General features: G+C 39.3%; 1 protein-coding gene across 1 annotated transcript; it reads left to right on the top strand.

Annotated features, from left to right (window-relative positions):
* The first annotated feature begins 36,281 nt into the window (after positions 1–36,281).
* Positions 36,282–39,126, top strand: LOC148029184 (uncharacterized). Its single transcript, XM_087687938.1, has 2 exons — positions 36,282–37,905; positions 38,058–39,126. Exons 1-2 carry the CDS (start codon positions 36,765–36,767, stop codon positions 38,384–38,386), a joined length of 1,470 nt encoding a protein of 489 aa, XP_087544064.1. The 5' UTR covers positions 36,282–36,764; the 3' UTR covers positions 38,387–39,126.
* The last annotated feature ends 32,963 nt before the right edge of the window (positions 39,127–72,089 follow it).

The following is a 72,089-nucleotide window of genomic DNA, read 5'->3' as shown; positions in this document are numbered from 1 at the left end:
GGAGAGGAAGCCAGGATAGGCAGGCAATGACTTCATTTGAAAGACAAGTATGTCTCCTCCCCATTCAATTTTCAATGTAGCCCTAACCTATTTCCAATTGAGTCATTCTCAACCCATACACTAGAGAAATTCCTACTTCACGTCTGATCTACCTCGAATGACTCATGCTCACTTGACTATTGAGTCAGTCAACCATCGACTCCACCCACCATGTCAACACGAGGTGAGGGCTAGCAATCATCGCATGGAACCACCCGACTTGATTACAGCCTCGTTAACCCTCAAAGCCTCAGCTATAGCAAGTCAATCCTCTCTTTATGCATCACATGCCTAGCTTAACTTCCAATCTCAACTAGACTTCTAGTACTCAACAACAACAATCAACTCATGAAAAAATGTATGTTAGGAGAAAGAATTGGGAAAATTAGACGGGTGCAAAGATTGGTATCACAACACTCTACTAGAACCTGCACAAAAAATACCCAAAAGATTATTAATATAAACCCTAACTTAGAAATCCTATTTTGTTAAGTGGAAAAAGAAAACAAGGATCAAAAGTTAAAAAATATGTTAAATACTTAATCTAATCAAGCAAATATACAATAATAATATTTATAATTAAATACTATTGATGTTTGAGATTAATATATTAGTTTCCCATGATTACACACTTAACTATAGCAATGGCAACTGGGATCTTCAAAAGTGTGCCCTTTTCCAAGGTTAGAATCTTCTTACAAAATTGTGTTTCTTATTACAACCTATGTTTTTTATACTAAACAGTAAGAAAAGCAAAGAAAATTTGAGAGTGTATGAGGGAATGGCACCTTCCCCCATGATTATAAAATAACAAAGAGACCTATGCCAACTCTTCGGCATGTTGCTTGTATAGCATGTTTGTGTGCCTTTTGTGCTATTGCTATAACTTTACAAAGTTATAAGCTAAATCTTAACAAAAAAATAGTGAAATGTCAAAACGATTGCATCCCAAACTTTAAGCGAGCAACTTTTTTGGCTTCTTGTTTTATGTTTTACAAGGTACACTTTATGAATACAATATCCCAGGCTCCTTAGCATCCATTAACTAAATTTGTTACCTTTTTATTGCGCGTATTTTTTAGGGTACTTGGACTTTTTTTAAAGTGAAATTTATGTAAAACTATTAATTTCAAGCGTTGGAAGGTAAACTGCCAAAATATTCAAGAACAAGAAGTTGGACAATGTAGACACAAAATCCCACCACTTAGGGTAAAGAAGCCAATAAAGTAGCACCCTCCAAAACGAAAACACCCCCCTCTCCAATTGAATGACAATTTTACAAGAAAAATGTGGCTTTTTTAGCCACTTAATAATATAATATGAATTTTTAAAATTACAAATGAGCTTAACTTAAGTCAAACAATTGAGTCATGTAAATTTTTTTATATTTTAGATTTTATAAAACCCTAAAGTAATGCATCCTCGAGTGTCACTCTATTGGCCTCTCACTGTCTATCTTTTATGAACCTTTCATTTGTAACTAAGGCTACTTGATAAAAATATCAAAATGTCCTAATATTTTTTCTTTGAGCTTTATATAATATAAATAGTTGGACCATTAAAAAACATTTATGCCCCTTTACCCTAAACCTTGTTAGAGAAGTGAACCTAGTTCGAGGGTAGCACGTAGTTATCTTCTTTTTTATTTCGATAAATGTGTAATTCAGTTTATATTGCACCTCGGATTTTTTGAGTGAGTTAGCGCGTGGCCTGAATGAACCTCCAGAGTCCACATAACCTTTTTCTCCTTTTTGGGTTTGCGACAGGTGGTCGTGATGAGTCACCTGTAGATAACAGCAAGGTGACCGGCCGTACAGCGCCTGCTTGGCAGTCCTGCAGGGAAAATGCAACTGGAACCCGTCGGTCAAACTTGACCACATCGACCATCAGCTTGCCGATTACGAGGCACGCGCCCCTCCCAATGAATTTAAGCAAACCCATGAATTCGCACATTTATTTCATAATAATAAAACTCGGCCTGTCCGCCTCTCATAATCGGGAAAGAAGTCCATTAAGTGCAAAATGCGGCTGTACTTTTCCTCTTTCCTTTTGCCTTTGCCCCAATTGAGTGCGAGTGCGGGCAAAATTATCAGTTTTAACTAAAAATCGCCTAAATTCTAATACTGATAATAGATCATCATCATCATAATAATAAGACATGTGTAAGGAATTAAATGGATAAGGGGGGTTTCCCACCGCGCGTTTCAGGGCGGTTTCCCACCCCCCAAAGTCACGTGCAGGGGGTTTCCAAATTCCAATTTTCCAGAAAATCCCCTTGGCAATAAGAAACCCCTTTTGTGGGTCTTTTCAACGTGAAACCCCTTGTTATTGGGGAAAAATGCACAAGTCCCACCTCCTAGTCTTCACAAATTTGGGATGATGAGTCTCAACATCTATGCTCATCGCATTCTCTACTCTCTACTCCTCCTCGCTCACCTCTATTGATTCTAGCCTGCAACATCCCTTTGAATCACCTATGCGATGTTGAATGCTGCACAAAACAGAACTTCTATTGCTTGCATGTAACAATTTCCTTGCAATTGGACCTTCTATTATATCTTTGTCCCTCCTTCGACATGCTTCGTTTGTTGCTCCATATTCATTTCATTTAGGTGAAATAGTATGCAAAGATGGTTTCCATTCCAATGTAATGATTTTTTTGCAAGTACTATGTATGCTATTATGCAAGCTACATTCTCAAAGTGTAGTAGGTTTGAAATAAAAAATTCTCTATTTGTATGTTGTATTCTGATAATTGGTCTTTGTGTTAGCTAATTGTACGTGATACTAGATAGTTTTTCATTTGCAAGCTTCTTTTTAGCCTGGTCATAATACAATGCTATGTTGTTCGCATCTTCTTTGTGCAAGGCATGTGTGATGTTCACTTGTAATTGATTATTCTTTCATGTTTGATGTCTTGCATTGGTATTAGCATGTCTTCACACAACTCCTTCATACCATCTTCTCAACTAGAGCAAGAGATGAATGTTACTACTTTTGGGTCTACATATGGGATGCATCTCTTGTTGTGTCATGCTACCATGCACCACCGCATCGCTTTCTCTCTTGTGCACCATTCAAGCTTGGATGGGACCTCCGCCTAGGCCTTGGCGAGGCATGGGCAACATTGCTTCTCACACTATTGCAACCCAACAATTTCAAACTAACCCCCCTACCATAGGTCCAATGACACAATCATCTGCATGGACATGGGTTTCTCATCCCCACATCATTGTGGTTCATCAATCCCCCCACCTAGCATGTCAAGGCAAATGTTTCAACATGTCCATCCTCCAACGGAATCCCAAATTCAAATCAATGCACCATTAGGTTTTCCCCCAGTACTACGTAGACCTGGAGTAAGAAGGTTGGTTTGGCAAAACAAAATGATCCTAGGTCCCCATTCCACAATCCAAACTCATCTATGCAAGTTGTGGAAGAAACAAGACAACAAGCATCTCTGACTCAAAATATTGGCCTTCATCTAGGAGAGGTAGATGCAGCCTCAAAAGAGCAAGTGCAGGAAGAACTACATCCGAGTTATGGAACTAACAATGACATCCTTCCTCCTCCTAATGACCAAGGTGTGAATAATAACCCTTGGCATGCAAGGGAGATCATTATTCTCACTAGGACCAAGCTTAACTTGGATGATATGATTGAGACTAGAAGCCTACCCCCACAATTAAATATAACCAATGGTTGTAGATGGGAATACGTCACTTGATAGTGCATGAGATCAAATGTGAACATATCAACCAAACAATGCAAATCTTGATGGAATCAAGTGAACAAGGAATCAAATATTACAATTAATTATGAGAGACAAATCCCATTAAGCCATCCATCTTATTGGCATATGACAAGCAAGGAGAGGAAGACAAGGAAGCTACTAGTATCTTTCAGTACATAGATCTATGTCACCTTTGAGAGCCATTGTGGAGGACATCGAGTAGTGAAACCTAGGTGACAATCTTGTTGACACATCCTTGGATCTTCTAGGTGAAAATCCCTTACTTTGTTCAATTCGCATCCTTGGATCTTCTGGGTGAAAATCCCTTACTTTGTTCAATCCCTTACTTCTAGGTGAAAATCCCTTACTTTGTTCAATTCGCATGAGAAATTCATGGTTGCTTGTCTTTATGGAAGGTTCATTGTCCATGCTCTCATTGTTGCAATATTTGATTTACAAGTTTTATTGAGTTGCATTGCTTTGAAGAGCATGCAAAAGTATAGGATGTAACTTAGAGGAAACCAAAAGGCAAATGATGGATCCCCTAATTAGAGACAGAAGAGAGGAAAGCGGCATGGGAGTGGGAGGCATTGTAGGCCACCTTGGCTAGTCAAAGGAGGGAGTCCCTTGATGCAACACTTGAAAGACAAAGAGAAAGACTCAATCATTAGATAGAGAATGATAGGGCTCCCATGCAGAATGAGAGAGATGCAAATGAGGTCATCTAAGGACTAGCAGCTTCTATTCATTTTCTTTATGAGGTTGCTAGAAACAGTCCATATGATTTCCATTACAATGATTAATTGGGAGACCATGCTTGTAAAGATATGATTTCTATGATTGAGTCTTGTCTTATAATCGGATTACTTTGCCTGTTCTAGAAATCACTATTCTTGACAATTCATTTATAGTCATAAAGATGTGTCCTCACATTTAATAAAATAGTATTCTTTGTGCATTGAAATGTACGTACATTCACGAGATAGATATTTAGACATGTCCAAAGGGTGTTTGGGAAATGACTTTAACATACAACACTAACACATGTGAGATGTTAAATTGTCTTGTTTCACTTGTCAAACAAAGAGAACATGAATAACAATATGGCACAAAACTACAAATTAGACACAGAGTACAGAATAGAAACACAATTGTACAAACAACACACAAAATAAGATGGAAACAAATTTAGTGTTTAGGTAGTAGAGAGACAATCAAGATAGACATTGCATTATAACAAGGCTAATGAATTGGTATTATGTTTAGTGCAAAGAAGAAACTATGTAATGAGAGTGTAAAAGCAATTTTGTGATGACTAAAATGGTGGCAAATAGGTGTGCATCATTGCAAGGCAATGGCCATAGCAATTGACACTAGCATGGTAGCAAGCAGTCCTTCTAGCTTGGCAGCAACAATGCAATTAATTGGATAACATGGTAGCATAGTGAAGGGAGCTCTCTCACTCAACCCCCGAGACCTACGGACCACTTATTGGTCAAGTGTTTCAAGCTGAGCGGCCGTGGCTACCTCTCACATAGCCGATGCGCTCTCCCTATCTATGGGGTGTAGTGAGCTTACCTTAATGCCCGATCAAGTACCCTCCTCTCCCGTGCACACTGGTAGCTCCATGATCCTCAATGCAAGCTCGAGCAACCTCAATCCCTCTCCGTCAAGCTCTATCGTCCATAGCCGCGCGAGACAAGGGAAGACAAGAGAAGAGAAGAAGATGAAGAGGGAAGATGGGGAGCTTCTTCTCCTCGATCCCTCACTCTCACACACTCACTCCCTCACTCTCTCACACTCCCTTACTCCCTCACTCAAGCACACACAAGAAAACAAGAAGAAGAGAAGAAGAAGAAGAAGAAGCTTTTTGCCACATACCAAGAATGAGAGTTTCCATTAACTTTTTGGCTTATATACATGCCCTCTTTCCCTTGGGCGGTCATCCCCTTTTTACATGGCTCCTTTTTCCCTTTGCCCTAACTTCCTAGCTTAGTCCTACTGCCTGTCCATGGTTACAAATTGCACAGGAGGGAGCCTAGCACTCTTTTACAAAGATTTTGGTTGCACCTTTATATTTAGAGGTGCACCTTCTCGCTTTTGGCTCTTTTGCAGTTTCCATGGTTGCATCTTGGACTCTTGCTCATTGTTCCCATGCTTTTGGATTTTTATCAAGTTCGTTCCCTTATGAGGCACCTTTTTCTTTTTTTCGCCTTGCGCTTTTCCTCTTGATGCCTCTTTTTCTGCTTTCTCTGCTTTGCAGTAAATGTTACCCCCTCCTAGCCGAGTGCCAGTCCCATGGCACTGCTGGGTGGTGAGTTGGACGGTGGTGATGGGGTAGCCGAGTGGCTTTTTGAGTTTGTATACAAGCCATGGTTGAGGATGTGTTGGAGGGATTCATGCTTGAAATTAAAGATGGTGTTGAAGTGAGTCCCTCTAGGGAGCTGGTTGTGGTGGAGGTCTGCCTTAGAAATTGACGATGGTGTTAAGGCAAACCCCTACCTTAAGGTTGGCCAATGGTGGATCTACCCTTGAAATTAAAAATGGAGTTAGGTGGATCCTCCTTGGAGAAGCCGAAGATGGTGGACATGTCCTCGAGGTTGAGGATGCCATTAGACGGGTTTCCTTCGTTGTGCCCTCTCCTTGATGATGCGACACGATCTTAACCTGCAATACAAAGTTGTGCACTTCCTAAGAGGTGTGTCTGCCTTACCATGTGGTGTGTGGTGCACATGCTTGTGGAACTGGAAGATGGGTCTAAAACCCTTGGTGGTGTCCCACACTTGAGGACCCAGTTCGTGCATCGTTGTATGTGCGGTGTGTCGCTTAGGGAGATAGGTCTAGGAGAATGTCCTGCCCTTGATGTGCCGTAAGCATGTGCAGTGGGGGACAAGGCTAGGTATGGAAACCCTAGGTGCAATGATTGTGGCACTCAAGATGCTTTCGGGGGGGTCCAGTGTTTCCACCTTTTTCTTTCTTCCTTTTTTCTTTTTGTTTTCTTTTCTCTCTTTTTTTTTCCTTCTTCCTTTTTTTTTGGATTAGATGATTACAGACAGCATTCTAACACAGGGGTGTGCTCAAGTTGTGCCCTGATCTTCCTCAGACGATTCGCGAGGTGGTCTTAGGGACTTACTCAAAAAGGCACGTCTCTGTAAGTATTCCTTGATACTAGCCTTTACATTAAGAGGTGTGGTTGATAAGAAAGGATGATTGCACATCGTAAAGCTGTTATCGCTCATGTCCTCAAGGATTTTCATACAAAAAGAGGGAAGCAGGGTTGCCCTCATCATGAGCCTAGCCATAGTGTAGCTATCTATTCCTAAGTTAATGTCAAAAAAGAGTGGGGGAAGGTGGGCTTCCTCAACTGCTAGCTTTTTCTTAAGTAAAAACCTAATGGTCCTAAGGTAGTCATAAGTAGTTATAAATGTAGGATCTGGACATAAAGAGAAATCCTTGAGAAAGCGGTTGATGGATGGGCGTAAGTTCCATGCTTTGAAAGTCATGCATCCCTTGGGAGTCTCTACATTGACGTTGTAGATCTTTGGAAAGTCGTATCTTCCATGCACATTCCTATCATAATCTACTCCATATCTGCACGGGTAGGACATGTAGATAGGATAGCGTGCTGCAGAAGGCCATCCATGCATCAAAATTGGTATCCCAAATCCTCCTGTGCTACTTTGGTTGTGCCTCATTGCCTCGAACAGCAGACTTGGGAACCTGATAGACCTTGTCCTGCCAGTAATCCGCAGGCTCCTGCCTCCATTGCATGATTACGATGATCCGCTCCTTGATCCATCGATTCGCTAGGGTGTTGCGTAGGTAAAATATCCTTTCCACCACATCCAAAGGTAGGACTCATTCCAAGGCTCATGGGTAGAGGAAGGAGAACTCGAAGGGTCGGGATTGGAGTTCCTATTGTTGCCAGATGGTTAGCTCCTATGGCTAGTTGACGAGATGGTGATCCTCATGTAGTGGCATGGGCTCGCTAGGAAGCTGCCATGGCCGTGCTTGTGCTCTTTGTTGGGCTTGCTCCACAAGTCCATGCCTTCTTCTTCTTGCAGCAATGATGCATTCGGGGACTTGGGCACCCTCGAGCTCTTCTGGGGGTAGGTCACGCAAGGGTGAATTGGGCTCTCTGGGTTGCAGTTCTTCTTCAAATTCTTGCTCGACGTCCAACCCTTCCTCGGTGTCATGTTCCGTCCTGGGTACTGGGGTGGCTGGGGCTGCTCCTTTCTTTGAATCCAAGTTCCCTGAGCTCATCAATGGAGAGATCGGCTTGTTGTAAGTAGCTGCATTGCTGCTCAGTTATGCTTGTGCCGGATTGGGAGTGTGCATTCTTGCAGGCCATACCTTCAGGCTTTGGTTGTCAACTCCAACTTCATTTTCATTCTCTCCATCAAATCCCTTTCCCTTTCTCCTCCATTACTGAATACCATGGCATCTTCCTGTTCTTGGTGTTGTTCTTCTATTTCTTTTTTATGTTCCACGACTTGCCGTGTCATCTCTAGCCTTAGCACCACAAAAAATTCTATTTCGGTCTCTAGTTCTACCACCACTGATGCCATCTTCTCTTCCTTAGCCTTCTCTAGTTGGGCTAGAAGTTTAGCTACATATGCATCGTAATCTGTAGCTGGGGGCACTGTGGATGGTGTTGTGGTATAGCTAAGTGGTGTCCATGGTAGGCATTGGCTCCTATGTTGTTGCGATGGTGATGGTGGTTTTTTGAGGTGTGAGTGTCGAAGGGAGGAGGTGAAACGGGGCTTTGCCCTTGCCTGCAACCAACTAGGGTTGCTTTAGCATTGCTACTTGGTTTGCCTTCATGCCGAGGGCTCAAGGTGGCCATTTCTTCGGCACCATGGGTCTCCTCTACAGACCTATGCATGGCCTTGGCCATGTCTTTATCCTCCTTTCTTCTCAGCTCCTCAACCTCTTCTGCTGCTCTTCTTTTTCTCTGCTCTTAATCTCTCTATGATTCTTCTCTGGCCCTCTTCATTTCTTCCTCCTCTTTCCTCCGTTCTTCCACCCTTTTGGAATTTCTTTGGGTTATTTTTAGTTCAACCCATTCTTCTTTCATCATCTCCTCCCTCCTTTGTTGCTAGGGCTTCCTAGCATTCTTCTCCTCCTGTGCCTTGTCCTCCTTCTGGGTGGTCTACACTTCTTGCTCTCCCCGGTTTGCTGATGGTTCTCTCGCTAGATTGCTCTACGTCAAGGCGCGATGACTGATGGGGTGTCTCTCCTACCTCCTCTTTGACTCCTTCTTCCTTCTTTATTGCTTCTTGGATGATTGTTGCCAAGACCTCGCTGAATTTGATCATGGAGGCCTCGGAGGCAGGCTTCTTATGCACTAATCTGGTCATTGAGGCTAGGGATTCCCCTCCTACTAGTGCTGCACTCATGGCTTGGACCGCAATTGAGTTCTTGATGGTTTTCAAGAAAAATCCATTCCAATCTACTTCCTCAAGGGACCCTGTGGCTATGCTCTCCAATAGTGGCATGTCAATCCTGCTCATCAACGCATTGTACCTCTGTCTCAAGAAGAGAGCACGGGCCATCTTTGCTTGCATCCTTACTTCTGGATTTTGGATGTCTACCAGACTTATCCCATCCACCATGTGCACATCATTCTTAGCATTGTGTATACGTTTCTTTGATGGCGTTTTTCTTTCTTGGGGGCCAAACCTAGGGCCTTCTCCACCATTACAGCACTTAGGGGTACCTCCACTTGACATTCTTCTCCAGTCTTGACTGTTACTGTGCCGCATTTCCTTGCATTATCAAAGCCTCTCAGGAACTCTACGCACATGCTACAATCCGCCGCTTGCCCTACTTTCTCCATGTACTTCCGGAAGGCACACTTGTCCACTAGTTGCTTTACACTCAGCTCTTCCAAGATAGCTTCGTACAAGTTCAACGTGTGCTTGAAGGTGAATTGATTGAAGCCCCTTGTTTCTACACTTAGGCTGTACCTAGTTTACTCTTCTTCCGTGAAAGGGAGCTTGCCACCTTTATCTTGGCCTGCCATTGTGGATACCTGTCATTTACCATAGTCCAACATTAGTATTCCTCATATCGATTTTCGGTAAGCAGGAAATTGATTTTGCTTCCATGAAGAGAATAAACAAGTTGAATTAGAGACATGAAATTTTCTAACATCAGCCTATTCATTCCAAAACATTTTTGACATTTTCTTTCCAACCCTTTTTTGATTCTTTCCTGCTTTCACTTTGATTAAGGATTTTTGTTTCCTTCTTGCCTAGGTTTTCTTAATCACCTTACCCCCCTCCCCCCTCGGGAAATGATGAGAATCCTTCCTAGGATTGGACATGGGAGAGGCAAGGGCATTTGAGCATAGTATGGTGCTATCTACTTTGGCATAAGCAAATCGTAAAAATCAAGGTTGTATTCGAAGTGGGCATGACGATCGGGATTACAAGGGCTAACGCATACTTGGGTAATGTAAGTTAGGACATTGGTTGGAAAATCACCCAAGTTAATGCGGCTAGCCACATGTAGCTCCTCTTCTGTAAGGATGTGATCAATGTAAGGGTGGGCCAAGACTTGGTCATCTAGGTGTTTGTTTCGAGTGATGGCCAAGACCCTGAAAGAGGTTGGTGCTATGTAAGTTGGGTTATACTCGATTGTTTTAATCGCACATCGCTGCTCAGCATTAATCATTACTTTTGGCAACCCTATTTCTCCCATTGGAGGTGTAGGTTACACCATTTTTGTAAGAATGATGAGTCAGAGTTAGTGAGGCGAGTGAGTTCCTCAAGCTCAACGAGCAATGCATGGCTTTGGGGCTTGCGGTATGATGTTATTAGCTATCTGATGAGCGTGTGCTCTTTCGAAATTTCATCATTATCAATCAACTCCTTTGTGACCTTGGGAAATTTTACGATCATGAACTCGTATTCTTCCCAAGTGTAGGATAAGGAATTAACATTAGAGGCAAGGGGTTCATCAAGCAAGCCGAGATCAAGTCTTTCGTAGCTCCTAGCGAATGTGGTGAAGGTGTTATCCAAGAGCTTGATGCAAGTCACCAAGTCATCTCTCATATTCTCAGCAAGGTCCTTGGCGATCGATAGAAATGAACGTCGCTCGTAGGAAGGCCTAAGACCTGCTGGTGGTTCGAGGGGTAGTGGACTAGATCATGGTGTATCTAAGGGTAACTCCATAGTCTGATCCGTGTATCAAGTGTTGTTCTGAGTCCTAAGGGTGGCTCCAATGGCATAGATGGTGTGTTGCCTTCCTCTTGCATAGCCATTGGGGTGCCAAGCTCTCTAGACTTAGATGATTCCGGGGTATCAAGCTACTGCATTGGTCAATAGATTGGTTGGAGTTTTTTTACCGCAATCATTGCGAGTTCTATAAGCTTTGAAACTCGAGTTTCGTGGGTGTTCACTGCCTTAGCGAGAGTGGGGCTTCCTAGAGATGGGGTGGCAAGCGATGGTTGTGGTTGGGCTATGCTCCTAGGATTTCCCTTCTTGGGCACCCATATCCATGTGTTGCCTTCGTAGTATCATTGGGCTTGCAATAGATCTTTGGGGATCCATCGTGCCTTGATTGTGTGTCTATGTGTCGATAGCACCGGGTGGTCTCTTAGGTTTTGAATGATAGTTGTTAGCATTGCAGGGTTGTGTTTGCTTGCTATGAGTAGGTCGCTTTTGGTGCCTTGGCACCCATTTAAGTGTGGGCTCTGTGGCTTTGGGGATTGCCTTAGTTGGCGGTGGTTTTGTAGTGTGGGTGGGTTGTGATGACTCACGACCCCCCTCCTTAGGCTTGGTCCTAGGTAGCTCTATCGGTGACATAGCATGCTTTGGTGGAGCCTTGCTGCCCTTGCTGAAAGCTGTCACACGATTCAAATGTTGCCAATGGAAAGGTGAATACATTGCGAATCATAGTCCACATTGCAATGTGTTTTCTTCTTGAAAGTGTGTCCTAACAATGTTTCTCTAATCGGCATCCTTCATATTTGGCAATACATAGAAGATGATTGGTAGGCTCTTAAACTCGATAGAGATTGTGATCTTGCACTTCCCTAGGAGTGCATATGACTTGCCCCCAAATGGGCTGCGTTTAGCATTGGTGGGCTATAACTATGGTTGACCAATGAGGGTCCAACGAGCGTAAGTCAAGATATTGAAGTTGGCTCCCTCATCGATCAAGGCATCAAATGCGTGTGTGTACCGGGCGGTGGCTGTGATGCGCAGGGATGCTGGTGCTACTACCTCCTCATCGTTGTCCTCTAGTTCGGTGATGGTGGCTACATGGACATTAACAAGGGCTTCTAGCATAGGGGGCTCATGTAGTGGATGTGTGGGAGGGTAGTACTTCTTCATGCGACTGCCATTAAAGAAGCCTATGCCCTCACCTTCAAGGGTTTCAAGTTCTACATTGCCTATCCTACTAATGGTGCACACTCGAAAAGGTCATAATCCTCAAAATTTCATTTTTTGCTTGTGATCCTTTACCGAGTAGAGCAAAACAAGGTCTCCCGCTCAAAGTCACGTTGCTTGATGTGCTTGTCAAACCTCATATTCCGTCATGATTTCTCACAAATTAGGGCATGGGTGGCTATGAGTCGAGTCTTAGAGAGTCGTTCCAATTCCATGAGACGGTCGGTCCAACCTTCCTTCCCTTCCCATCTCTCTTGTACTGCTATCCTCAAGTTAAGGACAAAGATTTCTAATGGCAAGATTGCCTCAATCCCATAGGTCAGTCTAAAGGGTGTCTGTCCTATAACCGTTTTATAGGCTGTCTAATAAGCCCATAATTCTGCCATAAGTTTGTTGTCCTAGTCACTTCACGAGGTAGAAAGGACCTTTGTAAGGACATTGACTAAGATCTTGTTTGTGGATTCTACTTGACCATTAGCTTTGTGTCCAGCCTGTTGCTAGGGATATAGAAATAGATAGGCCTTGGTTGGCTGCTCCAGCTCTTGGCCATCATGCAGAGTGGCACTGTGGGCTCCTTCTTTGGCACGCTTGCAATTTTTGCAACCTGTTTGTGTGTCTTGTCTTCGTCCGAGAATAGGATATTGATGGTCGCTAGGACATGCATCCAATCCCACTCATCCTCAAGACAAGGGATGTATTTGGTCAAAGGTCCGTAAGGTCTTCTTACTGGTGCATCACCCCTGAGCATGGCAAAGATGGCATCTAGGTTCGATAGGGGTCATCTTCCACATGTCCATCTCGACTCTCACTGCTTCCGTTCAATTTCCTAAGAAGATTAGACCATTGCCCCAGTCTTCAACAACTCAAGCATACCTCATCCAGGGTCGGCCTAGTAGAATGTCGTAGTCCACTCCCTTCATGACGATGAAGTTCATAGAGAACTAGACACCCACGATCTTCACTGGCCAATTCTTCAAGACTCCAAATGCCCTAACTTTCATTCCATTAGCTAGAGTGATGTTGAACCTAGCGGTTTCGACATGTGGGTTTCCCCAAGCCTAGAGCACAATATGGCTCAACACACTCACTCCTGCCCTAGTATCTACAATTCCCTTCCATGTTAAGTTTCCTAGGGCTAGGATAGGCAAGACTATGTGCATCTCAGTGCCTTCCCAAAAGGTGCTGACATTAGTGACTTTAGCACTAAGTGCAACGTCGAGGTGGGTATCTGCATGACTACATCATGATCCTGCAAGTCAGCGGCGGCAGCATGCTCCATCGGTTCTTCCACCCAGTGTTTCAACTCCTTCCATAGTGTGGGGTGTGGTCTGAGCAAGTCTCCTAAACTCAGAGTCACTGGGGTGGCCAGTAACGTCATGAGGAAGTTGTTGGTTGCTTGCCTCTCTCCTAGGTTTGTGCTTCTTGGCCATTGGTCTTGTCTAACTAGTTGGTGGCCCGTAGCATCTAAACTTGGCCTAGATGGCACCACCTATGGCATGGGTGTGTCTCTCAACCTTAGTCGTGTAGGTGAGATGGGTGTACTCATGCTAGAGAGATCCTCAATCTCGCCCTCTAAGATAGGCTCAATGTCCTTGAGGTGCTCCTGGGCTTCCTTTACCCACTCCTTGACTTTGGTTATTGCCTTGAGTTGGTGCCTAGGGTGATGATACTCCCCTACCTTGGCACTCCCTTTCTCTGCCATCTTTGGGGCGGTGGTCTCTGCTGCCTTTGCAATTGTGACCTTCTTGCCAGTCACTAGCATTGTCGCATCCTCAGTCTTAAGTGTGACCTTTGCATCGGTTTTTTTCTTCCTTCTCCTTTGGCTCTTCTTTCCTATTGAGATTGTGTCTAAGTTGCTAGGCCTAGGGAATAATCCTCTGCCCCTACCTCTACCCAACACCATCACCAGTATTGGTCGATAGTCATTAGGACTGGATTGCCCTCTTCATCGTATGAGACGTAAGGGTTCACGTAGGCTTCGTCTTCGTTAGACTCCTCCATGTAGTGGACTAGAGCATCGCTTGGTGGATGGGTTACATAGGGACTTGGTGGCCTGGGTATGCCTGTCGGCTTAATCTTCATCCTAGGGATGGATGGCTTTGTGTCATTTGGTGCTAGGAGCACTAGCTGGGCTCCTCTTCCAAAGAAATTTGGCAGCATGTTCCCTAGGTACAGCGGATTGCACTGTTGGAAATAGCGGAATCCCCTAGGCAACCTACAATGCATGGCATCATGGTCGAACCTACCACAATTTGCACAAGGCCTAGATCTAGGATCCTGGTGATCGGCCGAAAGGTGGTGGCTACCATAATGCACATACTGATGTGCAATCGTGCTGGTTTCCTCACCAATTCCTGCAGTCGTGCTAGGTCCATTCTCACCTCGAATAGCTCTTGGCCTTGATCTATACTCTTCCCCTTGTCCTACGTGCTAAGGGTTGATCTCTTACTAGAGGTTGTGGTCTTCGCCGAGGCCTTTTGACTAGATTCATTGTGGTTATTGTGGTTCGAGCTTCAAGATCTCCTCTCTCTCCCGCTAGTCATCCACCCTAATTGCTTCGTCAAAGACCCTAGCTAGCACGTCTCGCTGCAAGCTGGAGTTGCTTGCTAAGGCTTTGTATAATTTCTCACTGTAGATTCCGTTTATGAATATGGTGGAGACAGTCCTTTCATTGGGTCGCTTGTTCGCGAGGATTCTCTTGAAGAGGCTGCACACATGAATGGCGTAGTCTCTTATGTCCTCCTTATTCCTTTGATTGATGTGAACTATGAGGTTGTCGGAGTACCCTGCTTCCAAGAATCTCTTTATGAAGAGATCTTTTAGTTGTGCAAAGTTTGCTTGCTCTGCCGCGTCTAAGTTGGTGTACCACGTCCTACCTTTATCACCTAAGCAAAGCCCAAAAGCCTGGGAGCATTGAGCAAGGTCCGTCAGACTATTGGCCTCGCAAACTTGCTCAAACTACTCCACAAAGCTGTAGGGTCACTACTAGGCTGGTACTTGTCCAGCTACTTAGCTACTACATGGATTTTTGATTGTGTCTTCGCTCCTTGAGTAATTCCTAGGTCTAAGAGTAGCGAGTTCGCTAGCGTTGCTGCACTCTATTCGGCGGTCGTGTTGTCCAGAGCCACTTGATCACAAGCTTGCTCAGCATGAGGTCTGCCTCGGGTGCCCTCTCCCTCTCAATGTTTGGTCCTGCCTTGCTTCTACCGGCTAATGTTGGCAGCAACTCTAGTAGCGCTTTGCTCTCAATCTTTGTCCTTTCAATCCTGCCGCCATCTCCGAAGGTCCTATCAATGGGGCTCTGAGGCACCCGGTTTTGGGGGTCTTCTCCTACTAGTGGGTTCCCTCAAGTTGCTATGTCTGAGTGTGTTCCTTGTTATTGAAAATAGTCCTAAACTTGTGTACAGTTAGTGTTGGTGCTTTGTGTGCATGGTGCAAAATCAAGCTTTCTGTTCTTTTGGTGCACTTGTGTAAAAGAAATCATTGTGGGGTGCGCAAACAAAACAAAACAATCATATGTATATGGCTACCCCCTTGGCTTATCTACGACTTAGTATGGCTCTAAGCGCGGTCTTTGGTCACTCCTAAGGATTGTTTGAGGTCTATGTTTCTCCCTCTACGCTCTATCAAGGCTGGGTTACAGTCTAGCAGCCAACTTTGGGCTACAAGTCTAGTTGACTAGGCTCCTAGAGTTTACCTCTAGGCTGTATAGTCACGGTTTTCTGCAGTTTTTTGTCTCAGTCAACTGGGGCGGGTTTCTAGGGGTGTCTTAGGATCTAAGTTGACTGGCCTGGGGCTAAGCCACAGGTCCTGCCTCTGTGTTTTTGTGTTCTGGTTTCTTGGTCTGATTCCTAGAATCAAACTTCTGATTTTAGGAAGGTTCGTTACTCTCAAAGTCAGATGGTCTGCGACTAGACTGGTCCGACTTCAAAAAGTGGACCAATCAAACAGCTTGGTCCGATTCCAAATGGTGGTCCAATTCCTAAGATGGTCCAATTTTTGGTCCTACTGTGCGCGTCTGACTAGAATGGGTATCTAACTGGACAACTGGTCCGAGTTGTGCACTAGTCTGGGTGTCCGATTAGATACAATCCAATTGGACCAAGGGGTATGGTCTGACTCTCACAATCAGATGGTCTGACTCTCCCAATCACATGGTCCAACTACCATATTCTGGGAGTCGACGGACCAGGACACAATGGCCCGACTAATTGTGATTAACGAGGCACAACACGACGATCCTTAACGATTTCTTCATACTTCATTCACGACCACCTACAAGGCTTTCCAGATCACATCTATGCCAAGCAAGGAAGGGTTTTGCATACCTGGATCAAAGGAAAAACTCCAAAATCAAATGCCACGATCTCCTCTAATTAGTAAGTCTCTCTCTCTCTCTCTCTCTCTCTCTCTCTCTCTCTCTCTCTCTCTCTCTCTCTCTCTCTCTCTCTCTCTCTCTCTCTCTCTCTCTCTCTCTCTCTCTCTCTCTCTCTCTCATTAATCTCTCAAGTGCAAAATGAGGTCTCCCTTGCCACTCCTGGCCTCTTATTGCCCTGCCTAAGTCTGCATTCACCTTAATCTTGCTCCTCTTACTAGCATTTAACCCAAGATTTCATTTTTTGCAATTCTTTTTCCTGTTTCAGCTTGTTATAGAACAACAAAAACCCTATTGTGTGTTCACACTGTTTTGATCCTATCCTACCTAATGCAAGCAAAAATCACAAGATAATGTGCATGCGTCTTTAGCCTACTCCTCTACACATCCAAACCCAAAAATACTTACTTTTTTTCGACAATTAACACTCCTAAATCTCCTATCTACCTCAAGCACTAGTTCGGGGAAGAAACCCTACTTCCATGCTCGATTCAATGCACATGGCGCTCAAGGCTCGAATCCCTCGATCCCAACAACGGAACCAAAATGAAGGGAGCTCTCGCTCAACCCTCGAGACCTATGGATCGCTTCTTGGTCAAGCGTTTCAAGCCGAGTGGCCATAGCTACCTCTTATATAGCCAATGCACTCTCCCTACCTATGGGGTGTAGTGAGCTTACCTTGATGCCCGATCAAGTACCCTCCTCTCCCATGCACCCTAGTAGCTCCACGATCCTCGATGCAAGCTCAAGCAACCTCAATCCCTTTCCGTCAAGCTCCATCCTCCATAGCCGTGTGAGACAATAGAAGACAAGAGAAGAGACTCCTCGATCCCTCACTCTCACACACTCACCCCCTCACTCAAGCACGCACAAGAAGGCAAGAAGAAGAGAAGAAGAAGAAGAAGCTTTTTTCAACACACCAAGAATGAGAGTTTCCATTAACTTTTTGGCTTATATACATGCCCTCTTTTCCTTGGGCAGTCATCCCCTTTTTACATGGCCGACCGTCCTTTTTCCCTTTGCCCTAACTTCCTAGCTTAGTCCTACTGCCCGTCCATGGTTACAAATTGCATAGGAGGGAGCCTGGCACTCTTTTACAAAGATTTTGGTTGTGCCTTTATATTTAGAGGTGCGCCTTCTTGCTTTTGGCTCTTTTGCAGCTTCCATGGTTGCGCCTTGGACTCCTGCTGGTTGTTCCCATGCTTTTGGATTTTCAAGTTCGTTCCCTTGTGAGCCACCTTTTCCTTTTTTCCACCTTGCGCTTTTCCTCTTGATGCCTCTTTTTCCTCTTTTTCTGCTCTGCAGTAAACACATAGGTAAAGTAGTAGACAAAAAAATGCAACCTCTAGCTACTCATGCAAGCATGCATGCATCAAACCATTCACATGGTAGCATGTGACATTCAAAAATGCACCTTGTATGTGGCAACCTGTTCAATAGTAGTAGAAATAGGTTGAGAATCAGCCATCACCATTAGTGGGGTTGGTGGGTGGCAGGTGCTTGATGATGGGAGCTAGTGTGCATTAGCCTAGGGAATGTAGGCACTATCTAGGAATTCATTCCTTCTAATTCAAGTTAGAATATTTAAAAATGAGGCTTGTTGTGGGGTTGTTCAATATATGGCAACTAAAAACCACACCTTTGAGTAGAGATATAACATGGAACACTAGTAACGTTGATCAAAGGAAAAAAATGAGATATATCAAACACGTTATCACATGAGATAGCAAGCTAGACAATCTCTTTATATCTCTACACTATGGGCTCATGCCAATGCATGGATTGATCTACCTTCATACACAAAACCACCACATGCATGATCTATCATTTTCTCACTCCATCAATGTACATATTGTTCAGTTGAGTAACATGCAATAATGCAGCTAGCAAGGAACTTGGGGCAAGGATGGGAAATTTTTCCATTCAAATAATGCCATCAATATTTAGGCAACATGCTCGACAACACTTCTTGTGGAGGCAATGACATAGTTGTACTCCCTCTCCAAGTCTGTATGTGGCAATGTGTAGGGAGTCATGAGCCAATATACAAAGCAAATCCATGATAGACTATGATGCACTCTCTTATGGTTAATGCTTTGTTAGAGAAAAGTGGTCTAGAATGAAAGGCATTGGCCACTAACTGCATGTGAGTAGAATTCGGAGTTATGAAAAATGCAACTATCATGCATCACACATGGCCATCCTACATAAACATACAGGAATCCAAGTCCATGTCCACAATACACTGGGTTGACATGGAATACTTCTTATTCCCATCAAACCAACTGGACGCACTAACACCTTTGGGTTTATCCATGTTCACATGGGTGACATCAAGAGCCCCACAACAATTGGGAAAACCCCTATGCAGCATGAATCCATCCTTGACTCCGCCCATGCTCTTAGGATCACATGGCCATTGTATAAAGCAAGATCTATGTAACAAGACCACATCCATGAACTTGCGCATAATCTTTAGGACAATGGATTTCTCAAACCCAAAGTCTTCACCAATCTATATTGTGTTTTGCTTGCAAGGTAGCATATAGCAGTAGCCACAATTTTCTCAACAAAAAGAAGTCTACCACTAATAGTTCTCAAAGGTAGCAGAATATCCCCTTGGTTCAAGTGATTGTGCTTCATGCTTGAGAGGCACATAAACAAGAGATTGGAAAGTAGAAAATCTCCCTAAATCGTGCATCATCTCCTCTCATTGCATGAACATAGTAATTCCACCAATCAATAGATTGAGGTTTCATATAAAAATTAGATAGGGAAAACTTGTCTCATCTTTCCATAATCACTCATTGCATTTCTCACACGATCAACATCATGCATACATAAAGATGAGTATAGTCCATGTGTCTAAATGAAAGGGAAAGTTGCGATGATAGAGTATCCATTTCCATGCCATTGTCATCATTGTTGTCATCCTCATTGCTTGCAAATGGACATCGTGTTCTTCCAATACATGTCGACCACAATAAGTGATAATGCAAGAGCATGTTTTCGTATTGACATTGTTTGAGAGGGACCAACCATGCCAAAAGAGAGAGAACAATTTTGGTAAGATGCAAGTGGGGAGTGAGTTGAACTTCTCAACAATTAAACAATCTTCCAAAGTGCTTATATAAAAAACAAAAGGGTGTTGGATATCCCATGCATGAATAGTCAATGTATTCTAATCTTGTCATTTGCAAACTTCTATTTCAAAATGTGTGGTAAACATGCTAAGTGGAAGATGTTCCAACACCAAAATGATGTATATGTGTAGGTAAAAGTATTGCTGCAATTTTTGAGGCATGGCAATCATTGCATGCCATTTTTTATGGTTCATTGCACATCTAATATCTTTTTTTAATGAAGATAAGGCATTATTGTAGCATTCAAATAGCAAATTCATCACATAAAATAGTGTGGCATTTTATGGTAAGAGGTGTTTCATGTAAATGTTTATTATAGATGCAAATGAGTAGGTGAAGCATTTCATGCCTTAAATCGATAGTAATTTCACATAGAGCCTTTTTTTTTTGTTGCATAAGCTATCTCTATGTCTCATCTTGTGGAAACATTTCATGGCATGATGTACTTCATTTGCATGCATATTTTGGTTATTGGTATTCAAATGGTGTGTTTCAATTTAACCAACAAATTTTTCCATCATGGCAATGGAGGATCCTGAGGTAAATTCGAATAACAAAGGACAAATGGCATCATTTCTGAAGCATGCAGTCTAAGAGAGATTTGCATAATTTTGTTCAATTGCTAAGCATTTAGCATAATGAATTTGATAGCATGACATTTTGGATGACTATAGTGTCATCGCATTGTTCCCGTGGTTCAATGGTGTGAAAGTCATTTTCAAATGCGAGATCATTAGTGAATCATTCAACACCCTCAGAGAATGTTTCACAGCTTAGAGCATTGGTAATGCATATTCCATATCATCGATTTTTGGAACACATTAGCATGTATGATGGTGCATGTAAATGTATGTATGCTATTCACATAATAATACAACCTTTTGCATTTCAAGAAATGATTCTGCATAACCAAGCAATGTAACGTGCAAACTCACAACACAACTCATTTTGTAGGAATGGTATCCAACAAACAAAAAGGTCCCCAACCAAAGTAGAGCATTGGGCCAAATTTGAATAAGGCCACTCATATCCAACTACTGTTCACATTCCACCTAGCATGAATGTATTGGCTGTCTGTTATAATTTTAACATTCCATGTATCAACCTAAAGTTGTGATAGCAATGCATGGATTGTAAATATTCTTGGCTAGTGATATTTTTCTCATGCACAACAACATTGCAAATCTAGGCTCGCATTCCACACATTAGTGTATGTCATCAAGATGGAACAAGAACATGTTGAATTTGGAAAAACAATGCATGGCCTACATAATAGACATAGAATGATGCGATTTTTTTGGCTCTATAGAGCATGCACAAGGATCTTGTGGTTTGCTGCTAAAATCGATTAGTCGAGAAGGTGCACATAAGGCGAAGGTAGAGGCCTAAAGGCTATTGTCAGTACCCCATTTTTTCATTTTTAATGTTGTGGGGGTCTCCCATGTGACCCAAAAATTATTATGGGAACCTCTTTTAGACTAAAAACGGTTCGTAGAATGCTACCCTCTTAGGAGTTGCTCCTATATTTTTAGCAAAATACCCCTTGTTGCAAGCATTACTTGATCCTCTCAAGTTGTTGGATTTGGAGAATCTAAATTGGAAGGAAGTTGAAACTCATGGAGTTTCTTCATTTATACTTACCTCCACCATACCTATAGCATTTAAAATCAAGCATTTTCCTATGTACTACATATTTCTTGTGTTGTCTCACTCTTACTTCATCTTGTGAATTAATCATAAGTACTATGGCATTATATACAATAAAATGAGATCTACGTACAAGCAAGAATCCTCCAACATTCATTAATGTCAAGCACATGATCAAATATGAAGATGCATGCACTTTCAAAGAAATTAAAGGTTCAAATGTTTTTGGTTCTCTACTTTCTTATAATCAAAAGGATTAACGAATAGCTTACTACTATAGTCACAACTCTTGGGATAATGCTTAGAATTAAGTAGTTATACATTGAACAACATATGCTTGCAGGCTAAATAATCCTACATGTGAGCTAAATTGAATAGTCCTTTTGAAAAAGAGAATCGTCGATTCTCTTGGTGATACCGCAACCAAGATGTAAGCACTAAAACGTGTGCGTGTGCGTGTGTGCGTGTGTGCGTGTGCGTGTGCGTGTGCGTGTGCGTGTGCGTGTGCGTGTGCGTGTGCGTGTGCGTGTGCGTGTGCGTGTGCGTGTGCGTGTGCGTGTGCGTGTGCGTGTGCGTGTGCGTGCGTGTGTGTGTGTGTGTGTGTGTGTGTGTGTGTGTGTGTGTGTGTGTGTGTGTGTGTGTGTGTGTGTGTGTGTGACTTAAAGGGTTTGTTGCATATGAGCTCCTTCTCATACAACAACATTTTTCTCATTAGCTCTCGAATTTTAGATTCAATGGGTTAGCCACAAACAAAGGTGATTAATTTGCTCATTTTTGGAAGAGTATTCCCATCTCATGAAGTACCAGAAATACTTTTAGACTTGAAACCCTATACATCAATATGTGCCACTAAACACCCACCATAAGTGCCTTACATTTATCACAAGGTTATGGGAAGGTAGAACTAGCCTCAAGTTGATCTTTTAGATTTGCTAAACACTATCCATGTAAAGAATATCTATTCCTCTATTCTTAATGAACTAAGATATGCTCTAGTTCATATGATATGGAAAAATTAAAAAGCAATTCACAAAAATTCTCTCATGATAGTCTTGCTTATGCTACTTATATTAAGAGTCAAATGTACCTTGATACCATCTCCCCAATACATGTTTTTTGATATTTTTGTTCAATTACAACCCCTATTGGCACAGTGGATACAAAGCACTCATGCCTTGGCTTCTGATTCAACCACACCTAATGCTATTGAAGCTACTAGCCTAACTTGGAGCAAACTAGTAAGCAATTAGTGGCAAAGTTTTCCTAGCACCCATACCATCATGTGAAGTTGTACCTTATGAGCTATCAAACCAATATTTTTATGTCTACAAATGAACCACAATAACTTGGATTAGTTTATTGTTTAAGTACCTAAGGGTTTTGGAACTTTTAAGTGTATTGTATTTTACTCTTGAAAATGAAGCTTCCTTCATTTAAAATTTGCAGGATTCCTATAGCTAGCTTAGGCCATTGGCTTGTTGAATTTGCTTGTTTTGCAAATCCACAACAAAATATGGCTCTAAGCATGAAGGGGTTAATACATGCTTAGAACTACTATATCCAACTTACTTAATTGGAAGATATATTTTTTCACTGGAGTTACATATGTTAGAAGCTCTACTTGTTAGGTATGTATGGTTATTGGGGGGTCACTATATGTAAACCATCTATATCGTGTTTGTTCAAAGGATATTAGAAAATACCCTTTCCTAACATGTTGTAAGGTAATAAAATGACCCCTTGTTCTTTAACAAAATTACAATTTATTTCCAAATTGTAATTGAGAAACCCCTTCTGTAAATATAGTCTTGTAAGTTTTACAAAATAAATTAACCCTTCTGTTGATCACATGTGATACACTTACATTTTTTGAGGTGACCCCAAATGTATGGGTCAATCCATTTTCAAGAAAACAATTCATGTTTTTTAGATTTTGAACTTTGTTAAGAATCTTGAGTGTTTAATAAATAATATGATCTATTAACATAGTAGATCTATGTTCTTGAAAATGAGTTGCATGAGAGTTTGCATCTTAGTAGAATTCTTGACAATGTAATGGAGATTGTACTAGAAACACAAGGTCCCTTCTTAATCAAATCACTTTAAATCGACGAAGATAGCAACATAATTATTTGAGTGCATACTTAAAGAAGACTTCAAATTGAATTTCTCACCATGAATAGTGCTTGTACTATCACTTAGAAAGAAAGGTGAGACTATGTGTCTTTTGTTGAATGTAGAGCTTTAAACAAAGGTTGGATTTTTTACCAAATGTGTAGAGAAAAATACTTATTGAAAATAGATTTATATTGAGTCTCTTAGTGACTTGGGATTAAAACTAAGGTGTTTCCTAGACTCCCTTTTCATATTAGTCATGGCCACTATGAGTTCTTAATCATGCCTTTTTGATTGACGATGAATGCTCTAGCTATGTTCATAGGCCTTATGATTGTTGTACTTATGCCTTTTCAAGGCCAATTTATAATGGCCTTTTGTTGAGTTGAAAATATATAGCGCACTCATAGAATTTGCAAAAAGTGATTGATTTGTTTTATGGATGTGTTGTGGGCAAAAAGTCACAATGCTTATTAATTGCTAGGTCATATTATATTTAAAAGTGGAAATAAGTACAAATCCTGTCAAAGTTAGTGACATTTTGAATTATATTGAATTGAATGGTTTTCAAGAATGATATATTTTTCTAAGTTTGACAAGTTCTTTAAAGACTTGTGTCATGAATATGCCAAGATAAATACACTCATAACTAATTAAATTTGAATGAATGTAAAAACCATCACATGGGGAAGTTCTAGTTTTAAGAGGTTGCTATTCTTGTAGCTATTGTATTCCAAATTGCACATTCCAAGTAACCGTTTGTGTGATTCAAACTAATGCTAGTAGTATTATGATAAATTGTACAACTTATAGCTTTTGATAGAGTAAGAACTTGTACTATCCATAGTTGAACTCCTTTACATATGACAAGAAGTTGTATGCAACTCTCTAATATGAAGAAATGGCATCACTAGAGCTACATAGTGCTAAGTCCAACATTGTGTCAAATCATTGCAAGGTTAATTGATGAGTTACTTTTCTAGTAATATTAGTTGTTGGTAATCCAAGATGTAGGTGATCTTAGGTGTAGACAGGTCACAAGTCTTATTATTGGACATCAAGGAATTTAGAGTACATGGATGCTTTTAGAAATGTATTATTGTATGTATCAAGTTACCTAAAACTAATAAAACAAAGCACCTGAAGGTGAGAGGATTGTTAAACCATTTAGAACTTCCATAGAAAAGGGTAGAGTATTTTGATAAAACTTCATCTATGTCTACGTGAGACTAGGAAGGTTCATGGTATATTTGAGAAATTATTGGTAGGATAACAAAAAAGTCTCATTTGATCCTACTAGGATGGATATAAAAGAAACTAAGGTAATTTTAAATTTTGTTGAGCAGTTATATAGATTGTATGGATTGCTTGCTAACATTGTAAGTGATTATGATTGGATAAGCAAGAACCATTTTTGAAGGTTTGTGTTTGCTAAGTTTACTATGAGGAACTCTAGGTCATTCACATTTTGATGGTTAGATGACTAAAGAAAGTCCTAGAGAACATGTTAAGAGAGCATCAATGATATGGCGATTTTTTGAGAAGCAGTGCCCTTGGTTTCTATTGGTCATGGAAATTGATCAAGTTCCCGTAGAGTAAATTTCTCATGAACTACTATCCTTATAGATTGATCTCCTTTGTCCTACAACCTCATCTGCCATTTGTATTTTTCTCAATGGGAATGTATACATAGCATCAACACTACTAGGCTAAGAAAACAAGTATAGGTTGAAATGAAAATATAGTTTTGAAATGGGAAGGAACTTGAATTAGGGAACAAGCCTTTTCTAATTGAGTTGAAATAGAATTAGGGATTGGTAGGTTACCTCAATGTACTTCAGAGTGAATTCACTAATAGTACTCATTAACTTAGTCTCTGACGATTAATTCAATCAATTCAAGAAAGACACTAAAGTTCAAGGTTATAGAGAAAATCCAATCCAAGGATGACAGTGAATTTTAAAAGGGATTTTGAATTATAAAAACTAAAATTGAAGGACTCTTGATGGAATCAAGCCTATTAATTTCAATTGGATTCTATTGCTTCAATTTCATGAAGAATTGAATAAATAGAGACCCTAAATCTTATGTATGCAGTTAATGCTTAGTGGGTTAATCAGACATTCCTCTTGGACCAACACCTATCTCTGTCATGATGTTGTCAATGATGTATGCATATTGGTTCGTTATGTATTGAGCTTTTGTTTTCCTCAATCTATTGTGCCTGCAATTCTATTTTGTTACTTGTGAGACCCACTCTATCTTATATAAGTGATTGCCCCTCTTTTGCATTGATTTTTTACTGATGTACTTCATTTTTAGCATGTTGTAATTTATTGCACTATTTATGCAAATAATCACCTTCATTTGATAGTTCTGTACATAAGTTTGTGGAAAGTTCATTACTTGGTGAATACCCCTTGTTTTTAGCTCAATCTAGCAGTGGTTTTAGGGCTGTTTTATAGTCATTATAGTAGCCTATTTTGATAGTTTGTGCACTTGTTTGCCTTCATTATGGCTGGTGGCTCTACTGATAGTGCCATCTTTAATAATTACAAGTTAGATGGTACTAACTATAGCTACTAGAAGGCCCAAATCTTGGCAGTTTTAGTGCAAAAAATGCAAGTTAGCCCCTTGAAACATAAAGGTGTCAAGCCCAAACTTATTCATGCAGATGATTGGGCTGAATTAGATGAGCTATGTAAGTCCACCATCATATTATCATTCTCTAAGTAGGTGTTTTATAATGTTGTCTTTGATGGGCAGTCCGCATGGGAATTATGGGAAAAGATTCGCAATGTCTATGACGAACAGAACCCTACTTCTCAAATGTATTGGGGCTGAAGCAATTCATGGACCTTCGCATGAAGGAGGGCACTTCTATGTCAACCCATTTAAATAACTTTCATTCCATTATCACTCATTACTTATGATGAGACCATGTGCAGAGGTGATAGTCACTCTTGGGAGAGGGCCATGCAATCAAAGTATGACTCATTGTAGAAAAATCACATGTGGGATTTGGTTCCTTTGCCTAGTGGCAAGCATGCTTTGCCATGAAAGTGGGTGTACAAGTTGAAACATACCCTAAATGCCCCAGGCTGAGATACAAGGCCAGATTGGTTGCTAAGGGCTTCAAGCAAGAACATGGTGTGGACTCTGATGAAGTCTATCCTCTTGTGAAGATGACTACCCTACGCTCAGTATTGGTGGTTGCTTAGCTTGACCTGGATCTTTATTAGATGGATGCCAAGACGGCTTTTCTTCATAGGGACTTTCATGATGAGATTTATATGGAGCAGCCTAAGGGCTTTGTAGAACATAGCAAGGAACACCTAGCATGCATATTGAGGAAAAGAGCCTTTATGGCCTTAAGCAGGCACCTAGGGGATAGTACCACAAGTTTGATGCTTTTATGCATTCATAGGGATATTCATGTAGTGAAATGGATCTGTTCTTATATAGAAGAAGGCTCATGATGGCAACCTTATGATTTTGATCCTCTATGTGGATGATATGTTGATTGCTACGAGTGCTCATGAGCTAGATGCCTTGAAAGGTTAGCTCAACAAGAGATTTGAGATGAAGGACATGGAATAGGTCTCACATATTCTTGGGATGTGGATTACACACGATCGCTCTAAGGGGCTCCTCTACTTGTCATAGAAGGAGTACATCTAGAAGGTCCTTTAGTAGTTTCATTTGAAGTTCCTTGAGTGGTTTCATTTGTAGGATGTCAAGCCTATTGGTTGTTCTTTACCTTCTCACATGAAGGTTAGTCAGGTTAATTGCCCTCAATTTGATGAGTAGAAGGCCAAGATGGCCAAGTTCCCTTATGCATCTGCCATGGGCAGTTTGATGTATGCCAGGATAGCCACATGTCCTAACATAGCATTTGCAATGGGATTTGTGATATTCTATATGGCTACACCTGGCAAACAGCATTGGGATACCGTCAAGGATATCATGAGGTACCTAAAGAAGGGCATAGTAGCTATGTGCATCTATTATGGTGGCTAAGATATAGGAATCATGGGATGCATTGACTCTAATTATGCAGGACATGTAGACAATAGGAACTCCACGTCTGGCCTTGTCTTCATCTTTGTTGGAGGTTCTATTTCTTGGATATCCAAGATGCAAAAATGCACGGCCCTATCTACTACAAAGGCAAAGTATGTTACAACCACTAAGGCTTGCAAGAAGGCTCTTTGGTTAAGTCGTCTGGTGGCAGACCTTAGTATTGCTAATGTGGTCCTATATTGCATTCGAATTCTATGAGTGCTATTTAGTTGGCCAAGAATTTGGTCTTCCATGCAAAGACAAAGCACATTGAGGTGAGTTACCACTTTATTCGAGAGGTCATTGAGGAAGTCCATTGATCTTGTCAAGATCTCAACTGATCAAAATATTGTCGATTTGCTAACTAAAAGTCTCTTAGCGGAGCATTTTGCATTCCATAGGAAGTTGATGAGCCTTGGATGAGATGACGTCTTTCCTTATCCTATTGTACCTATATAAATTTGTACTTTGTCACTTTTTTGCTTGTTCTCTCCTCACTAGGGGCATATTCACCTTTAAGTGGGAGGTTGTTGGGGGGTAAAGGCACCCATGCCTAGCCACCCATGTATTAGTTACACACTGACAATACCTGCACACCTGTACACTACAGGTGGCAGATGCCCATCATAGTCACTTCATTCTTTATTCTTTTAGTGACATTTGAATAAAGGGAAGGCCGTTACACATTGTGATTGTTGGATTTCCCATATCTTCTCTCTCTCTCTCTCTCTCTCTCTCTCTCTCTCTCTCTCTCTCTCTCTCTCTCTCTCTCTCTCTCTCTCTCTCTCTCTCTCTCTCTCTCTCTCTCTCTCTCTCTCTCTCTCTCTCTCTCTCTTGCTCCTTCCACCATAGCTCTTGCTTCTACTTCGTGCTTCCACTTCAAGGCTTACCTCCCTTCAGATTCTTCTATTCACATTTGGTACAATTTGCACAAAAGAGAACCCAATGCTTAGATTTACAAATAGTGGTTGGATTAAATGATGGTGGTGTTGCCCTTAGTATTGATTTGTCATACATGCACCAAGCTCCTTGCTTGATTCTTACATTTCCATTCCTTTGTTTCTTGTTTCGTGCTTCTTGTCTCCATCTTCCTTTTGTATTTAACTTATTTTTCCATTCATTATCACTTTTATTATTGCTCCATACCTTGGTGACACACTTGTGATGCACATGTAAAGATTCTTATCTTTAAGATGGTCACTTGTATCCTTTTACATTGACTCTACTCATTAGAGGATTCTTACTCAAATAATAATTGAGACAAATATGTGTGCAAGTGTAGGCACATGTGCCTACACACTCACATTGCTTTATGAACATTCTTCCCAACTTAAAATAGTCAATATAAGCACACGCACACGCACACACGCGCGCACAAATGCGCACACGCACACGCACACACACACACGCACACGCACATGCACACACACACACACACACACATTTTCATGCAAGTCAAGTAAGTCCTAATCGATGTCACACAAGTTCAGTACATTCCATCATTGTCGAGAGACCTTATGTTAATAAAAGACAAGTGCAAGTGCTTAGTAGGGATGATTTTAGAAAAGTCACATGTTTTAGTTTTAGAAATATTGTGGAAGATCCTTACTAACTCTAGAAAAAGGATATTGAAGGTCTCTCCGATATTGCTTGAATATCTAAGCACACATATACTATAGATATGGAACATTCTTTGAACATCTGGCAAAATGTCTTTGCTTTAAAAAATTCAAAGTGTGGAAAATTTTATATCAAAATTTGTTACTCTACTTTCTAAAGTATGAAACCTCAAGTTTGGTTTTTTTGAAAAAATGGCCAATCGATTATCTTATTAGACCATCCTAGGATACAAACTGCACACAAATTTAAAAAGCATTTGCCCATGCAAAGCAAGTTTACAAATATTTTGCCCAACATTCACTAACCCTTCCTTGTTTATGATTGCTATGTAGAATTAGAGTTGCAACTCTCCCCCACCCCCATCAAAAAAGAAGAAAAGAACAAAGACCAAATGCATTGTCTTTTCTCCTTAAGGAGTGTGAAAACTGAGTTTTCCTTTTTTTTTTTGGGGGGGTTCTCTTTAGATTCATCTTAGTTATCAAACAAAAATTGTTCTTACTCAATGTTCGTTTACTACGTGGCTTCTATGGATGTTGACACATACACCCTATTTAGGAAACTTTTTTCATTTGTGTTTACCTTACAAGGGAGTATTTACAATGTGAGATGTGCAAATCATGTTTTTGTTGGTCAATGCTCATTATAATAGCACGAATATTCTCATCTTTTGATGAACCCTATGGTGGCCAACAATTATTTTGGATAGCCTATGGAAACAATTTTCATGTCCAACATTCATCTAGATAATCCATTTTTACTAGATAGTGTTGATATGATCAAGAATACAAGGATAAGATCATTATCACCAATTTCAAAAGAGAGAATGTTCTTCAAGAAAAAGACTCACTTTAGCCAACAAAAGAGTGGATATATGCAAGATGGAGGGACTTCTTCTACATCTAGTAAGGTACCTAGCTACCCTATTTCTTATACAATGAAGTAGGGTACAAATTGCAAACCTAATGCTAAAGAAAGCATAACTATAAGAAAACTGATTTTATGTGGACAAAGCATCTTCCAAAGGTTTACAATCCAATCATATAGATGAATGTAATGAAAAGGGAGGTAATCTTCTAGTTGAGGCAAAGGAAGATAAATTTCAAGTTGAGGTAGCTCCAGCTAATAAGGAAGTGCATGAGTTTATGGAGAAGGTCATGAAAAGTTCAATGATTCTATGTTCCTATTTGATTCTCATGATACACACAATGTTTTTCAGGGTTCTCAAGTCAATAATGATTCTATGTTTTCATTTGATGCAAGTGGTCATTATATGCATGTGTTTCCATTTGACCCAAGTGGTAGTGAAGAGATACATGCCTTTATGGATAACAATCATGTTGCATATGATGAATACTATGATAGGTTTCCTTTTGACCTACGTGGTTGGCTGTATACTCATGAGAGGAGTCTTGATGCATATTATGACTCAATGGATGGACTGCCATTTGGTCCATGTCATAGTTGCTTTTTTTTTCACAATAACAATTGCGACATGGGTATTGGCATGTCTCCCATAATCTATTTTCATGGTTACATTCAAGTGTATTCACCCTTGCAATGTACCCATTCAAGTAACCTAGGGAATTCAGGTTTAGTATAAAAGGGGGGAATTTAGCTTGGTTGGACATCTTTCCATCTTTGATACATCATTTGGACTCTCCTACTTCAAGAATTTCTCTTCAACCTCCCACCTTACACGAGGGTGAGTTCTCATGTCCACCTAGCATGATGTTGTATTCTCATGCAAGAGTTATGCCCCTTCCATCACCTAATTCGTTTTCATTGTATCCTAATGTAATGTGCATTTCCTCAAATATGACATGGCTATGGTTACTTGCTCAATTTCATGGTTATGGATCATTATTTTCTTATCATATTTGATTAGTATTTTTCTAGAAGTTATGGTTTATTTGGTATTAGGAGCATGCTATATTTCATGATCAAACCACTATGACTCACAATTACCAAAACACTATAATACAAAATATTATCCCCCTTGTTCCCTTTTTCTTTGAAGCACTAAGTCCAGGACTTCGGTTGTTACTTAATATTCTTACCACAATTGGTTGTTGCTTGGGTTCATCTCAAGGGACTGATTGCCATCATCTATGACATGGATGGTTGGGTGGGGCTAGGTGTGCCTTGATCCTCTATATTTGAAACCTTGGTATACCATTGGCCACTATGACATCACAATGATTAGATCACTATGACATCGCAATGTTTGGACAATATTGTGACATCATAATTATGAGCTATGCAATGTGGATCTCTATTCATTACTTGTAGCCGAGAGCATGCTTCTAGTGATTAATACTACAATATCATAGTGATCCCTCTTATATCATGTGGGAATTGGCTAGATTGAGTTAAACTTAGCACCCTAGATACCTTGTGACAAGGTAGGTTGTCAGGAAAATCAAATCCTTGGACCAAACATGGTAATCAAACAATGCACTTGCAATTGACCTAGAGGCAACATAAGACTTGAAGTTAAGTACGTAATGTCAACACTTTAACATGTTAATGTTATGAAATAATCAATCCTTCTTTACCTGGACAACACAGAAGTAAATAACACCCATCGGTTTAATGAAAATAGACTACACACACAATCTAAAAGTTTTTATCTCTTTTAAAGCTCAAGTATCAACTTGGGGTGGTGAGACTGAGGACTTAAAAAGGCATAATACTACGAACTTGTAGTAAAGAATGCCCTAACAATTTGTTAGGCAAATCAAATCCTTGGATCAAACCTAGTAATCAAATAGAGCACTTGCAATTGACCTAGAAATAGCATACGACTTGAAGTTAATTACTTAATATCAACACTTTAACCCATCAAAATTATGATTTAATCACTCCTTCTTTACCTAGACTACACAGAAGTAAATAACACCCATTCATTTAATGAAAATAGATTGCACACACAATCTAAAAGTTTTTATCTATTTGAGAGCTCAAGTATCAACTTGGGGTGGTGAAAAAGGACTTAAAAAAGCCTAATACTACAAACTTGTATTAAAAAATGCCCTAACACTTTGATATTGGAATAAAAATTAACTATGCCTTATCGTTGCACCATCACAATGATCCATTGTGATATTGAAATGGTCCAAAATACACAATTAGGGTTTTCTTTTGCAATCATCATTTCCACTTTTGGAGAGAGAGAGAGAGAGAGAGAGAGAGAGAGAGAGAGAGAGAGAGAGAGAGAGAGAGAGAGAGAGAGAGAGAGAGAGAGAGAGAGAGAGAGAGAGAGAGAGAGAGAGAGAGAGAGAGAGAGAGAGAGAGAGCTCTTATTGTTAACCTTGTTCACATTAGTCACACTTTGATTTGCCTTCTTATTCAGGTAGACACTTATTTCCCCTCTTTGAAACTTAGTTTATTATTATTCGTATTGTGTTCTAATTAATGCATAGCTTTGCGAAGATGCTTGATAGGCTATTGTCATTCCTTGGGCTTAGGACTTGGGGGGAGCTCCAAGATCCACTAACTAGCCTTGTGCATTGAAAGCTACTCCATAGATTCTCTTAGGAAACTGCATTGATCTTCCTCAACATTATTGCTCAAGCCAAAGTACCATGAAAATGTAAAGTGATGCATCCAACATGATCATGAAAGGCCATATATGGTCAAAGTACCATAAGAATGTCAACTACTTCATCCAACATGATCATGAGAGACCGTAAAAATGTCAACTCTTACATCCAACATGATCATGAGAGGCTATAAATAGTTTGTAAGAATTTGAAATTGCCAAGGAAAAACCCTAAGTAGTCATGACGCTCAATAATTTGATGCAAAAAATATTTGCCAAAAAAGAATTGGTTAATGTTATGATGTCATGGTGAACTTCTACATTATAAAAAATGATGCTAATTTGTCAAATTTTGTTCATCAAATGCATTGTATGGCATTGTCCTAATTAATTAGTGTGTTTACTTACTAGATGGAAAAGGTCAACAATAGAGGAAACACAAAAACTTCCATCTCAAAGAAGGAACAACAACTCTCCCACTTCTCAATGCACTTGGCCTCATAAAAATTGCATAAATATTGAGCCATCGAACATCTTGCTAATACCTTTTCAACAATCAATCAACCCTTAACCTTGTCTACCACTACAACATTTGCTAATAAATAGATAACTAGGATAATCAAACCAACTACCAACTATGTAATAATTTCTTTTAAACCCTACTAACTCCTAGTCACACGAGGATCATTACTATTGAAAAACCTGAAGGATATCAACAAGTGCAAGGAGGCCTCAATCCCACCATTGTCAAAGAGGTGTTGCATCTCTTGGTTTGAAAAAAGCCCTACCACTAGCACCATAAGAGCCCCATCACCATTGCAAGATTCCCCATGGCCAATCAAGATGGAGCAATTTTTTATGATATATGTGAACCAACACTAAACATCCAATCACAATTCTTCCACATCACCATTTCTCCTTTTCAGCCACAACCTACATGACCTATCTTTGTCTTAAGGGTGAACAACTTAATAGAAAAAGACTACATCAAGGGCCTCCTAAGGCTTTTAGATACCTCTTCTTCTAATGAATATGCCTCTACTTGACCCCCCCCATCCACCTTTCTCCCTTTCCTAGATATTGAATGACAAGATGCCCTAAAGGATCATGTTGACTTGCCTCCAACTATTGATTACGGTCCTTCCTCCTCTACCTCACAACACCCCCTTTCACTCTTCCATTTGTTTATTTAGTTTTGCATACAACCTCAAGGGGAGAAGGGGCGGGGGGGGGGGGGGGGGGGGACAGGGGGTTTTATATCACGTGCGTTCAAAGGATATTAGAAAATACCCTTTCCTTACATGCTCAAAGGTAATAAAATTATCCCTTCTCCTTTAAGAAATTTACATATTTTTTCCAAATTGTAATAGGAAAATCCCTTTTGTAAATATAATCCTATAAGTTTTACTAAATAAAATAACCCTTTTTTTGATTGCATGTGGTACACTTACATTTTTTTAGGTGACCCCCCTCAAGCATACAACATGTCGTTTGTGTGGAATTGTCTCTTTCTCACAAGATCATGCATAAACTTTAAAGTACTAGAGAAGAGGAATACCAATCCTTTGAAGCCAAGGTGCTCCTTGATACACTCCCTTCCCCTTTTGGATTTCTAGTGTTGGCACTCATTAAGCAAGCTCTTCCCATCAAGAAGGTCTATCACTTGATCTCAAACAATGGCCTCCTCTCACTGATCACTAGCTCAACCAAATCAACTCTATAAGAGCACTTCACATTTTGTTGAGACAATAGCAAATGGAACTTCTTTGCTAATCACACTTCATCGAAATTCAATGGCAAACCACAATGGCACAAGGAACTTCTTGAGCAAAGCACTACCACGTGGTTTGCTTACTACAATACATCTATTGACCCTTCATATTGTGCATATCCTCACTATTTTGGGTTGTCTTATGAATCCTCTAGATGTGGCTACAACTTCCCAAGATCACATCAATAAAATGCTAGCCCCTACTCCTTCTAGCTTACAAATCTTATCTCCTCCTTCATTGCCTTCATTAATCCCTTCACTAACTATCATGATCCTACCTTCATTACCACTACCAAATTATCTTTGGCTAGTAGTTTTCCTACTTAGTCAAGTGGAACCCCCTATGAGGAGCATCTCATTGAGCTCTTCTTCACATGTTAATGCCTGAATTGATACTTGAGTTATGACATGCCCATACCTTCAAGCCCTACGTCTCCCTAACTTTTGTCGTAGCCCTCCTAGGTGAGATGAGTGAGAGCACATTTACCACTTGCAATCACCCGTTTCTCCCTAGCATACTCCTTCACATAAGGCTACAATCTCAGCTTAGTTGCCATCCTTATCAAAGTCCATAAGGCCTACTCCTCAATAGCCTAGACATCCTTGTCCTTTCTGTACTTAAAAATTTAAGAAGAAACAAGAAATGTATGGAAAATGCACCTAAGGGTGCTTAAGATAAAAGTGTCTAGTGACATTGAGTTGATTAGGTCCTTTGTTAATCTGCTATTCCTTTCCCCTACTACTCATACTTCAAGGTCCTCAAGTGTAAGATACAATTCTAGCTTGCATACGAGGAGTCATAATATGCTCAAATTAATAGTATGGCAAAAAATTTCATTGGGGGAGTCATGATAGTGATGCTTGATAAAGTTGAGAACTTTTTAGTGTCTTGGAAAACAAAGGGCACAATTTCAAATAGAAGGTTTTTTTTGCTTATGTTGGCATCTTTCACTCTCTTGTTATTTGATAATAGGTTGCCTTCCTCTAGTACTATTATTACTTGATTATAGACTGCCTTCTTGTCCCCTTTTCATGCCATTAGCAAGAGAGTGACGAATGGTTGAAACGTAAATTAGGGCAGACGTAAATAGCTAAATGAGAGTTTGTGCACAATGAAGAAGATCATGAGTCCTTTTCTATTGAGCAATGGTAAGGTACTCCCATTGGCTTTGAGGGAGATATAGTTAGCAAAAATAGATACTTAAGAGGGGATTCCCATGGGATGTTTAAATTGATGTTTGTGTATTTGGAAATGATGCTTTCAATTCTTTGTGCCCTTTGCATGTCAATGAATTCACAAAATGAGTAGGTAAAATCTTTATCTTGGCAAGGTTATGGCATTCCAAGCACAGATTGTGGGAATATAAAAGCCAGGGTTTTTCCATGCGAAACTTGGCTTGTGAAAGCCCTCTAAGAAAGCTTAACGATTCATCCACCCCCCCCCCCCCCCAAAAAAAAAAACACTTGATTTTTTGGTTGAGGGAATTAGGCCTAAACATAAAGATAAAAGCAAAATCCGAACTTTTAAACTCGCTTTTCTATCCTTGGTTATTTTTTAAAAAGTGAAAACGTTCTTTTTTAACGATTAAAAAAACACTCTTCTCGAGGGCGTGGGCGATTACGAGTGCGTGCCACCAACTCCACCCTTTTCCTGGCCAAGTGTAGGAAAAAAAAAAAAAGGATCTTTTGCCGCCTCGGCAATTCGGGAAAAAACAAGATAAAGATAATATCGAAATAATATAATTCTCTCTCCTTCCTCTCTCTCTCTCTCTCTCTCTCTCTCTCTACAAAAGCCCAGCAGCTGTGCCTTACCCCTCCTCTTTTCGTCTTCTTTAGCAGGGCATGCAATAGAGAGAACGGGGAGAGTCTCGAGAGGGCTTATCAAATAGATAAAGAAGCGAGGAAGAGGCAGCAGCGGGGGGTCTCTCTCTCTCTCTCTCTCTCTCCCCGTCTGTGTCTCTGCTCTGCCTCTCCTTCTGCGATCACACACACACACACACACACTCTCTCTCTCTCTCTCTCTCTCTCTGCTTCCTCTCTAGCATAAACCCTCCTGGGTTTTTTTGGGTTTCTTTTTTTTCTTGCTTTGGGGCTTTTTTTTTAATGTTTAAATTTGAGTGAAGCGGTGCCGCCATATCCCCCCCTTCCCCTTCACCTTCGGCGCTTTCTTGCTATTCTCTGCCTACCAAACTGGCTCTTTTCCCTCCTGGTTGCTTGCCAAGTAAGTAGGTGCCTCGCAAGCCAACACTAGGCTATCCTTTCCTCTCTCTCTCTCTCTCGCTCGCGCTCCAGGGAAGAGTCTTCTCTGTGGATGCAGCAATGCCTGCCCCTCAATCTACCCTCAGACTTCCTCCCTCCATCGCCAGGAGCTCCAAAAAGATGAGGCCTCCTAAAGCCCCCGTGCACTTACCTCGCTCTTCCTCCCTGTCTGACATTTCCACCACTACCAGCACCACCACCAGCACCGAGGACGCCGCCGCCCCCCTCCGCAAGCCCAAGCTTGTCTGCATCCGCCGTGTCCGTGTTATCTGCACCGACCCCGAGGCCACGGAGTCCTCCAGCGACGAAGAAGGGTTTGATGAAGAACAGGAGCGGCAGCGCAGAAACTCGCGCTGCCGGCCCAGGCCCAAGCGAGTCGTCAGAGAAATCTCCATGCCTGCCGACTGCTGTTACCTGCGGTCCGCTCTCGATGACGATGATGACAGAGATGAAGAAGCGTCCTCCTACTACAGCCACATGCCTTCTCATGACTTGCAGCAAGGTTTATGGAATGCTATGCCCAAGAAGACTTTGAAAAAATGGAGGTGTGACACTGGCTATATGGAGAGAGAGTTCAAGCCCCAGCTGAGGCCTCCTCCCTCAAGAAAGGCCAATGCAGCATCCCATTCTGTAGGCAAGGGCTGTGGGTACATTGGGGTCAGACAGAGAAGGATGGGGAAATGGGCGGCTGAGCTGAGGGACCCAGCAAGGGGTATTAGGCAGTGGCTTGGCACCTATCCCTCGGCGGAGGAGGCTGCCATGGCCTATGACAATGCTGCTAGGAAGGTTAAGGGTTGCCAAGCTATCACCAACTTTGACCGGAACCACAACAATAGTGAAAGGGAATACGTTGACACTGAAGTGGGTGAAGGTTCATCTGCTCCTGCTGTCATGGCGACTTACACTAGGCGCAAATACCTATCAGGGTACTCCCAGGAGGTTAAAGCTCCATCCTTGCAAGACAATGTCTGGGAGTGCTCTTCATTTGGTGATGTGTATGTAAAGGATGCCTGGTCGAGATGTGGTGCACTCGATGATAACAGTGACCTATTGCAGTTCTGCCCAGAGTTTGATTCCATGGAGGAATGCCTGCTGGGGGCCTCTCCGTCTTCTGTCCTTGACAAGCCTGACAGCTGCTTGTTTGTCACTTCACCTTCATCTGTCCTGGAAAATGCCATTTCAGAGGAGTGTGGCTCTGCAGGTGTGTTAGTCTTTAGTAATGTCTTATCCAGTGTGGGTTTGTTAGTAGTTCTGTTTTTGGAAGTTTCATGTACCTCTAGACACTATTACTCTCTTTATTTGCTCAACAGTCACTCAATCCGGCTTTTGTTTCATGATATTTTTTCTGTTCAGATAAGGGTTCATTTGACAGCCAGAGTGATGAATCTGGCACTGAGACATCGTCTCCCTTGCAAAATATGGTCGTTGAAAGTAGTTTTGCTAACCTCATATCAACCAGCGACACTCATCAAAGTTGTGATGTCAAGCTCTCGTCCCCTGATTCAGCATTTATGGATGAGCTGCCATCTTTTGATCAGGAGTTTGGGGATTTGTTCAATCTTCAGGGCTCTGGACTCATTTTCGATGATATTCCTCCTAATGCTGAGGGGGACCTCTCTCAGATGAATTTTGAGCTTGATTCTGAGGCATTAGCTTGGATTAATGTTCCAGAGGTATGTTGACAGCAGTGTGAACCAAGAGAAGGTAGATGGCTGAATGTGCTAGCCAGCCTGCAGTAAATGTCACTTTCCATGTCAATGCGGCCTGTTCTAAAGTTAATGACACTATAAACATCATTGGAATTTCTGCTATGGTCAGCTTTTGATGCTTCAATGATTTTGAAGCTGGCAGCTGCAGCACCAAGGTGAAGATGGTGGCAGGTTCTTTTCCCTGGGTGGGTAGATGTGGCTGGTCATAATTCTAAATGGTCCTTTGATTGATGTGGACCAGGAAGCTGAACATTATCTGACGAGTCCCTTGGAGGCTGGCCATTTTATCAGCTTTCTTTGCTGCCAAGGCAGTAGTTAGTCTCAAGTGTCAAATAAAGTGCGGATGCAACTGTGAAGCATGGAGATTAGTTTTAGTTCAGAGTGATACGCACTGTTCGGTGCTTGGATTTTCGGTGCTTTTGAGCCTTCCGAGCTACTGAAATTTTGTAAGGTGCATGAGATTATCAAAGTGTTCTATGGTGAGAAGCTTTGCGAATAGTCAGTTCTTAACCATAGCAAGCCGATTCTTTATTCATTGTGTGAAAGGCAAGGCCCTGTGGGGTCACCTTCTTTCATTGCTCAATGAAGAAACAATTTTGCAGAGTCTTTAAGGTTGCTCCATCTCAGTCTTGATGTACTTGTAGTTGTCTTAAAATTAGTCCAGTAAGACTGTTCTTGTGTTGCTTCTGCTCAACAAGGCAAAGCTTTTAAAACTCAGTTTGATGTCCTTTCTTTGTGTTTGCTATTTTCTATTGTTATAAGTGTGTCGGTTGCAATGTGTTTTAGTTTTTTGTTGGATTTTCAACGTGCTTCCTATGTTTAGTGGAGCAAAGTTCTTCATGGAAGAAATGTTAAATCTTCCAATTCTCGTCAGCGTGGTTCTTTTGAAGCTTGAATAATACTGGCAATCCAATATGGTACTCAAGCAATGCAGGCAATGTGTTAGTCTTACGATGTTTGTTGAATAATACTGGCAACGCATGCTTTCAACAGCTATCTGAATGCTGTGCTGAAGCAATTCAGGCAAATGTAAAAATTGAATGGCCATATTATTACAAATATTATTTTTATTAAATAACACTATACAAATACCATTATTGGTTAAGTTAACAACTATCGTGCAATTAGTTGGCTATATCATGCACAACCCCAGTCACATCTTTCTTTATACAGGCTTGTGGTGTTTGTTAACAGCAGCTAGCTGTTACGACTGTATGTATAGAATCAAGCTGGAACACACATCTTAGTTTTGCAGAAGATTGGATGCTCTGAGTGATACTTTGGGAAATTATTTGAACCTCAACTGCTACAGAAGAGGGGCAACAAGGTTCTAATGTCAAGTTTTCAGCACAATGTCTGACCATCACCCTAGTACTCTTATCCCTATGCTTTTCTTGATGATGAGAGACTAGGGTTTCAAACTTTTCTTGAATGTGAAGTAATTTGTATTTGAAGGTAATGAACACAATGTTGTAGCACTGTTATATCATTCCCAAATGGGTTAATAAATGACTTGAAAACCTTCAGTATGAAGGGCCCAAACTTTGAGAACTGCTGGGCTGTAAGGGGAGAATGAATCTTGCTCTTTGGTCCAAATGGCAGGTAATCAGAGATTTTGACTTGATGATTATTTGGGAGGGTGAGGCATTAGGTTGCTTCTAGGTATCTACCCTGGGCATTAGTCTAGGGTTTCAACTTTTCAAAAAATATTACTTGCTTGCACAACACATGATTAAATTACCCTTTCAAACATTCTCTTGAAGATGGTGTTTAGGAAGTTAAAGTTTGCACTAGGTTGCTACTAGACTCATTTCGAGCTTCAAGGGAAAGTAGGCAGATTAACAAGGTTCATGTTTTTGGCACTTTTCTTTCGGAGATTGACAACCCCAAATGCCGATCAAGGGGGGTGCCTCCCCTCGAAATATTAGTCGAGAGTGGGTAAGAGCCATGTTGGCATTATTCTTATGTGTAAATAGGACGGATAATATTGACGACCTTACCAAGGAGGACCAACTACAAGTGTTTAAGTGAAGAAGAGCTTGAAGTTACACCACACACCGTGTGAACACAAGTATTCGACCAAGTGATGTGTCTAGCAAGACTTGAACTTGCAACCTTACATATGTGAGCCCAAGTGCTAATTGCTAAGCCATTACCTTTAGGACTTTGTGTTTTTGGCCTCATCTTGCAATTGCTTATATTTATTACTGTGGGAACAAAAGCAATACATCAACCATTAAAATGTATAAGGCGACAATTTACCTATAGTCCCATAGAACATGTTGAGATCTCTCATATCCTTGTAGAGTCAAAATTGGTAAGCTATACAATCTTATACTTAATTAGCCTATCATTGGTAGAAGATCTACAAGCTATATTTTCCATAAGAAGACATTTAATTTGGCTGATGGAGTGACACACCATGTTTCTTTAAGCTTACACTTCTAGGTCTTCAAGTTTGCTCTTTCATCATGCTTTTGGCATCTTTGTTTAGTGTTTAGAAACCATCCCAAATTTACTAGCCCAAAGTTGTTCCTTTTTTTTGAGTGCAATTAATGCGACTTACCCTTGTGATTAACCTAAAACTTAAGCATTGATTTGTGGACACATGCTCTTAAAATTGGTGAATCCTCATTCACCTTCCCCACTACCTCCTCAAACCATCTAGATGCTATCTCATTAAGGAGGTAGTCATCGCGTAGCTTAGGGTTCTCCCAGAATCTAAGCTGTCTACCTAACCTTACATCCTCCCATCTTCTTTGAGAATCTAAGTTGTCATCATGACCATACATCCTCCCATCTATTGATACCCTTCTTATAGATGGCTAAGGATAACTTCAGGGTTGCATTGATTGGAGAGAATATGCCTCAAAGGCCTCTTCTTCTAGATTACATGTGAAAGATGTGGACCACATCTCCCTTTGTATTACCATTTTAACAAAGCTCTTGTAGTGCCTCTCCAAAGGGTAGACCAATATTTGAGCCACCTTTGACAAGCTAATTCGAACTTTAATTGCCTTACTAAAAAGCACATCCTCCCATCTTAGTCCATTCCAACACGTTCTTGGCAATTAGTGCCACTTTGAATTATATATATAGAAATTCAAGTTTATCCTTGCTAATTGTAGAGCTTAACACCATTGCAAAACTCAAAATACCTCCAATAGGTTCTTGATAGATTATTGCCCTATGTTATCAATACTTAAATTGCCACCAATGAAAACTTGTGTTGAAAATTCACACCTTAGGCAAAGGTAAACTCTTACAGATCCATTGTTGCTCTAGTTCTACTCATATAATTGGAGATTACTATCCCAAATTGCACTTCCATGATATGCTTCATTATTCCAACAAATACATTACTGATTTGTCAATACATCACTAGTTACTCGATTGATAGGAACCTTAACTTTGAGTAATATAGTTTAAACTCCTGACATTAAGTTTGCATACCTTGTGCCATATCATATATATAGTATTTACAATGTTTATGAAAAAGCAAGGTTTAGTGTGGAGTGAATTAAAATTTAAGGTCACCACTTAAAACATGATGAAAGAATGTTAGGAGTCTTGGTTAGAACTTGAACTTGCAAATTATCGAGCTTGAAGTCTATTTCTACTAGTTCTTGAGGATGTTTTTCATAAGAGAACACGAAAATAGTGAATATGTACTTCATTCGCCCTTTTGTAATATTAATTAGAGATAAAAGCTATGGCCTTAACTTTTGCATTCATTATGTGCATGCAACACCACCTATTTATCTTTGTTCACCTTAAACAAATGAGTCCATTGCATCACTACAACCATTAAAGTTATATTGAATGTTAGACTTGTACGGTTAATCTTAACAAACAAAGTGACTTAAGAGGCTTTCATTAGAACTTGGATGAGCTCGTAAGTTCCAATGTTGGAAAATCTAGTCTAGTGTTAGACTTGTATAACCAACCTTAACAAACTAAGAGAGTCAAGAGGCTTTAGTTAGAACTTTGATGCGTTAGTAAGTTCCAATTTGTGAAAATCTAGTTCAATGCTAAGTAAACTCTTGCTATGTTAAATTGAGAGTGAGCGCATTTGCATATTCATGTCTCCCCTTCAAAAATTGAAGTTTAAACCTCTTAGAAGTTAGAACTTCATTCCAGGACTTGTAATATAGTTCCATTTGGATGAGTAAAAGTACTGGCATTAATTAGTTTGGACTGTGGCACATTTCATACACTCTACACCAACAATTGATTTAACCTTTGTTACCTCCAATGGAGGATGTTAGGAATGGGCTCCAAATGGTTCATTTTTGTGCAATTTTGAAGCTTTCAAAAATCATGGCATATCCCTATGTTGTTAAAACCATGTATATTTTGTATTACTCACTATTGTATGTGTGTACCTCACGAGACATATTATTGATATACAACACACATCTCGAGTACAAGTGAAAGTCTCTCTCCCCCCCATCACTAAAGTCTTATCAACTCCTAGGGGTGGTCAAGGCTCTCTTTTTGAGGAAAAATCCTTGAGTCGTGTATCCATTCATTCACTTTATCCCATTGGCCTCCAATTTGTAAACATTTTTTGTTCCATAGTGGGGTGTACCTTTTCTATCTCTAGGAATTATGTGATATATGCTTTTTCAGAAGAGAAAGTTGTTTTCTAGTCTATTATGCATCAAAAGTAGGGAGAAGCTTGCAAGACTTTGTACGTGTCACGTGTATAATGATTTTTTTCCTAATAACTTTTCAGTTTCTCTGCTCCACGAAGACCCAAGAAGGGGGTGTATCATGTAGATATGTGTCACCAGAAAATAAAAGTGTTGTGATATGGCATGGGCCCTTAATTGTTCTACTTTTATTATTATTATTTTGATACATTTGCGACTCGTGTATGTGAAAACTCAAAAAGATGTATTTACCTCAAAATACTAGACCTAGTAGATATTTTGAAGACACCAAGCCATATATTGGAAACATAGGATGATATATTAGGTTTTCAACCATAAATGGAAAACATAGGATGAGATATTAGGTTTTCATTCTATATCCTAGACTACATATTAAGTTCATTTAGACTATGTACAATGTTCTCACTATCACTTTTTCAAGTGAAGAGATCCTTGAGTTCATGTTTTAACTTTTCTTAGGTCTCTTTAGTAGTGTTCCCATCATCCCTATGCTCTTGAAGAACTTCCCTTACACCTAAGAATGCAACAATATCTGAATGCTTCTCATCCATGATTAGGAGTTATCTCATGCAAGGTTGACTATGAATGTGCAATTAAGTCATGGTATAATTGAACCAAATCACTATGTACAAGTGTGGATGTTTTCCAAGTTAAGATTGGTTTAGAGCTTGTCCTTCATTGATGATTGTGTATGTATCGTGACAACTTAATACAATTGTTTATAATAATGAGACTTTAAGACTCCTAATAGCTAGCAACCCCTCTAGCATAATGACATTTTCCAAGCCAATATGAAGGTGGTAAAGGTGAGGATTATGTGGTTGTCCTCTTGAGGTTGGGACTCTTAAAAATCATGTCTAAGTGTGCAATGGCTTTATAAATGAGGTTAGTGAATGGGCTTGACACGAGGGAGTTAGTGAGCAGTGGCATATCATGGAGACCTCAAATTGTAGGTTATAGGTAGTTGCATGAAGATTAAACTCCTTATGGTGGTTCCAAAAGAAGTTTGTTGAGAGACTCAACAAAAATATCTTACATTTTGATGAGACAATATAGAATTAATTTTGTAAGGTAATTAATAGTTGATGGCTTTTACTTTCAACTAGTACTTACTTTTTGAAGAGTTGATACGAAAACATTCAATTTGGTTAGTAACATGTTTTTGGTAAAGATTTGCCATTGTTATGATTCAAATGTCACCATGATGTCAAAAGATATTAAAACTTATATTCTCAAGCTTGAAGGTTGTTTTTGTAAAATTTGCCACTTTCATGACACTAAATCTAAATTCATTTGTGAATACTACATTGAATTGATTTTCATAGACAACATTCTCCAAAGTTATTTTAAAAGAACATCTTAAACTCTAATAACCCTTGATAGGCTTTAAGAAAATAATTATAAAATTTCCATTATATAATAAGAGAGAATAAACATTTTATGTTCCTAAATTAAAAACAAATATATGATGCCAATTGTTTGCTCGTAGTGTAGGGACAAAAGGTGTGCTTGTGAGAAAATGTGAGTAAATAGAAATAATCGTTTACAAAAGCATGTTTAATAGTACATATAAAAACAATATTCACACTTTATAACAAAATGTGTTGTAAATCTTACTTTTAAAACGTCGCTCTTCAAGTTTGGAAGGTTTTCCTTAAAATTTTCAAGGATTCAAAAAAGAGAGTTTTTTTTTTGGGTGAACACTGCTTGAAGAAAGAGGTAGTAGAGGGAGCAAGGATTCAACAAACCCTCATAAGCATTGGTAATCCTCACAAAAGATGTAGGTTTAGTGATAGAATAACAATGCTAACAAATAAGAGCTTGGATTGATTGCATTAGATATAGAGGGAGAAGTGGAACCTTGCCAACAAGGAGAACCAAGAACATCTACCTTTTAGTTCAAGCATCAACAAACTCCTTCAGCGCCTTGCGTGACCAAAAGAAACACTTACATGCAAGGTGGAGAGAATGACCCTTAGGTAGTAGATTCATAGTTTAAAAGTTCTTAAGGAGCTTAACCATTCTTTTAGCCCAACCACTATCTTAAAGGAAATCTCAGGGTTATACAAAGTACATTTATCCAAATGGGATATACATACTCCTACTTGCCATTATGACTAAGAAAAATTTGCCAGGATACCCCCACTAATAACATATACTCTTGAATATACCCTTCAAGACTTTAAGAGCTACCACAGTGCCCATTGGCCCTCATACTTGGTCAGAATTCTCAGTAGATCCTTCGAATTTGGGCAAAGCTCCCAAATACCTTGCCAAGTAAATTTTTTTGACTTGCTATCGTAATGTTTCTACATTCGTATAAAAATAAAAACAAGAATTTACCACCACGTTAAAAAGGTACATAATGGCAAGAGACTACCATTAGGCCTGGCGGCCAAGGGCGGTGTGAATGGGGGTGTAGTTTTGACGGCTAGGATACATACAAAAATTACGTAATGATCGGAGTGACATTGAGAGAGAGAGAGAGAGAGGAACAGGAAAAAAACAGAAAAGGAACTCAATTTATAATTAAGATATTATTGTGTTGCGTGGGCAGTGGCGCGCCAATCAATGAAAGGTGAGAGAGTCTGCACTCTGAGAGACATGAGTTGTCGGCCGTGACGAGGCACGTGCCAGAGAAGAGAGGAGAGAGAGACGTGGGCCTGAGCCAGAGGCCCGTATGGCACGTGGCAGCCCAGGCAAGTGGTCCAATGCATACACATACACATACATATATAGTAACTAGGCGCCACATACATACACGTATATATATCTATATCTATCTATAATATATATATATATATATAGAGTACTGATAGATGTGTATGGGCACTGGGCTGTTGTTTTGCTCTGTCCCACCAAGAGAAGAATGAGAGTTGCATTGAGGCATGTAATAAACCAGCCAGAGAGAGAGAGAGAGAGAGAGAGAGAGAGAGAGAGAGAGCCTAGTGGCCTCAAGGCTAGAGGCTAGAGGCTAGTGGCCAGACCGTATGGATTGTGATTGGTTTTTTGATTGCCATCGTCACATGCAATTCTCCACAATGGATCTTTTTCACTTCTCTCGCTTTGGTCTACCACACTCCCTGGGGCTGGACCCTCACGCTCGAAAGGAAAAAGGAGAAAAGGCACGATCCCTTCCCTTTAAGTCCTTTGGCATAACGGCTTAGGGATGGCTCTTCCAAAGTCAATGAGGAAGATTCGAGAGAACCTAACGAGTTCTATTATGACGTTTCAATGAGGAAGAGAAGCTAATGCTATATATAGATCATTAGTTCTGTTGTGACACTTTTAGCGAAACCAATTCAAAGCACTGCTCACGAAAAACTTTTTTCCTATTCAATGGAAAAAAGGAACATGCTTAGCCCCGACCCGATTTCGGAGGGAAATAGTTGGTTTTATAACTAAAATGCCAGAAAAGCCGATTTTTATCAAGACAAGCTTCGATTCCAACTGGTTTTTTGAGAATCTTGCTTGGAAAAAATACACTAAAGGACGGTTTTCTGAAAACACTAATTCAAAGAAAACCAAGCCCAAAGCCTTAATTGGATTAGTGGCTCACATGTAATGGAGGTTGAGGCAAGTGATATTACTGACTCCCATAAAGAGACTAGTGATATGATTGACTCCTTAGTTAAAGGCAAATCTGTCGGTCTACACAAGCTAGTGGATGAGCTTTTACACTCTCTAAAAAAATCCCTCATCCCCCTTCTTATAGCTCTTTGGAAAAGAGTCTTCCCTTTTAGGGCTTTGCTTCATATACGATCAATGAAAGGTAACACAACTAGAAGGATTGCCATCAATGGAGAGCTTTTAGCCCCTCCTCCTCTCAAGGAGATAGCAAGGATGCTTGCTATTGATGTTTTAGAATGCTATTGATGTTAGTGCCTCTCCTTTTTGCAATAGCTATTGATGTTTTAGAATGCTTGATTGAGGATACATTCAATAAAGGCAACATCAAGGGTTTACCCTACCCTACTTGAACAAGGGCACGATGCTTAACTTGATGGCATCCATGTGATCAGCAAGAGAAGGAACGAGTACCTAGCCACTTTTTGAAGCTACTTGCAAAGTTTCTACTTAGCTTTAGGGTTACATCAAAATTTAAATGAAAGATCCCCTTAACGGGTGATATAAAATGATTGTCAAAGTAATCCTAGAACATAGGTTTTTCAAGCTACTAGGGATCCTAATGGAATTTGGAGTTACTTTGGATTAGCGATGACAATGGAATCTTGATGAGTTGATGAAAAAGTTAGAGAGATGCAATGGACTTTAGCACAATTTCATAGCGAGGTTAATTGTTTTGAATCACGTAGCAATTCCCATTTGCATATAAGAACATATATTTCTTACTATGTGGGAGATCTTGTAAATCTAGTCTAAATTTGCAAATATTTCATTTAGGAAGGGGACTCTAGTAGATTTAGAATCATGAAGGTAGCATGCTAACATTGCATCCTTGAGATGAATCAAGCTTGAAATACCCCACCTATTGTGAAAATTAAATGACATAGCAAAATCAGAGCAAGGAATAGAGAGAATACAATGGTTTAGAGAAGAATTACAATTTCTTTAATTGCAAATAAATTAATACAAATATCATTTTTTCCATTCATATGCTTTCAATATGAAGCTTAGATGGCAATCCAGATGGATGCTAGGTAAAGAGCTTAAGGCTAATTGGAAGAACTCTAATTAAGCAAAAGATAGATGGTCATGGTTGTGAGGGGACCTACCTTTTATACCCCCATGAAGGTGGTTAAGTAAGCCTAAATGACACACCTATTAAGCTTTGCTAGTTGGTTAGGGAATATTCCAAGGAATATTGCCTATATTGTTGAGTTAAAAGTCCCCACCAAGGGGGCCATTAGCCCCATTAGGAATCCCTCCGCCTAGCGAAGGGTCACATGTGCAGTCCCGAGGATTCAAAATAGGGGTTCTTGATAATTCCCACACCTCACAACAAGATATAGTGTGATTTGAGTTACTAAACTGAGTTACTCTATCTAACCCAAAGGCTAAACCCAAAAAGGCCACCTTTTTACCATCTAGTAACATAGACCTTATTTGACATACAAGTCAGAACCCACTAGGCTCAGACATGGCTTCTCCTCATAATGGAACTTGACCATTTTGAGCACCATGGATCATTGGTGGCACCTTACTAGGGTGGAGCATTGGGTATATTTGGTAGAAAAGCTAGCTATAAGGCCAATCACAAGATGTCTTGAGCACTTAGAAGAGGATTGGACCACGTTGTTGAATCATAGTTTGATCAATCCTTAAGCAAGGTTGGAGTCTTAAAGTACCCAACTTGGAATAATCTTCCTCTCCACACCATAACCTTTAATAAAGTTAAGTGCGAGGTAAAGATACTTCCCCCTTTATTAAGGGGCTTGGCAATAAAATAGGAAGGTTGTCACGATAAAATAAAGTTCAATTTGAATGAATAGATGAGTAATATCACATTTGATTTGGTTGAGCATCACCATTCCAAACATAGAGAAGGAGGAATACAAAGCAACTATCGAGCTTAGAGGAAGAGTATAATAATCTTGAATGACTTATGGAATTATAGCACACATTCTGAAAAGGAGGGAAGAAGCTCTAAAGATTGAGTATAGGTTGAACTCAGTGAATGTTGCTTTCATAAGGTGGAGAAAAGGCATGTGATATGGCTCTAACCCTCTCTTTATCTAGTGGGTTTCTAGGGTATTTGCAAAAACATATATTTGGAGAATAGATTAGAGCTTCCAAAGGATAACCATAAGCTAGTAATCCTAAGCTTGAAAAAGTGTTGGAGACTTAAGTACTAAACAATGAGCTTAGAAAATTGAGCAAATTTGGTCTACCTCTATATCTGCAAAGGCATCTTGCCTCTTATGGTTGTGGTAGATTACACAAATGGACATGGACTAATAATAAAGCTATGCAAATTGGAATAGGGAATGGATCATGTCCTAGGTTCTCAAAGCAAATAAAACCATCTCTCATCTCTTCCTAAATTGCCATGATAATAAAGAATATGCTTGTCTCTCTATATGAAATTACTTTCCCTCTTCACTCTTATAAATTTAGATGGAAAGAGCTATTTTTGGGGGAAGCCAACAATATCCCACCTTTACTATGGAACAACATTAGAAGTATTTTTGGAATGTGTGGCTTAAAAGAAACCTAGTTGTGCTCCATGGTAAAGTGCATGAGAGGGCCCACTAGATTGATTTATGCATTTTTTGCTCCATAGGTCTTGAATCAAGGGGTTCTCATAGTAAGAGAGGAAGTGAAAACATCCTTGTAACAACTCAAAGTTTATCTCTCAAAGAAAGAAAGAGAAGCATTCCTCTAGGCCAAAGAGATGGGAGTGGCAAAGATCTTGTGGGCCTTGAAAGATCAACTTCATGCAACAGTTAACTTCACTATTTCTAAAGGAATATTCAAGTTGAACCTTAGAATAAAAGCCAACTACACTTTTGGCCATGTCCAAGTAGATAAGTCTTCCAATTAGATATTAGAATAGAAGCTAGCTATACATTTGGCCATGTCCTACTAGTTAAGTCTTCCACTCTAAATATCACTTTTGACCCTTGTGTGGTAAGCAAGGCTATTTTGATCACATTTCTAGATGTAAATAGGCTAGAGTCCCTTCAAATTTTGCGCAATCTAAAAGAAAGAAGATCATGTCCCTCCAAGTTTTAAAGTTTAATTTTTGTTTTCTCCAATTCAAATTTGAAGCTATTTAAGCAAGTTTTCTCACTTTGGGTAATGTGTATTAGCATCTTATCTAAGGTAAAGCTTATTGTGATGGTTCATGTGTCTCAATGGTTCTTTGGTGAAATTACTTTACATTAATATCCTAGCACCATAATGTTTACGCTTTTTACTTTTTTAGAATTTCATTTTTCATTTTGTGTGCTTTTTTTCTCTTTTTCTTTTGTGCTTTGAAGGCCTCAATTATTGAAACATGATACAATGAAGAAATAAACTAGGGCAATGCTCTATTACACCCACATCTTGTTTGTATTTAGAGGAAATATTAAAGTATGGTAAAGCTAAGAATTATTTACATTTGAGAAGAGAGAGCATCTCATCCAATCGATGCTAGGGGCTATGGGTGCTGTATACATAAAATGTAACAAAATGCAAATTTGGTACATTTGTATTAAAGGAAGATAAGGATTTACAAAGAGCTATAGCCTATAGAGATCTAATAGATATAGTAATTATAATGTGGCAGTATGCACTTTAGGGTGCATAACTTTTGATAGCAAGAGGGAAACTTAGATACAAAAGAAGTCAAAGCAAGAGAAACAAAAGGTCAATAAGCAAACTGCAAATTTAATTAGGAGACAGTAGACATTCTATGCTTGCTCTTAATTGCAAGGTACTACCTCACGTAGAACAAATAGAAGATGATATTATTGACAACCCACTTCAAATTCAAGAAATCACTACTCAACCCCCACAAAAAGATAAAATGCATTGTAAATGGTTGGTAGTTATGTTTTGTTCTCGGGAATGCTTCAAAATAAGTATAATAAGCGAAAAAGAGAATAGTTACATTTTTTAAAGAACATAGATAACAAAACCATGAACTTTTTAAAAAAAGAAGACTTTAAAGAGTAATGCATTCACTAAAGAAAGAACCATTTTGACAACTTGTTTATGAGGTTCTAGGCCCCTTTGATAGATACAATTGAGACATAAATGAATATAACAAGGGACCTTGGAATTGGCATTTTTATTTTTAATGGATTTGGCTTTGCCTTAGGTTTCTTTACTTTGAGGCATTAGAGAGTTAGCCACCTACTTTTGAGAAGTTTCTTTTGGTGGGGTGTGGGGGTTTTAGTTTTAAAAGGAGATGATTTTGCTTTTTCCATTCAAATGTGTGGGCAGTTTAGTTTGAAAAGGAGATGAGTTTTCTTTTTCCATTCAAAGAAGGCTTCCCAACAACAACTTCCTCTTCATCATGTGTCATTCCTAAATACATGGTACATTTTTCTCTAGATTGTCCAAATGGTTACTTTCCATGAATTGAGTGCCTTCCACTAACATCTCCATAGAGAAACCTAAGGGTACCATTTGACTCATTGAGATGTTAATCATCCTCCTTGTTAAGTACATTGTAGCGCATTGATCGTTATCTTCTCTTAAGATTAATCACTTCCCTTGGAGTGCTTTACCAAGTTTCTTTCATAAACTTTGTTTTTTGGCCTTTGATTGTTAAGTGGATGTTCCTGCCTCATTGTTGATTGGGCATGTTGCTAGTGTTGGGAGAATCGATTTCCCACTTGAACTTGCTCACTATCTTCAATAGGCTGCTTTGTTGATAGAGCTACGAGTGCTTTTTAAAAACATATCTTAACATATAACTTAATGAGAGAGTTATTATTTTTGTGACCTATATATACATAGAGGATGCCTTTATCCACAGATTTTCTACATGGGGGTGGGTAAATTCAAGGAGGAAAAACCATGTATACACATATATAAACCCTTAAATCAAAATGCTATTTTCTATAGTCGTACACAAAATTTCTCTAATATATATACAAGGGGTTTCTTTATATGAGCTTGAATGCACATGATAGGGGTACCTTGGTGTTCTCCAAACTTCTTGAGTCCATGTAGCCTTGGCACTAGATAGTCTTGCAAATACTGACCATAGTTTGATGGCTAAAAAATTCTCCCTTTATACTTCATCACTAATGTAGCAAGATCATTTTGGAATGAGTGGCTAGCTTAGAAAGAGGGAACCATGGAATATTCAGTTACCAAAATAGAGTTGTAGAAGGTTTTGTCAAAGTTTTTTAGCCCCCCATTGATTCATATAATTTGAGCATTGGTCTTGTAACTAGGTAGAAAGACTTTGCTTGGGTGTCTAACATTTTTACAGGAGAGAACCAAAGTTTTTGGAGGGATCCACTACATCTAAACCATTTATATCACCTACTTTTAAAGACAATGCTAAAACCCCCTTATTTATAAAATTTTCATCGATCAAATACACCCTTGTTTTATTCAAATATGACTAAAACCCTAAACCATTTTGCATGGACAAAATGTGTGAAAATTCATTTTAAAAATCTATTCTCTTGGATTTGCATGATATAACACATATCTCTTATTGAATCCCATGATTGTAGCCACCATATCAAAGCCCTCTATCGACACCTTATCCTTGTTGATTATGGATAAAGTGCAGAGAGGAGGAAACCATCAACAAGGTCTCTATCATGGGGGAGACAAAGACACAACTCAGTCCCTTTCAAGAGTTATTGGCTTAGTAAGTGACAAAATTGACAAGTACAACATGAACTCGCATAAATGGAATGTGGCATGAACACTTGGTGGAGTAGTTGAGAGGAGTTCTTTCAAGTTTGTTGTGTATATCAAAGTGCTCTTGCTTTGTAAGAACACATTTGAAGAACCATTGACATAAACTTCTACTTGATGGATTGTAGGATTTTTCCAAGGCTTTGAATGGCATTTCAAAAATTTAGTATGTAAAATGTACTCATTTTTGTCACTTTTATAACTATCTCTCAAATAACTTGGAAACGTTGTTTTGCAAAATTTTCAAATTTCTCCGATTTCTTTACCCAAGCTTTGCTTTTTTGCACACTATTTTAATAAGTTGAGAGCCTATTTCATGAAGTAGTTTGACTAAAATTGGATGATTTGGATATTGGGAATAGGAAGAAAAAAGTGGAAAGTGTTCCTAAATGCGGTCTACTCATTTCTACTCTAAGCACCTTTTGAGTCCAACTTGCCCACCATGGCACCTAACTATAGGCTCATCCGCTATAGTATTCCTTAACCCAGTCCATGCCTAGCATCCTAGGCTTACTCATCAAACTATGAGTGTCCATTATCTAGCTCTTACATGGTAATTTTGCTCATGTTGTCTCCTTATGCATGGTTCATTTACACCCACATATGCCATAAGAGTTATCTGTGTATGTAATAAGACTTTCCCACCCCTAAGAAGGGTAGTTACATGAAAAAGCTTAGTCTATTTTTCATGTTCTCAAACCTTGAACTAGGAAACCAAAATCCAATGTTCTCGATATGATACCATGTGAAATTCTTTAATAACTTAATCCATTCACCAATGGTGTTCTATAATGGATCTGGCAACTCATTTACATTGACTTGACACATGGAGGAGCACTTTGTAGCATAACTTTGGATGCCCTTAAACATCCTAGACCAATAGTTCAAACTCTTTAGAAGCACCACTGCTTTTGAAACTCTAAAATTTGTTGATGATAGAATTATCATGACATTAAAAGAACTTGGTGGCTTTCTTTTAGGATCACTAATTCTCATTTATATAGAAATGAGACATTTTCTAATGCATTGACTCACTCTTGGTTGGTGGATCCCTCTAACCCATGTAAAGAGATAGCATCACCAGAAAATGGCATTAGTGCCCTGCACTCAAACTCTCTGTTATTTGGTCCCATTGAGTTTACTCTTTGAATGTCCACTAGATATAATAGTATTTCATAAATTGGACCCAATGAGTTTTGTATACACTTGAGTTCTAAATCCTTCAACTCTAATGATCTAATACCGCTTCAAATCTAGGAGCCTTATGAACAATGACAACCTTTTTTGGGGCAACAAAAATATCATATAATAAGATAAGTCTATTTTGTATCAGAAATGTTCTTACTCTCAAAAGCCATGCTTGATCATTTTGCAACAAGACTCCAACTATTGTCATACATCTATATATCAACCACATATGGTTGGGAGATGCACAATTTTCCAAAATAGCACATAACTTAAATTTAGCTACTTGAAACCACATTGTTAAGTCATTTACAATAAACAATTTCCATGCCACTTGAAGTTGAGCTCTTATGAGAACAACCACTTCAACACAGTGTTTAACAAAATCATGTTGATTCGAGAAAAACCCTAATCTCTCTCTCTCTCTCTCTCTCTCTCTCTCTCTCTCTCTCTGTCGTCTCTCTGTCTCTCTGTCTCTCTCTCTCTCTCTCCATATTATTGGATCCCTAATCCAAGTATGCTTAGCTTTAGATGGATTCATCTGGATAGCATTGACACACAAAATCTGAAACATCTAAGAGGCTTCCCTTGCAAAGTACTACTTGTAGTAAACTTTGAGGGTTCACCTAAAATTGGTAAATGTTGTATGTGTGATGTAAGTTCATCAAGAAGATCCTTTTGTTACAAACTCTAAGGATATCTAAAATCACACATACAATAAGGTTTTTAATTAATTGAAACAACACTTAATTTAATGAACAAATTAGGAGACACGTTTCATGAAATATATAAATGTAATGGATTTTGTGTACACCTTAAACACAAGTGGTACGAAGGTTCTAGTAATAGTGCATTGATAGGGTAATAAATCAAATAGCTTTTGCAAAATGGAAAGATATTCCTTCTTAAATATATTGAAGATAAAACAGACAATTGAAAGTCCATATGAATTGGGCCAAATAAAGCCTCAAAAGAAGGTTTCTAAGCTTGTTAGATATTAGTCAATTCAAAATGTGTCATAGCTAATACACGACTATTGAATTTTCATTGTATTCAAAGCTATGTAGTAACACATGGCCTTGGACACATTTGATCGGTCATGGCTTGCTAAATTTGGTCTCTTAGAATTGGTTTCAGGTTGCTAGTTTTGTTCCTCGTACTTCTAAAGTAGAAAACTACTCAATTAATTGGGTATAACCGCTCATAGGATGATATGGTCATGTGTCCCATAAACTCACCCATGAGCGACTACTCAATTGTAAGATTTAATGGTCTAAGCATGCATGCTAACAAGTTTCTTTCAGCAGTCCCTTACTTGTTTAAGCAATAAGGAAACCATCTTTTATTTTAAAACCATACATGCAAGGATACATTAATAAGCTCACAAACCCAACTTAGGCACTTGTTCCCAACATAGATCTAGCTCCAAATCTAGAGACCTATGGGCATATCAAGTGAGATCATACACCCTCAACCATGGTACCTTGGAAGGAGATAAATTGTCTTGCTTATATGAACAAGAGGAGGGGGTTTTTGGCTTTGAATTGTGCCATCAAACCTAATTGTACAACATGGCTTGACGGTTAGAAAATTCTCTAAAGAAGACATTTCCATCGTCAGATAGAGTTTGGTGCTTGCAATTCCACTATGCTGGTATCTTTATGAGCCAATCAACCTATTGTAGATTGAATAGAAAGGACTTTAGCATATCTCAAAAGGTTGCCTTCATTTTGGAGTATTCTAAGGACCATATCATTTGCAATGAAATTATCCCTTCAATCCATTATGTATTGGCCTTGCTAAAGGAGACTTTATCATACTCCTAGAGTTCCATGTAGTTAGGGGAGTGTTTTGATGGGTGGAGGACACACATAACTCATTAGATCAAATCTCCACCATGCATACGACATGATAACACCCTTCAATCCACTATACAGTATGGCAAATGGGAACAATGTTCATAGTGGGAGTGTTATCGCACTTGGGTGAAAGGTGAGTGTGAATACACCTTTCATAAGGGTGCATTCACTTATGAAATCGGGTGGTGTGAATGTGCCCTTATACATATTTAGCCATTATGCGAGGTAGTTTTAAAAGAGCAGGTTAAAAAAGAGAGAAATTGTGCTCTTGAGAGTGTGAGGTCAATGATTTTAGCCCTAATGGCCCCAAACCTACCAAGCTCCCCATATATGGGGCAGAGCTACCTGACTTGCCCATGTATCTCCATCTGTACCTTAAAACCATAACCTCCCCGTGGGTAGAATACGCAGGCAAAAGCCAACTTTAGAACCCCACATGGCATGCTTTCTTTTACTTTTAATACAATATTACCGCCTTTATCAAAAAAAAAAAGAGAGAAATTTACGTAGGCTGATTCCGGAGGCGTGAAAGAGGCCGTGTGAATAGACTTTGGCTGGCAGCGGCGAGTCTTTTCCAGTTGATGGGCGTATCGTTTCACGTGAACTTGCATTCCCCTTGACACTTGTTACCGAATCTGTTATGACGATTATTTAACAGTTTATTACTTTCTTAAGTGATTCTGGACCCTAGTTATTGTGGCTGTGATTGGCTGGTCAGATCCGGAACCGAGATTATGGGGGCTGTGATTGGCTGATGGGATGGACTGATATAGAAAGCCTCTGAATAAACAGCAATAACAATAACAGTAAATGCGAGGCGTCCTTTCTTTTCCGAGTTTCCGCGATCAAAACTTTGAAAGACTGATCGGGGCCATCGGCGTGTTCTGGGCTTTTCTGATTGATAGTCTAGTTTTATATATTTATTTATCCTCTCGTGAGACGGCTGAAGGCTGAAGCCAGCGTTCTTTTTACCCTCTGACGGGGAAGCCTTCCAAGTTCCCATCATTGCAGCCCCGCAGACACCATTCATATCACGTGTGCTTTCTTGACTTCTACACAAACAAGTTGTTTGCTACTGGCCTCCCCAAGTCACCCTCACCCTCAGGCTTACATTTAATCCCCCCCCCCCGCCCCCCCCCCCACAAAATGCTTGACCTTATTAACTCCACAAAATATCTCCATACACCACCTTCCTCCCTTGGCATGACATGCCCATGCAAATTTTACCTGCACAAGTTTGTGTAATCTTCCTTAGTCCAAATATGTGTGGATACCTAATTTAACCACTCTTAACATGTGTGTGAGAAGTTTTGAAGGTTCATCAAGTACCCTAAAAAAATAAGGATACTACATATTGGAGTTCACAGCATGGGCCAAAACTGGTGGGGTCTAGACAAACTTAATCTATGTGTGGATGCTTTAGCCTAAAGCAAATGTGCAAGTTCATTTACTTGTGCATGATGGTATTTTAGTAAATTTTGAAATTTGTGGAGTATTTTAAAGAATATAGGGGCATTTTGATAGTTTTTCCATGAATTAATGAGTTCCACTCGCATCTTGGATTGAAATTCCACAATCTTTGATTAGAAAACCTTTACCCTAGCGAAGATTGGCTACCTTAAAGTGGATACAATGGTATATAGTGAACCCAATGTCAAGGTTTCCATTCATGTAAGTAGTTGTGAGACACTACTAAAAAAATGATGTAAAATGGGCATATATAGTCGCTTCCCTTGGTTGGTCACTAGGGTGCTTGTTGTAAAAGGGACCAAAAGTCAAGTTGGTTGTCAAAGGATATTTGGCACCACTTGGCAACATTCCATCATGTAAGATGTAAACCTATTGCAAACATTCTAAAATGTTGGAGGAATTCTAGAATCAAACTACATGTACTTCTCATGTCTACATGGGGTTTATATTTAGACATTTTGGGATTCATCCTACATTGAACCTTGGTTTTGTATGTTGGAATAATTATCTTTGCATTGATTTGCAACTCATTCTACATTAGAATATGTGTTTTTGATGTTGAAAGGCCCTTATCCTTGCATTGATACATAGTTTTGTTCCAAAACAAAGAAATTGCAAAAGGACTACATTTCCTTGCCCCTATTTGTACCAGTCAAGATATTGAGGTGGCTAGATATGGCCACGGGCACCAAAGAAAGCTTACAATATTTGTCATTTGTTGTTCTTAGTATTTATTGAGTGCATCCCTAGGGTAAAGTCAAACCATCAGTACAGCCTATTTGTACTACCCAAAATTTATCTCGTGCTGCATAGAATTTTGGAGCTTAACTTTTAGTATTTATATCAAGCTTTTTACACCATTTAAGTATGCCTCAATGTAGTCCATATTATGATATTTTAGCCTATATCTTGTGCTTTACCTCTTCAATCTAGTTTGGTGAATTTTAAATTTTAATTGACCTCTTAAGAGGGGGTTTTCAAACTTTTGTAAAAGTGAAAAATTTCAAGAGAATGATGTTTTGAACTTGCAAGTAAGTATTTCATCTCATAGATAGGATCCTTCAAGCTTTGTTGCATCTCCATACTTGGGTTTACTCTTAATAAATCCTCTAAAGTCTCAACCTTACTCTAAGCTTATTAAGGAGGTGAACCACCTCATAGGTAAGTTCCATCCTCTCATTGGAAGCACTCTTAACATCCAAAACTAATCAAATACACCATCTTGGACCTGCTTAGACTTAGACAAGGCATTATCTGGCTAGTGTGAGTGTTGCCCAAGTGTCTTCAAAATATATCCATCACAAAGCTATTTCCTCCACAAATTTCCTCAAAGTGAACCACCTTTAGGGTAGATCATCCACATACTTACAAAGTCCAAGGTTCTAGCTCATCCATGACATTAAAGCTTCAACCTTTGAGTGTTGTGCCTAGGCATTATAGTATCCCTCTAGCACTCGTGGAAGTGAACATCTCCCATTCAAAGTGCCCAAAATATTCTCCAAGCACTTGAAAGTACCCTTGAGGTGGTTCACCTCAAGGGTAACTTCCCTCCTCTTGAGCCATTCATGACATCCTTTCCTCCTCCAAAAAAGGACTTGTACCCCTTTGAGCAACCTTAACCTATTGGTATCATCATTCTCTTGGAAGTTTCAAAAGCTCACATTTCTAAGGAGTTTTCCCTCAAATACTTCCCTTAAGCTGAACCCCCTAAGGGGAGCATTAGTCAAGCCTTGAACCATCAAGAGTGCCCTCTTAACTTGGCAACTGAGCTAGATTGTTGGACCATCTCATAGAGCTTTGAATAAGTATGTCACCCACTTTAACGAAATTTAAACACTCCACAGAAGAGTCTCCACTTGCTTAGAGGTACCCTTTGAGGTGGTTCACCTTGATGGTAAGCATAAAGCTTCCTTGGGAGTTGCATATTGGCTTCTACTTACTTATGTGCACAAAATTTTAGTAGACTAGACCCACCATTGAGGAAACACCTAGGCTATAGGCTCCTCCATAAACCCTAAAAAATCATAGTTTTTTATAAAGAAAAATTTTGGCATGTCTCATCTTGAGGGTAAATTGGTAAAAATTTAATGTCCATATCCCCTCTTTTTCAAGTCTAAGTAGGTCTAAACTGCTCTAATACCCTTTACACTCTTGAAATTGTTTTTTAACTAGCATTATGTGGGACTTGTAGTATTCAATCTTCTTCAAAACATCACGTTATTGGGTAAGAAATACACTTAAGGTGAATCACCTTGATGGTATGACCTTTTTATTTTCTTTGAATTTCTCTTGAAGCCTAGCAATCACATCATTTGACTTGCTTGTGATTGGGTCTACGAGTTTGGAACTCTAAGGCTTCAAAAAAGTGACAATTTCTTTCAAGATCCATCCTCAAGGTGAACTAGCTTGAGGAAAGATGTTGTAGTGCTTTTCAAGTCCCACTTTAAGGCAACATAACTTAGTCAAGTCACCCAAACAACACATATTTGTGAAGAGAAGATGCCCTAAGTTATGGGGCTGAAGTGGTCAAAAACCTTGCATTCTCTTGAAAGAACCTTAAAGGCAACCTTAATTTGGTTTATCTTGAGGCTCCTTTACTCCATATTTGTAAGCTATAGAGTTTGAGGCATGTGTGTAGCCTTTCACCATATGATAATGAATATTACTGAAAATTGAGAGAGCAAAAATATTGAAGCACACTTTGGATGCATAGGGATTATTATTATCTTTGCATGCTTCTATTGTGTAGTTTATTGTGCACCCATGCGTGGATTCATTATTTTGTAATCTTTAAGATTTAAGGCCAAGACAAATATTTTGAAAAAGATATGTATCTTTTCTAGCTACACTTTACTAAGCTTAGATGTATTTACACATTTTCATTCATTCGCTCTTGATCTTTTGATTCTTAATGGCCTCTCGCATTACAAAGTATCTGTGCCTTGATTGTTTCAGTAACCTAGTGCCTAACTAAAGATTATACTATATTGTCAAGCACTCAACTATTGAAATCAATGAAAAGAAAGTAGATGGGTGCAACAAAACTCATTGTGTGTAGTCTAGGTATTTATCACACATGTGTGTGCATTTGTCTTTGTTGAATCTCCTTGAAAACATGTTAGTACATTTTACTAATGGTCCCTCATGGTTGGGTAGAACTTGGATGGGCATGGGAAATGGATTGAGATGATAGAAGATAGGAGATTTGTTGTTGAAATGTATGATATACTTGACTAAAGAGCCTTCAATAGCACAATTTGGGCAGCCCATCAAGAGATAGTCCTAGGTAGCTCTGTTCCATACCCGATGATTGACCTAAAACAAGCTCCTAGATAATACTAAGGTCACATGACAATTTATCTAGCATTAATGTTCTCCGAGTAGTTGCTTGCAAAAATTGACTTGAACCAACATGTGTTGCACTTGGTTCAAAGAGAGTGAGAAATAAGGGGGAGTTGAAGCCTTAATCTCTTTGCTCATGAGGCAAAGTCTCAACCTGGCCCCCTAAAATGACATGAGATTGGGCATTAGAATATATCCTAGGATAGTCATCATCCAATTCATTCATAAAACCTCTTAAATCAGACACTTTTAAAGGAAACTCTCGGCTCATTGAGACCACCCATCCGTAGGATAGACATGCAAACAAGATTCATGCTACTAAGCTTTAGGGTTTTATGTTTAAAATGAACCATGCAGCGTTTCCTCATTTCATTTCTAAATGAATTATTCGTATGTTGAATTTACACAACCTTTCGTAACTATTTATGTAATTGATTGAGATTTATGCCAATTTACTAGAGATTGATCTACTTCATGCAGCCCTAGAATCATCTCCATGCATTGCAAATTGCTACGATTGTTAGCAATCTTCTTTAATGAATCCTTGCGAAGAAAGAGATGTCTAATGATGCCACATGCAATTTTATCTTTCCATGCATAATCGAAGTGTACAACAATAATTTTGACTTTATAAAGATGATCTTTAGTTGATCAAAATTTGTTACTTTGTAATGTATAAAAACCACTTGCTAAGAATACACAGAGATATTATGCTCTTTCTTTGTTCATTTATTTGAAAAATACAAATGACCGATTCCTTGATCGTAAGTTATTTCCTTTAATTTAGCCAAAGTATTTCAATCGAAAAAGTGCATCCTAATTTTCATAAATGATCCATGCACAATTGAAATATTATGACGTAAATCAAAATTAGGAAGAAAACCTGGACTTGTGGTGAAATATCCACATGGATGTTAGGAGATGATCCTTCTGCGGTTGTGCCTTGTGCCTTTTTAGGGGCCATCACACCTTTCTGCCTTGGCCACCGCAGACTTATGATCTTAGACCGTCTCCCTTGCATGCGCAATTCCTTTTTGAGATTCGGCTTCCTTGACCAATTTCACCGTCCTTTGGAACCCGGCTTTAGAAGGTTTTATCGGCTTCCTCCTCGAATTAGGGATTTCACGATTAGGACTTTACAACCGTCAAAAATGACTTTGGGGAATGTCACATCATAACTCCCTTCTCAAGAGTGTGATATCTTTATGAGTAGAATCCTTAGGGCCTTTCTCTTGGTATAAAATCATGCTTCCTAATGACAATCTCTTGGTATCATAGGGTTTCTATTCCCTAGGATTGGGAAGCCTTAGTAGTTTAACAATTATTGGTCTTCTTGATTATTGCAGAGGTACCTTGCATGCATGTGCATGCGCGCACGCGCACACACACACACACACACACACACACACGCGCACGCGTGCACACACACACACATGCGCGCGTGCACACACACACAGAGAGAGAGAGAGAGAGAGAGAGAGAGAGAGAGAGAGAGAGAGAGAGAGAGAGAGAGAGAGAGAGAGAGAGAGAGAGAGAGAGAGAGAGAGAGAGAGAGAGAGAGAGAGAGAGAGAGAGAGAGAGAGAGGGTATATGAAGGCTATCCAAGCTCTATTGAAGGATACTTCTTCATATCTTTATCACTTTCTCCACTCGGAAAAATAAATTCCTAAAGCCACATTGCTTCTGTAGTCTCAATTCCCATTGATGATCTTCTTTCAAGCCTACTAAAGCTAAGGAGTGCTGTGTAATGGCACCTAAGACAAGAAGCTCAAGAAGTACAAGTACAGGAGTGGAAAACATAGTAGCAAATATTGACAACACACCAACTCTGGTTCAGTCTCTGGTTCTTCTATTGCGTACAAACTCTTGTATGAAAAAGGAATGCTTGATGCTCATTTTGGAAACAAGGTAGAAGTTATGTTGGATTTTTGATTTACAAGTTCAACTTAGATTAACCAAGTCAATCAAGTAGGATGTTGCATGTCTAGTTAGATATATTGTCTTCAAGGCAAGATGTAAATTTCCCATAAAAAATACTTGGGATTGTGTTTATCTCTTTCTCAAGGATAATATCTTGCAAAAAATTCATACATGTAGAATAATTATTATCTTGGGATTAAAAGGCCACTGATTAAGGATAAAATCTCTTCCATGGGTAAATCATGCTACATGATAATGGGTGCTAGATTAACAAGATCTAAATGCCATTCCTCTAATGAGAGTTGTATAAGATTATGAAGAAACATTGGCAAAATATCTTACTTAAGGAATAAACTTAGAAAAGGGAAAAAGGTTCTTGAGGTCTCAAGAGGGAGTACTCATCCATGGTTAAGTGTTGTATTTTTTTTTGGAAAGAGAGAAAGAGGAGGCCTTAATCTTGCTCTTCATGACCCTTTGTCCCATCATTAGAGTTTCAAGAGATCGCCATTGTTGTGTTAACTAGAAGAAAGTGAGGAAGCTTCTTCTAGTCTTCATCAATACGTAGGAGAAAGATAAAAGATCAAGCTACACAAGCGTTCGAGATTCATCAACCAAGGGGTTGAAAGCTTTAGAAGCTTGAAGGATCAAGAGAGTGAAACCCAAAATAGATAAGGGTTTGAGTGTAAATGGGGAGTATGATTAAGGCAAAAAGATGAACATAAGATAGACCTTTAGTTCGCCAAGAAGGTTAGGAAAATTCAAGACCTTGGAAACTCTTTTTAAAAAAAATCTAAAGAGAAAGAGTGAACCCAAGAACTAGTGTAGAGATTGCCTGTTAGGGTAAATTCCATTTTAAATTGTGCATTTAAAGATTGACTAATGCACCATGCAATGATATTTTTGTGTTTGTAAGGATTTATGATTCTGATTGAATCTTAACAATAAGAGTTGATAGATTGTACTAGACCTTCCCCAAGGCTAGTGGTAGAAGCCTACACTAAGGGGTTTATTTAGCTGCATCGAGAGCTAGGATCAGCCTTGTTTATGAGAGGTCTCTCTATAGGGAGGATGTTAGGTTAGGAGGCGGTAAGGGTGCTAGGGGGGGCTCTAGCTATATATTCCTTATGCACCTAGGATCTGCCTAATCTGATGGTCTTCTTGGAAGGCCCTATAACTAGTTAAGGGAAGAACTTGGTGGCTTATACTTGGATTCGTCCTAATGGATGGTAAAAGATTTTGTAATAGCACAACCATTTAAGATGAATAAAGGACTGTTTAACAAGAATAGTTTTATTTGTTTGAGTGTTATGATTTTAATTTATGTGAATGAACCCTATGTTTAAATGTTAATTATGGAAGTTACTTTTATATTTCACATAAATGTGGTAGGTAATCAGAAAACTAAAGAATGCCCAAAAAGAAGAATGGGAGGATGGAACCCCCAACGGGTTTTTTGTAATGCTGGGTGGTTAGACAAGGGCTTTCTCCAAAGCTATGTTAATTAGGAAATCTAGCATAAGCCTGACTTTGTGTTTTTTTAGGGAATTGGAGTGAGACTATGCCTAATGGGCAAAGGGGTTGACATACTGCACCCCCCCTCATTTCTCACTCTCTTTAAACCAAGTGGGATATGGGTCTGCTTCTATTTGATTCTTTTGTGCAAAGTAGATGCTCAAAAACCAATGCTAGAAGACTAATGGGTACCAACCCAACTAGTACACCCACCTTGCATCTTAGGTCACTTTTAGGACACACATTATGTATACAATATTAGTGCAACTACACTAGTATACTAGTGTAATATACTATTGTATACGCACCCCATTCTAAATCCTTGTAGTGCATCTATCCTTACATATCCCATGCATATGCATCATTACACATAGGGCACACCATTTCATCCTAGTGCACACAATTGCACTAGTATGCCTATTAGTGCACACATATACTAGTGCACTCACCTCGTACCATCTTTACACACATGTCCTAGTGCAACACTAGTCCACCTACACCATCATGCATTGTGTACATCTGTACCAGTGCACCTAGTATACCCCCTATACATGCATAATCCATGTGGGTTCTTGATCACTTCACAATACTCCCTTCATTGTACCCTAGTGCACTATACTAGACCTTTCTTCACTAGCATTCAAATCATATCTAGGATGTGAGTTAGGTGCCCAATTGACTTGTTCTCATGCCTTTAGTTTCACAACCAAAATGTGAACTAAAAACCCTTTCCAGTCCCATCGATGAGAGTATTGTCTTGGAGGGCTTGCTCTCAACTTCACTCATGCCACTACACATGTACACTACATATGCACAAGTGCACTAGTCCCTTGCACAAGAAAACACAACCATTTTGTACCCCTCTTGCATACACTACCTAGTGCACACTCGATGTGTACTTGTTTACCTAACCACCACATCTCATCCATGTCAGCACATGTACACATCCATTGCACTAGTGCACTAATGCACTAGTACATGATCCTATTGTACCACGATCCCCATACATGTACCCTACTATGCTCCTATGTGCATAACCCTTGCATAGTGACTCATACATACCACTTCACACATATAGACTCACTTGTCTCTCACATCCCAACTGCACTTAGGCTAGTGTACATGCACTTGAATATAGATGCACATGTGCAGGTATACTAGTGCGCCTTGATTCAATATCTTGAAAAATAATAATTCATGCATAAAAAATCTTGCACAGAAATCATCTAGCACAATCCAACTCACACATTATACCACACATAACACACAACAAGGGCATCCATACATCTAGTACATTGTAAATCCAACACATTTGCATACCACACATAACACATGACACGTGCATCCATGCATCTAGTACATTGTAGATCCAACACTCATGCACAACCTAGCGCACATGCGCTAGCACACCTTGCTAGTGTACTCACTAGATGCATGAACCACAATACTAGGGCATATAAGGTGGCACATCATCACACACACATGCACAATGCACACCCCTACACACACAACCAAGGAACACAAACTAGAAACATAAACTAAATGGAGGGCACACATAGGAAAAAAGAGGGTAAAACCATGACAATTGAATGTAAAGCGAGAGGCAAAACATAAAAATTGAGAGAATTCAATTAAAAACTCACCAATCTAGTTACCAAAACTTTAAAACATATTAAATTATGATCTAAGTATCTAAAAGGTGTTGTAAGTTACAATGTTGTGATCACAAATATTTATTGAAAAGGGAGAAAGCCCATTTTTGCATAGTTCACTTGAACACATGTGAGCATAAACTAAAATTGGAATGAGGAACCATTGCTTGCGAAGGACAATTGAAACATGCAAAATCCCATGAATAAAATATGGCAACAACCAATCGAGAACATAAAACAACAAACTCAAAAATTCTAACACCTAGACCAATACCTAGGTTCGAAGTCATAGCATAGGTGCAATAGCTTGTGAAGTGGATGTGACATTTGGACTTCCACAACAAGCAGAGACCCAAGTTGTATTAGACACATCGATATCAAGAACACCCCCTATTTGTGACTGGAGCCCTAAGAGGAACACCAAGGAAAAGGGAATTATCTTGCAAGAAAATCTATCTTGTAACATCAACAAGCTTTTATTTCATTCTTTTGATCATCAAAACAAAGAAAACAACAAATCTTCACGTAGCATCATAGTAGATTTCTCCCACGGATTTGATAGAATCAACCATAATCTTCAACATCTTCATAGAATCCATCAATAGAACAAAGAACACAAAGGAATACACCATCTTTGAATGGAAATCAATCACATATTATTCATCTTCAATGTCTTCATAGTTCTCTCTCTCAATCTCTCATATACAGTTACACTGTTTTGATAGAATTGACTATCTCTGGCTCTCTCTCTCTCTCTCCATCAATAGTACATCATATCCTCACTAGAATACTCTCATAATAACCCTCAATAATCTTTCTTAGGTCGTGGATGCACCTCCCAAGAGGTATGTTTGATATGAAGAGTCACCAGAGCCACTACAGTGTCTTTTCACAGCTCACTACTGCCACTGTCACTTAGTCTTCTCTTCAGTCTTCAGCAGCTGCTTCTTCCACTTGTTTTAGCTCTTTTGAACTTAGATTCATCCTTTCCAAAGGTTAGAAAATTTTTCCAAAGTCACACATACATTCTACAGAACACTTACATAAGGTCTACAGAACAGTTACAGTACAGCACTAGAGCAGCTACAGTATAGTTACAGTATAGAGACAGAGCAGAGACAGATGCTCTACAGAGGGTCTATAGAAGGTCATCAGAACCTCATAACTCATACTGAAACCATTTCAAACTATCAAAAACTATTCAATATGCTTCCAAAAGATCTCAATCTTCATCAATCATCAATCCACGCTTCATACAGAAGACAATTAGAACAAAACAGAAGCTATACAGAAAGTATACATAACCAATCAGAACCTCAACAGAACATCATAGAGCTTCACATCTCTACTGAGAATCATCATGAACTTCCAAAACATAATCAATATCATCCAAAACACTCTCAAATACTTCCATTAAGAACCATATATCACTCTAAATCCATCAAAATCAATCATTCAGTCCTTAAAAATAACAAAAATCAGTCAAAAATTCAGTCTTTTTTCACTCTCAACATATCCCCACACTTAGAAAGGAAGTGTCCTCGTGACCTAAGGAAAATAAGAATATAAGTTCATTAAAGAGCTCAAGTTGGATCTTCCGTCAGATCTTCAATAATATTGCCAAACCACGACTCCAACTTATCACGTGTATCCGATAGAAAAATACTACTAAAGGAAAACTTCCATTATTCAATAACTCATCTGATTAATCATTTAAAAAAGCCATAACAAATTTGTAAAGGATATGAGAGGTTCGCTTCAGCTTTCCACCATAGGCTTTTCATCCACTATCAATCGGTTGAAAAGAGCTCTCGAACAGATTATTCTCAATCAGCATGAACTTATCACATACAATTATGATATCATACACACACAAACACAACCATCTGAATGACACCTCCAAAAAGAGATATATATCATTAAGAATCATCCAAGATACATTGCAAAGGCATCAATGAAGATGATCCCTTTTTAAGGCTTGGTGGTTTCGAAAACGATCCATGGAGAAGGACCATCTACAAATGTCTTTGGAGGATTTTGAAAGAACTGCAAGCAACACATCCTTTCTAGCAAAACAAGGTATCTGCTAGGGAGACATAGGGTATGAAAATACATGACATCCAACTGGTGGGAGTCAATATTCACATTGACATTCATACAAAGTTTTGGAATGGCCTTTTGATCATATATGCATGTATGCTGGATACCAAGCAAAATGAGCTGTCAATCTCACCGAAGGATCTAGAGATTGTAAATATTGGTGAGCAAAATGAAGGTAGTTCTGGTATGCTTGACTAGCAGTTGTCCAATCTCCTGGAATTATTGGCCAGTTTATCTGAGGTCCCGTAAGAGAATCAGTCGAGCTCCATCCTCTTCTTCTTGGAATCTGTTGATCAAACCCTTCATATTCACTAACCAACTAAGGGGGTTGAGAAATAGAAGTGGTAGGAGATGGAAATGGAATAAGTAAAAAAGGATGAAGAGATGGGTAGGCAAAATCATAAAAGGAGGAATAAGTTAAAGAAGGAGTGGCTAAAAATTTTAGGGAATCAGTTAGGAAGGGTGTCAATTGATAAATAGGAAAGGTAGAAGGTATATGGATAGATGGAGAAGGGCATGGTGGAGAAGGGAAAAATACTCGATCTTCGATAAAAGAGCAATAGGTAAATATGGAAATTTGAGGAAAAGATTGAGGTTGGAAAAGAAGGGATAAGATTGCTGTTGAATTGGTTTGATAAAGGGAAAAATATGTATCATAACGGTGAGCCATTTGTTGATAGTACAATAAGCTAGGAACAGAGGGACCTAAGACAGATCTTCTCTGATATGCATAAAAAAAGGTTGAATCAAATGGATGGTTTTTTGAAAGGTGAGCTAAGAGATCTACCCTCAGTTGACTAGTGCTTTGCACATAGGTAGAAGCTGTGTTCTGACATTGATTCAGGACCACAAAATCAATCATTGAGTGCTAGGAATTGTCAGGACAAGTAGCCACTTTTAAGGAGTAACTCTGGAACATGTCATCTATTCGCAACTCCAAATAGTTGACATACAAAACAGCTTGTAAAACCACATCTCCCACATACCAGGCCATATCTACTTCATCTGGAATCAGCAGATCTCTTCGTAGATACATGTATGACAGCAACATGGTATCCGTCTTCACAGAATCTTCAAACACTATACGGACCACTTCTGTCAGTAACTCAGGAGACCAAGCCCCATTCCAACCATCCTCTGGAAGAGGAAGATCCATCGTTGAAAGCTTCATGTAAAAGACCAACTTCTGCAATTGATAGAGTGAACAAAGAAAGAATGGTTCGAAGGAACATATTCCTAGAAATGCTCAAATGTTGACCATAGCAGATCCATCTTGGATTGCAATCTTTCCACTTTATCTTGGAATAAAGGACACAATGTAGCGTGTCTCTGGAGAATTGCCAAGTCCTACTTAGAGATAGAAGGAATCAGAGGAACATTAGGGCTTGGAGGAACAGACCGTGACTGTGCCAGTTGGTCTTGCAACTGCTTGATTTGGGAAGCTTGTGATTCCACTGTGTCATGAGCAGTCTGTAAGGCTGAGAGTTTTACATCTAAAAGAGTCTGAAACTCTTACACTTCTTTGGACATCCTCTCTTTCTCCTCTGACATTCGAATGATCTCTGATTGAGCTTCTGTTAACTCAATCTTCAAAGAAGATATCTTTTCTCTTTGGGTCTCAATCATTTGGGTTTGTTGCTCCATCTTCTTAAACAGATCTGCCACTGTGTATTTAGCAGAGGCTAACTCTGATGTTGCCTTATGCAACTGGTCTTTGGACTGCATCAGTTCTTCATAAAAGGAAGCATACAGCTGTTGAACACAGGCTGTCACTGAAAGTTCAATCGAACTCTGGATGTCTTTACAGAGGAATGGAATGGCATCTCCCGATACTAGACTGTTCAATGAAGGGACTGATATGTCCAAGGAATCCTCTCTATGTGCCCTGAACAAGTTGTTACATGTGAGGTAAGCAGGGAGGTCATGCTAGATGTAGCAGGAATTGTAACTGAAGGAAGAACTAAAGGAGCTTTATCTGCAACACGCTTCAAGCGCTTTCGCTGAATGACCAGTGGAGGAGGAGAATCCAGATCCTCTATATCAATAGGCTCTGACTCTTCTAAAGGTGGTGGAGGAGGTACTGGATCAGATGGAGGAGGTGGAAGCACACCCTTCTTTAAGCCTGAGTATGCCAAGAAAGCATACAGGTAGGATCCATAGGTGACATTTGTGACATTTCCCCTGGTTACTTTGACGAAATGTTGATCCATCTTTGTAAGTAGGTAAGTGCTCCAATCAATAGCTACCCCTTTTAACACCATCCTAGAAGCTGTAAAGAGCTCTTTGGACAAGTAATGGGATGGTGTTTTGGCATGCATAAACCTCTCTTGGAGGAACTGGCAAACCAACTTCCACACAGGATCAGTGATCATGGAAAAGGAGACTCCTGAAGTGTTGATCACTTTCTTGACATCCAGAATTTCCTTGGTCTGCTTTTGTAACAGCTTGAAAATCTCATCGTTGGAGAATAGTTGTCTAGCTGTAACAAAGGGCTCTCCTTTGTAGGGAAGAGACAGAGCCTTCCCTAACCCTCGAGGTGTCAATATCACGGAAGTACCATGAACCAGTCCTGACTTCTTGCTATATGAGGCAAGGAACTCATCACACATGGATGGATCTTCTGGAATGAAGGGAAATGAAGCAGCCACGAAAGTCGCGAGGCCTGCCTTTGCTATAGGCTCAAAAGCCAGTAGGGAAGAGTAATTCCTACTAACCAGCGGGACATACTGGATAGGAGGAGGAGCGTGAGGTGCCATTTAGATGGAAAACACACACACCACAACACAGACAATCAGAAAGAATGCCTGCAAAACAACCAAAGGGCGATAAAAAAGAAATCAATCAAAAAGAAGGACACACATACATAGACGTAACTAACCCATTTACCACCCCAGACAATACACAGCCTAGAAAAAATTCGGCATGACCTTTACACATATGCGACCGAAAACTTCATGCGATGCAACAAACAGGCACCCAAATCCCCGTATTAGGCAAGAAAGAAAGAACTACACACCGCACCCGTAATCGTAACACATAGACAAATCATAATACAAAAAAAATGTACCTCAAGACCGGACCATAACCTTGACCATCAGTGTCAACTAAAAGACCTTTACCCACCCATCCCATGATGCGGGTTTATTAAAAAGGGAAAAAAGTGCAGTGAGGGGGAATTATTTTAATGAAGGGTTCATTTTAAGAAATTATTAATAATGGGTGACATTTTATTAGGTTATAAACCTTAATAAAAAAACGGTGGTTCTTTCTTAAAATCTTAATTACAAATTATTAGCGCGAAACGGTGCTTTATCGCAACCCGGACTACGATTCCCAGACTGGGTCTCTAAATACAATTTTCTTAATTAAAAATTAATAGTGATGTGGAGCGCCTTTTTGCCAACGTGTGCTTCTTCGTGACGGTTGGTTCATTTTTATTAACAATTAAGGTGCCTCTTAAGCGCATGTAGCATGTGCAAAGTGAACGGCTGGTTGATTTTTAAAATTATTAAATTGTGTGTTTAGCACGAATGCGCATGGAAAAGGTGAGTGAATAAAGTTTATTTTAGCAATTAATTGTGATTAAGGGAGTAATAAAAATAAATAAAACTCACAAAATAAATACCTGGTAGGGGTGTGTATGCAATGGACTGACGGCGCACAGAGTAGTCCCCCAAAAGCAATGAATCCAGTCAAACAAAATCAAAGACCACTGACTGAACAAAAAATAAAACACCTTGGTGTTTGTGTTTTATTTTTATTTTAGTTTTATTTATCTTTATTTTATATTTTGTTTGTTTTTTATTTTAAGTGTGTTTGTTTTGTGTATATTGTTTGGTGTGATTAATTTCTTTTATGATTTTGATGTTTTTTTAAATAAAAAATATAATTGTGTGTGTGTGTGTGTTTTTTTAAAAAAATAAGAATAATTAAATCAAGATAGATAACATATGAATATATGATTAAGTCTAAGAATGAATTTCCAACCATTTAACAAGGGTCCACAATGTTCGTTAATTCAGTCATTATTTTCAGTTGATTTTTTTAGGATTTAAAAGGAATTTTTATGAAGTACAGTATTAAAATTAGGGTTTATTAGCTTCAAAGAATATTTTTTGGCCTTTTATGGAAATATTTTTAAAGTGAAAAATTAGTGGAAAAAGGACAAGGGATTTGTGAAAATTTTTGAGATTTTTTTGAAGTTATTTCTGTAATTTTACTAATTTTTAATGCATGTTATCCATTTTTCAGGTAATTTTGAATGAATATTCAGAATTAAAATTTTCTTTAATTTTTTTGGTTTTAATTTCCTCCTGAAAAATATTCCAAATAATTGCAAAAATAGGAATTTTTTAAAGAAATTTTGCGATAATTTTTTTGAGTTTAAATGAATTTTCGAAATTAACTAAATCAATTAAATGAGGTAAATCAGGTTAGTTTAGTAAGTGAGGTCAAATCAGGTCAACTAAGTCAGGTTAGTCTAAGTAAGTCAGGTAAGTCAAGTTTGGTCTGGTTAGGTTAGTCAGGGTTGATTAGGTTAGTCTGAGTTAGTCTAGTCTAGTTAAGTCAAGTAGGTTAGTGTAGGTTGGTTAGTCAAGTCCTAACTAACCAGGGTTAGACTAACTAA

The sequence above is a fragment of the Lygodium microphyllum genome, chromosome 11 (genome assembly GCF_053477565.2).
Source record: "Lygodium microphyllum isolate KBCC chromosome 11, Lygodium_microphyllum_v1.1.10, whole genome shotgun sequence".
Taxonomy (NCBI): domain Eukaryota; kingdom Viridiplantae; phylum Streptophyta; class Polypodiopsida; order Schizaeales; family Lygodiaceae; genus Lygodium; species Lygodium microphyllum.
Note: the sequence above shows the minus strand (reverse complement) of the source record. Positions and strands in the feature narration are given on the sequence as shown.

Bases quoted from the DNA above. Each gene is read 5' to 3' on its own strand.
- LOC148029184 (XM_087687938.1), top strand. From the start codon at position 36,765: ATGCCTGCCCCTCAATCTACCCTCAGACTTCCTCCCTCCATCGCCAGG. The intron at 37,906-38,057 runs GTGTGTTAGTCT...TTTTCTGTTCAG, and splicing joins AGAGGAGTGTGGCTCTGCAG to ATAAGGGTTCATTTGACAGC.